The 72,089-nt window shown below is 44.4% G+C and overlaps 1 protein-coding gene across 1 annotated transcript; it reads right to left on the reverse strand.

The window, feature by feature from the left end:
* Window positions 1–38,613: 38,613 nt before the first annotated feature.
* On the reverse strand, window positions 38,614–45,381 carry LOC123043089 (protein transport protein Sec24-like At3g07100). Its single transcript, XM_044465442.1, has 13 exons — window positions 45,248–45,381; window positions 44,005–45,099; window positions 43,786–43,924; window positions 42,503–42,693; window positions 42,288–42,395; window positions 41,954–42,157; window positions 41,619–41,850; window positions 41,382–41,531; window positions 41,120–41,276; window positions 40,674–40,801; window positions 40,260–40,582; window positions 39,532–39,717; window positions 38,614–39,260 (listed from the first exon to the last, which is right to left on the reverse strand). The coding sequence occupies exons 2-13, from the start codon at window positions 45,085–45,087 to the stop codon at window positions 39,030–39,032; spliced, it is 3,132 nt and encodes a 1,043-aa protein (XP_044321377.1). The 5' UTR covers window positions 45,088–45,099; window positions 45,248–45,381; the 3' UTR covers window positions 38,614–39,029.
* Window positions 45,382–72,089: the final 26,708 nt, after the last annotated feature.

The following is a 72,089-nucleotide window of genomic DNA, read 5'->3' on the forward strand; positions in this document are numbered from 1 at the left end:
TCCTAGGTCATTAATGGAACGAGCTTTTTTTTTTGAACGAAGACGTACGAAGCGTCTGGCTTTAAATTAATGGAACGAGCTTGCTAGGGAGGAACAGAGGGTCATAGACTCGTTGATGTAAACACAGTATATGAACTAGATATCTAAAAGGTAGAGTGAGTTATGGACTTCACTATGTCGGTACTGGAGAGTTATAGTGATATGAACTTAGATATCTAAAGATGATGAGCTTAAGGCCAGGTTATGTGTTTACACTTGGTGGTGTCGTTGTTTTCTGAAAGTCTTAGGGCATCTCCAGACGTTTGCCCCCCCCCCCCCCAGGAGGCATTTTTTTCGCCTCCCGAGGGGCTGCCGGCGAGAATTTTGGCTTGGGGGTGAAAAGATCTCCAGCCGTTTCCACCCCCAAGCGAGGCCGTCGAACGTGTCGCCTTCCAGCAGCTCGCGCCTGCGCCTAGCCGTGGCCGCCCTCCGCTGCTCCGCCCGCGCGTGCACGCACGCACCGGCTCCCCCCTGCTCGCTCGCGGCCACGGGGACGGCCACTGCGAGGACGAAGAAGACGGAGGCCCTTCCCGCCCCGGCCATGTGCGCGCGAGCCCCTCCCCGGCTACGCGTGCTCCGATCCGGCCACGCGAGCCCCCCGCCACGGCCACGCGAGCGCGAGCCCCCGCCCCGGCCATGCGTCATGGAGTGCATGGGCGCGGGAACCGACGCGCACGTCGACGCGGTGAGGTGGACTGCAGCGGCGGCAGCGCGAGCTTGGAGGCGACCCGGAGCTGTGCGAGCTCGGTGGCAACTCACACGGCCGCCGCGCGCGCCTACAGCTCGGCCCGCGTGCCCCGCCCATGGAGCTCGTCCCGCCGCGCCGGCCTGCTCGGCACCACCGCCCGTCCGCCGGAACGGGGGCAGCAAGGCGCCCCTGAGGCACTGCGTGGTGAGCAGCGACTGGTCAGATGCGATGAGGCGGCGGACCCCGGAGCGTACCCCGGTGCCCCGGCCGAGCGCGACCACCTCCTCCTCGATCATCTCCAGGTCGCCGGCGAAGCCGCAGCCAGCTGAAGGCCCCAGTCCCACCAGCGCTTGAGCGGGCCGCCCGCGAACTCGGCGGCGAGCGATGGCGCCGACCGGGTCCGCCGGAACGCCCACTCGGCGGACGCGGAGGAGATGGGCTGGATCTTGCGAGGTTGGTGGCCATGGAGACCAAGCGAGGAGGAAGGAGATGGTCGAGTGAGCGCGAACCCCGCCCCGGCCATGCGCGCTGTGTGCGGTAGGTGATGGAAGGAAAGAAAGAAGAGAGAGGAGAAAGAAAAGAGAGAAAGGGGAGGAGAGAGGAGAGAGAGGGGAGAGAGAGGGGCTGACGAGTGGCCCTGCGCATGCAAAAGGCAACAGCCGGCGTCCCCAGCTGCCTCCCGGGGGGCTGGGTTTGGGGTGATAGTGTCGGCCGTAACTTTCGCGAAATCCGGCGAAAATCGGGTCTCTGGGGGCCTGTCTGGGGCGTTTTTTGCCCGCCGGCGCCCAAAAAGTGGCTTGGGGAGGCTTGTTGGGGGGGGGGGGCGGCTGGAGATGCCCTTACAAGCAGACCATTGCTTGCTCCCACGGGAGTTGTTAGGATTCCCCCAAATGTAAGGGTGCACTAGCCTAATAGAATGTATTTCCCTTAATTAAGAATCAAGATTTCCAATCCGGTATGAGATTCTCCCAGTTAATGAAGTAAGGAGTGCCTGCACAGAAAACACAAAATAACATGTTCACAACACCACAAGAGGGTTGTCAAGCCCTTTGTCTTGCTAGTCACAATGTTAAACACAAGAGATAGAGATCATTGGTAGCAAGTATAAAACAAGGCAGCAAGAGAAATATTTGTTTTAAGTAAAGGAGAATAGACCCAGGGGGCATAGGTTCACCAGTGATATCTCTCTCAAAACGAGCACATGGGACCAGGCATCAATTAAATTGCAATATTTATATTTATGACTATGATAATTCATTGTGTAATCTCACGTAGGCATTATCTCCATTATAAGTAGACTGTTAATCCAACTTCATATACTACTAATCCTCCACCCACAACTGCTATCCAACAAGGGCTTGGCGAGCAGCTGGGGTAGTACAGCAGCGGCGGCGACCAGGGAGGAAGCAAATGCAGAGCAAGGGGGAAGTGATGGAAATGTTGTTGCCGGGTGTGGTTTTGGGCGGATCGGGGTGTTGGAGTCCTACGTGACAAATTCGCACTCCCGCAACGACCCCCTAGTTTGCTTCTGACTTGCAGGAAAACAAACGACGTGTCCACGAACTATGCGGACGGCGCTGGACGACAAACTTTGTCCGGACATGTTGGTCTGGAAATTCGCCGAAGATTTTAGGGGGGGAAGCTCTAATGGAGAATTGGAGATGCTCTGAGTAAGTGGTGCACGCAGCCGAAGCTCAGCTGGTTAATCATACTAGCGATTGATGTACAAAAATTCCATTGGGCACACGGGAAAGGGAATGGAAATCGCGCAGGCTCGTCACTTCCCTTCGAATTTCAAATTGGCATACGTATATTTGACACCGTCACTAAAGTAAAAGCAGTCTGTGAAAGAGAAAAGACGGGTGGCGCGCGGCATGGGAGAGGCGGCCAGCCACATCCCCCCCCCCCCCCCCCTCCCGGTCATAAACCCCCGGTCTGCCCTGTTTATTGAGTCATATTTGAGGAACTCACCTCTCGTCGTGAGGCTCTTTCATCTAACCATGATAAGTTTAATTTTGAATTCCTCAAAAGGAAGCAAAATCTCGAGAAGCTACAAGTGTCTCATAATGATTTAAGGATGGAAAACAACTCTTTATTCACTTAGCAAATAAATGAGTCGCAAGAAGATTTTGTTCTTCCTTGCTTAAAGTGCATTGAATGTGATAATGTCAATTCATCATCTAAATCATCAAATGCTTCTGGTAATGCTATTTTTGCTAAGCAACAAAAATATGGTGTAACTAACTCCAGGAGTGGACCTTCAGTGAAGAAAATCTAGGTGACCAAGGAGGTTATTGCCTTGTGAGTGTTGTTTTGACCCTACAGGGTGATCAGCACCACCACAGGAGGAATACTTATCAGTCTCGTAGACAAAGGTCCTCGCAAGGCTGTGGGCCAAACAATAGTTATCCTGCATAGTCCTCTAAGAATAGCACTGATTCTTCCTCTCAAGAATATGTGCATTATTCTTTGAATATTTTTTGAGTATTTTTGCATAGTTGCGCCATTCATGCGGAGGTTGTCATTATCGCAACATCATCATAATCTAACATGGTGCATTTATGTGCCCATCTCTCCAATAACGTTTGTTTTGGTGAGGCTGTGAAATGATCGACAACGACCAATTTGTACCCAATTCAATTTTGCGCAGTTGTGCTTGTAGATACAATTTTGAGCTCAATTCCATGTAGTTTATTAGCTTCTGCAGTGGCACTACTTATGGTCTCATCATACTAGTATATATCTTTTATGTTAATTCCTTTGGTTTGATAGCTTCAGCAGTGACATTGCGGTCATTGTAGTATGTTGTTTATCAATTCTCGTTGGTTTTATAGTCTCCATAGTGACATTGTGGTCATGGTAGTATTTTTTGCGGGGAGTTTTTGGTTAATAGTAGCTTTTTGGTGCTAAACTATTTATTCTGATGATAACGAGAAAATGTGTTCAATGTGACAACATCTCTCTAGCTAAACTCAAACTATGCTGAGCAATTTAAGTATTCTCTCTGCATGTGCATGTACATCAAGATTTTGACCGAGGTTATACATTTTTTTTCTGCAAGTGTAGTGTTGTGGTGCCAGTCTGCAAAGAGAAGACCGTCGGTGATCGGTTAGCATACGATCACATCGATACATTGTTTGACACATTTCCATGTATATCTCCTCTGTATGTGTTGATACAATGTATGTCTAGGATGAAAATCGCAGATTTGTTTTCATTTATTCCATTTTCCTCCCATGAATTAGTGCATCAAATCATCAATACCGTGAGTATAGCTGATGCAGGTGCTATTTTTTGCATAGTTATTTGATGAGAAAGTTTATAACACCAATGCAGATCCAAGGTTATAAACAATGAGAAAAATTTACTTATATTTGTATGAAAATAAATCTAATTTATAATAAACTTTTATACTTATAGTACTTTTTTCTTATTGTAGTCTTGACAACTATAAGTTCATTTATTGACATAGTTAGCCAACGAATATTATTGCTGAAATTTTGTCATAATGTTCTTTGTTTCAGAAATGTAATGCATATTCTTTCAGAAGTACATTCGCACTACACTAAATTTAAATTGTATCTTGTAACAAAAATTCTCCTTGAATTATTGTCGTGTGTGTGTGTGTGTGTGTGTGTGTGTGTGTGTGGGCGCGCGCTTGATATTCTCAAATATCATGGTTGAGATCTTTAAAGCATACGATCAAACAAATATCATAACATCAATTTCTAGTGTATTGTATACATAAACTTCTAGAGTATAATTCGAGTCATTTCATTGACTCTTTATCTGCATTTCGTGGTCAAATATATATGTCATGTAAGTTACACTGAGTCTAATAATAAGGTTACAAGCATGTGCATACTTCGTATTTCATATAGAAATAGCATCACTTATAGTAACCATCGGAAAATAGAAGTATCATTTATTCTACCCACGAACCGGGACTAAAGGGCAGCCTTTGGTCCCGGTTCATGCCACCAACCGGGACCAATGGTGGTGGGCCAGGAGCGAGGCCCATTGGTCCCGGTTCGTCCCACCAACCGGGACCAAAAGGTCCAGACGAACCGGGACCAATGGCCCACGTGGCCCGGCCGGCCCCCGGGGCTCACGAACCGGATCAAATGCTTCCATTGGTCCCGGTTCTGGATTGAACCGGGACTAATAGGCTGACCTGGCCTGGACCATTGCCTCCTTTTCTACTAGTGTACTACTATAGATCGACCCTATGCCCACAGGCCATTAACCCCTTCCACCGGCAATTAAGTGGTTGAAGCATTTAAAAAATGTTAAATTTGTATTAAGAAAATGTTTCTAATGTATACAAAAACTATACAATGTGTATGAAAAAAGTTGTTCATATATTTGAATGTTTTTAAACAAGTATTTGAAAATATTAATCAAGCATTTTTAAAATATTAAGTGTGTATAGAAAAAAGTTTGTCGTGTGTCCCAAAAATATGTACAAAAAATAAAATGTTTATGAAAAATGTTGATCACTTATTTAATTGTTTTTAGATATGTATAAAAATATTCCTAGTGTATACAAAAAGGGTTTTCAATTTGCATGCCCCTGCTTCCTTAGTTCTACTCTGTTTTGTCAAGCCATCTAACATTCCTCCCTTTTTCCCACCTCTAGTCGCTCAGCCTCACAAAGGGCCAAAGTGAGGCTTCCCATCGGGTCAAACCCATTGACCGTTACTTGGGACTGTTACTGACATGTGAGACCCACCTATACGGTCGCATGAATAATTGAATTCTTTTTTTGTATACCATGAATAATTGAATTCGCATCGCCAAGTGTTTCCCACATGCTGACGATTGCGACCCACCAATATGGTCGCATGCATAACTAAATTCGCATCCACAGTTGTTTAGAGGGCGCATCCGGACTTCACTCCAAACAAACAATGATGGCCACTAATCTTCTCCTAGGACCACACTGGCCGGGTCCAACAGTTCGACGGCCCCTACACGTCGACGCATTGAAACATCGACGGGCGATGCACCATTTGGAATGGTCGCAGCTTCCAGGTCGTGATTGTCGTGTGCCACGCACAACTTGGCAAAGACTGGTAGATTCAGATTGGGATAGGGCTTAAATTTTGCTTGAATGTCTGTTCGAGGTGTTTGTGTGTAATTTGAATTAATTATGATTTGTACGACTTTTGTCTGAATGTTTGTATGAATCCTAAAATTGAAATGAATTTCAAGTCATTTGCATGTTATTTGAATGAATTATGAATTGTTGTGATAATATTGTCAACACATCCATATCATCTCGGGAGCACACCGCACAACCCATCCAGTCTGTCGCATCGAGATTCCCCTAGAGGACGCGTGTTCGATCCTAGTCACCCTCTTTTAGCTTTCTCTTTCAAAACTAACCAGTGGTGTAAAAAACAAGCAAGTGATCAATGGCTTTCAAGCAAGATGATCATGCTCATGGGCATAGTCCATGATAATATTAACCATTTTTGTCTCAAACAAGGGGGTTACCATTTTGAATGATATTTCCAAAAAAAAGTTTGAAGGTTTGCTTAAAAAAATCAATTTTCCAAGTGCCTAAAACAACTTTTTGTGTGTGAAGCAAGTAGAATAAATAAGGTTGTCAATTGTCTCCTTCTAGTTTTCCCCGCAAGTAGAACAAATGGGATTCCAACTACCGATTTTTGATGAATTTCAGGGTGGTTTTGCTATATTTCCTTGATTTAATGAATTTCTAAAAATTTACATCAATTTATTTAAATTTGAACTAAAAGTGTGTTCTAGGTTGGTTCTATAAATTGTGAAAAATATTTTCAAGCTTGGACATTATGATTGTACGTAGTAGCAACAAAAAAAGGTGAAAATCCCGACCACTTTTTACGATTAGTCATCCATGCTATTTTGACAATAATCTGGAAAAATTATATAAAACAAGAAAATGCCTCAAAAATTGAAATCCTTTTGCACGGGGCCCTCTTATGTGCAAAAGCTCGTGTGAAAAATAATAAACTGGCAATACCATAAACTAAAAAAAATCACAAAATGGGCTATCTTATATGAAAATCAATGGCTTTTCAAGCAAGATGACCATGGGCATAGTCCATGATAACATGACCTTTTTTGGCAGGAACAAGGGTGTTACAATAGTGAACGATACTTCCAAAAAAATGAAGGTTTTTTTAAAACAAATCTCATTTTCCTAGTCCCCAAAATAACTCTTTTTGTGAGGCAAGTAGAAGAAATAAGAATGTAAATTGTGACCTTTCAATCTTAGTAGACCAATGTTGGATTCCAACTTCCAAATTTGAACTTCAAGTGTGCTCTAGTTTGGTCCTATAAATTGTGGAAAGTGTGCTCTACTTCAGGGTGCTTTTTTGCAGGATTTGGTTGATTCAATGAATTTCTAGAGATTGACATCAAGTAATTCAAGTTTGAACTTCAAGTGTGCTCTAGTTTGGTCCTATAAATTGTGAAAAGTATTTTCGAGGTTGCACGTTAGGATTGTAGGTGGTAGCCACAAACAAGGTGAAATTCCCAACCGTTTTCTATGATTAGTCATCCATGCAATTTTGACAACAATTTGGAAAAAGTATAGAAAATTAAAAAGGCCGGAAAAACGAAATCTTTTTTTTTTGCATGAGGCCCTCTTATGTGCAATAACTTGTGTAAAAAATGATCAAATGAAAATACCACAACAACAAAACCCTTCACAAAATGACCTATCTCATATGAAGATTAATTCCTTTCAAGCAAGATGACCATGCCCATGGGCATAGTCCATGATAACATGGCCATTTCTTGCGCAAACAACGGTGTTATCATTGTGAATGATATTTCAATAGAAGTTTGAAAGTCGGGCACCATTCAACATGCAGTTTTGTCAGGCGAGATATCTCAGGTCAGCAACCAAACAGACCACACACATGTGCTCAGGCAGGCAAATTCTGTCAAGGTTGCAACCAAACATCCCCTAAGTCTTTGTCCAAGCAGAGATGTCCTTTCCATTCTTTGTGTGAGTGCTTTCACACTTCCGTAAAGTGTTGCCATGTTAAATAACATCTTTCTATTCAAAAAATATAAATCAAACCGTTCGAAGCCATCACTTGACACCTACAAACTCGACAATAGGAGATGCCATCAGAAAGCCCCACCATGTAGAACTGGGGTTATCACCAAGTAGTTCGCACGGCGTACCGGGAGCACACATCCCAACACACCCGAAGCACACATTACATGTACAAGCTTCAGAAGTCGCACCCGCCATCGAACAATGGACACATCTTTAGGGTAGAGACCCTCATTATCCTTGCTAGGCCAATGTCGATGCCGCCAAACAGCGCCGCCGCCCTGCGCTCATTCATCGAGACGCATCCCCCACCGAGACTCCGTTGCGCCATGCCCCGAGACCCACCATTGTCGACGTGGTATATACGACACCGCTCCACCTCCTAACCCCTCTAGTGGCTGCTCCATAACGATGCATCAGGATGGAGATGACGCAAAGCGTTGCCATCCTTCGATGCGGGGACCCTGATCTAGTGTTTGCCCCGGAGTAGCCCGATCAAGGAGACGAGACCTGCAATGATGATGTCTTATCGGGCTAGCAACGCATAGACGCCGCCACCATCCACCATGACGAAAGTTGGTTCTGTTTTCACCGGCAGTCATGTTTCCCCTTGGTAACCACCGGCAGTAGCCGACGTGCTAGATCTCAGACCGACCTGCTACCATGCTGCGATGCAGCAGCAACCAACACCTCCCCGCCATGAGCCACAGCAAGACCCCGCTCAGTAGGGCCGTCGACCTGAAGAACGAGGGTGCCGTGATCACAACACCGCCGCCGGGCCATCGCCGACTGCTTTCGCCGCTATCGGCATCCCGACCACCACCGTTCCGATGCCGCCGCCCCGGGGTCCATACTCCGCCTCGAGCACGACCAACATCCAGCGGCGCAGTTGCGCTCCAGGCCGGAGATCTCCCACGGGCACGAGGAGACGAGGCCGCCGACTGCAGTCCGCAGGGCAGGGCTTTGCCTGCCGGCCTCCTCTGACGGCGGTGGGAAATTGTAGGGGAGGAGGCCGCCCCCCACGCTGACGGGAGTCCTTTCTCGTATCTGCTTCAGGCGACTCGCCTTTGTAGTTTGTACGAGTACGTGTACGTACATGACATTACATTAGGTGGTTTCAGAGACCTACACGTACAAGGAATAGTGTTTTAAACAATACTCTACCTAATTAGAGCTACTTAAAGCTGTCATACAAGCTATTCCTTCTTACGCTATGTCAGTTTTTAAACTACCCAAACAGGTTTGCAATAGTATCATCACAGCTATGTCTAAATATTGGTGGGGAGATGATGATCTGCAAAAACACATGCACTGGTTTGCTTGGTGGAAAATGTGTGTCCCAAAGGAAAAGGGTGGAATGGGTTTTAGAGACTTGCATTGTTTTTAATTTGGCTCTTCTCGCAAAGCAGTGTTGGAGGTTGTTATGTGAACCAAATTCTTTATGTGCTAAAGTTTTGAGAGCAAAATATTTTCCTGATGGAGACCTTCTTAACTGCGGCCTTAAGAAGGGTAGTTCTTATACATGGCAGAGTCTATGGAGTGGAATTCAGTCTTTTAAGCGAGGGCATATTTGGAGAGTTTGAGATGGGGCACAAATTAACATCTGGAAAGATCCTTGGATACCAAGTAGTCCTACTCGAAAGTTAATGACGCCAAGAGGTAACATTGTGATCACAAAAGTTTATGAACTCATTGATACAGAAAATAGAGTGTGGGATGAGCAGTTGATATCGGAGTTGTTTTGGCCTATTGATGTGCAACGCATATTAAATATCCCACTGGCTTTGGGGATGATGGATGATTTTGTGTCATGGCACCATAATAGAAGTGAAATATTTTCGGTTAGATCGGCATACCATGAAGAGTGGGAGCATCAACACGGACGAAAGTTGAGGATGACTAACTCAATACAAGCCTCAAGTACTAGTCCAGTTTGGCGTACCATTTGGAAATTGAGTATGCCGGCAAAAATAAAAATTCATGTATGGAAAACTTTGCTTGGCGCCATCCCTTGTAATGGAGTCCTTGCTAACAGGCATATGATGACAAGCTCTCAATGTCCTCTCTGCACTTTGGATTGTGAGAGTATTAGACATGCCATGTTCTTGTGCCCTAGAGTTCAAGAAATCTGGAGGATATTGGGACTGCAAGATGTGGTTCAGGAGATGTGTGCGCTAGAAAGGGATGGCGGATCGGTGCTGGCTGATCTTCTTCTATCAACGAATAATAACATGGCTCATATGACTGATGTTCAACGCAATGACCTTGTGGCCACTACAGTGTGGTACGTTTGGTGGGAAAGACGCTGCTACACTCATGGTGAATATGTGTATGAACCAAGCAGGTCAGCGCAAGCAATTTTAGCTCTTGCTAAGAATTTTTCCAAGGCAAAGTCGAAGCAAGCGAAACTGAGAAGATATGGATGGAGTAAGCCACCGGAGGGAGTTATCAAACTTAATGTCGATGCCACTTTTGATCCTGATAGGGGAATAGGGGGTACGGGTGCAATATTACGAGACGAAGCTGGTTTCTTCGTCGCAGCTTCATGCAGTAATATCCCTTTTGTGGAAGACGCGGCTACGGCAGAAGCTAGAGGTATGCGAGATGGGCTCTTACTCGCAAATGAAGTTGGGTGCAATAAAATTTGCGTCGAGTCCGATTGCATGGAGGTCGTCGATGTCATGCAAGGGGGTGGTAATTCGCTAGGCCCGGCAGCCGCAATTTATGAAGAATGTTCTTTTCTTGCTAGAAATTTTATTTCTATTATGTTTTCCTAATGCCCTAGGGAGGCCAATGCGGCGGCAGATTTATTGGCTAGAAACTCGGAGTTCTCTCATACAATTGTTTGGAAATCGGAGCCTCCGGGATTTCTAGTAGATGTGTTGACAAACGATGTATCACTTTTTGCGCATGAAATATAAACCGCCATGACGGCTTTCCCTCAAAAAAAAACAATACTCTACCTAATTAGAGCCCCCCAAAACAGAAACGATCGCCACATATCCTCGCACAGATCAGATCGATCGACGATGGGTGATGATATCGAGGACCCGCTTGCCGCCGGGAGTGCGTACGCCGACCAGCGCAGCAAGGGGAACCAAGAAGCGATGTCTTGTGTCTTAGAACGACATCTATTACTCCGGAAAACAGATCCCTGCGTTCCTCTTCGACGCGGCCGCCGGCCACCCCCGACTCCCTCCCGGCGAGGGCCGCTGTCAGGTGAAGCCCGGCAATGCCTGTGGCGGTGGGGAGTGGGGACTCTCCTGGCCGCAGCCTCCTGCTCCCTGGCGACGACATGGAGCCCTACCGACGGAGCTCTTGGAGGCCTGGGGCGGCGGCTCGGCGTGTTAGCAGCAGTGGTAGGGTGTTCTTCGTCCAGTGGTGCTGCATGTGGTAGCGGCGGCCCAGGGCAGGCACGGTGATCCCAGGCCTCGGCGACTGCTAGGCACCTTGGTGTTGCTAGTTATTTCGGCGGTGGCTCGGTTGGGGGCTATCGTGGAGCCAATCTGTGCAACTTGGTTGTGATTCAACTGACTGCGAGTCGGGAGAAGTGGGAGCTCGTTCGGTCATGGCGGGTGATGACGATGTCTATGCATCATTACCTTGTTGAATGCAATGTCGTTGCAGTCATCGTGTTCTCGCTCGGGCTGCACTAGGAGAAAATCTTTGATCTAGGTATCCTAGATCAAGACGATGATGGCGTTGTCAGTGTCGTTATCCCTCATGAGGGCATCGTTTGGAACAGAGGTTGCTGGAGACGTCAGGAGGTGGAGTGGCGTGTCATCTACTGGATCGACGATAGCGGGTCTCGGCAGGATGGCGCAGCGAAGTCTCGACGATGGATGCCTTGAGGGACGAGCGCAGGGTGGTAGAGTTGTGTGATGCGGTTGGTGGAAATGACAATGCGGGTCTCTACCCCAAGATGAGTCGGCGGTTCTATGGTGGCGGTGGCTTCTAAAGATGTGCCAGATGTGACGGCCCACGACCTGGCCGATCTTCTAAAATATCAGCCAGCGAACACGTAGCACGCTCCTCCTTTTTCTTTTACCATAAATACAGATGATGCTAGTCTTTTTTTCATATGCTGGTGAGTGCTAGTCTAACTTTAAGCCGTACGTGGCAACTTCTGGCAGTACTTGAGTTTTAGGGCTCCAAAGCAAATCGAACATGGTGCAGCTGTTATACTGAAAAAGGGTTTCCCCGCTTTGTATATAAAGCAACCAACCGAGACATCCAACGATAGATGCTGGAGCGGAAGCAGCACAGTCACGCCCAAAAGAAAAGAAAGAAAAAATACAAGAGAAACAAACACCGACAACGGCGAATCGACAAAGAAATGAAGAAGCCTCGTGGCTGCTGCACCCACCTGAGATCGCCCACCAAGCTCCGAGCCTCCGAAGTACCAGTACCAATCAACACCTCCAAGAAGGGACGCGACGAAGACGACGCTGCTGCCACGGGTTTCCTCGGGTACACGGTGAGGAGAGAGGAAGGGTAGCCCCAACGCCCTCCAGGAAGGTCTGGCGGCACCCACAAGCGCCACCGCGTCGTTGTCGGCCAAGCCAACAGAGATTTCTCCCGATCCCAACCTCCAACTCAAGCACTCCAGAGCTCGCCACCAAACAGACCCTCACCCTGCGCCAATCCGGACACGATGCTTCCAACGCTCTCTCACCACGGCACCGTGAAGCATGGTCCGCACAATAAGAAGAGGAGCCGGGACTAGGGCAGCAGCACCGTCGGCACGCGGGAGGGCCCCACCTTCACCGCTGAAGACGGTAGCTGACCGGACGCAATGGCAGAAACACACCAGGCCCGTGGCCGCACAGGCCCGTAAAGTTCCCGCCTTCGCGCTGCAGCCGGCACGCCGTCGGCTCCGATGCCCCTGTCCAAGCCGCTTCCCTTCCTCCCCGCACAGAAAGCCACCAAGTGGAGGCACCACCACCACGCGCACCGCCGGCCACCACCACCAGGTCGCCAGACTGCCACCGGCCGAGCCGCACCACCGCCGCACGCCCGCGACGGAGAGGAACCACCGCAGCCGCCAGCAGTCCGAAGCCGGACCCCAGCCGCCGCCCACGCCGCCGGAGGGCCGCACGCCGCCACGCCACGGTGCCCCGCGCCCGCCCTCGATGGAGGAACCCGTGTCGCCCCCATCGCGCGGAGGAGGAAGAGCAGGCCCCGCCGCCGCCGGCGACGGTCGGGCTTAGCCCGGCCGCGCCCCCCGGCGGCGGCGAGGGAGGAGGGAGGAGGAGGGGAAACCGGCGACGGAGGGATCTAGGCGCCTGCCCCGACCGCCTCGCGGGTGGCGGCGTGGGGGGAAGGGTTTCGCGGGGGCAGCCAGCTGTTATTTATACTGCCGTGGGAATGATCAGCAGCCGGTCTTGTTGTAAACATATATACTCAGAAAAAACCGATCGCCACAAATCCTCGCACAGATCAGATCGATCGACGATGGGTGATATCGAGGACCCGCTTGCCGCCGGCGACTGCGTCGGGAGTGCGTATGCCGACCAGCGCAACCGGCGCAGAAACCTATGGTGGGGGAATCTCCTCTACGCCGTGATCCTCGTCGGCTCCTCCTTCTTCCTGGCCTACTTCCAAGTGTACACCCCCGCACCGGCTGTGTACCTCGCCTCGCGTGTCATCGGGTATACCGGCATGGCCGTCTCCGTGTGCTGGGGACTCTTCCTGGTTCATCACTGGAACGAGGTTGCTAAAGAGGAACAGAGGATCATAGACTCGTTGATGTAATGTTATATTCTAGTACGCTCATGTTGATTGATTCGGTCATGCAATGTGTGGTGTGTGGAAGGTGAAAAATATACTATTTTGCTTCTCAAAGTTCTTTATTCCGATGTTGTGTTAAATAGTACACTTCTGAAGAAAATAAACTTGAAAGAAAGGAACAGGGGAGCCCCCATGGACCCTAGCCGTCAGGTTTATTAGAAGGAAAAAAGACGAGCCCCGTGGCATTTTAAGGAGGGCGTGTGGACAAGTTTAGGGCATTTCTAATCAATCTCCTATCCGGTGTTAGAAGAGTAAAAAAATCGGTTTTACTCCTCTAACACGCACCTAACCGATCCCCAATCCGCCGTATTGAAGGAAAAACTATCCTATCGCCCCTCTCCTTTCCCTAAAATACTCAGTCGCTGCGGCTCCAAGTAAGGCCTTGTACAATGGAAGGTGTTTAAAGAGATGCTTAATAAAATAAGCCAGATTTTTCTGAAGCACCGGTGCCTATTTATACAGGACAGACGCTTAGTTAAGCGTCTATCCTGTACAAATAAGCATCGGTGCTTAAAAAAAGCTTGGTTTATTTCTCTAAGCACCTCCCCTAAGCACCTTCCATTGTACAAGGCCTAAAAGCCACGCCTCTCCCTTGCGTCGCCCCCCGCCACTGCATTTTCCCTGGTACGCCTCCCTGCGACCGCCCACCGACCCTGCCGCTACCTCATTGCCTTCCTCGGCTCCTGCCGCCCTTATGCCCGACGCCGAGCCGGTTCGGGCCCCGTCGCTGTCCCCGGAATCAAGGTGAAATGCCACCGCTGTCACCATAGCCGATTCATCGGATTGCTTCAAAACTTCTTCATTTTCTGTCGATCATCGCATCTCACCTTACTTGCACACCGCTGCAAGTCATTAGCACACGTTGCCGCCCGCCGGTTTTGTCTAGACGTGACCGGCCGGCTGGTGCACCACCACCGCACCACAAGTGTTCGACGAATTTCCTAGGTGAAGAGGTTGAGGGAGATTGTCTTCGAGGACTCGTCGTCGTCCGAAAAGTTAGAAGACGACGATGACTTTGACATCGTTTTAGGCATGATTTCAGTGATGATGTTCGGCGGCCTAGGAGAGGATCATAGTTTGGCCGCATAGACATCAACCGAGCGGTGGGCCATGCCAAGATCATGAGAGACTACTTTGATCCAAAGCCAACCTATCCGGGGAAGTACTTTCACCAGCGCTTTTGAATGCACACAAGACTTTTTGTTTCGAATGCACACAAGTCTTTTTCTGACCATTGCAAGAGCCGTTGAGAGGTATGATGAGTGGTTCAAGCTCCGGAGAAATGCATGTGGAGAGATAAGTGCAAGCCCACTAATGAAGTGCATTGTGGTTGTTCGAGTCTTGGCATATGGGTGTCCGGCTGATGCCGTTAACGACCATGTCCGCATTGGTGAAGACACAATCATGGAAGCCGTTCGAAGGTTTACTATAGCAATGATCGTTCTTTTTGGACGTGAGTACTTGAGAGCACCCAGTGAGGAAGACACCCAGAGGCGGATGACAGAGAGTGAAGCAAGAGGATGGCCAGGGATGTTTGGATCACTTGATTGTATGCACTAGACATGGAAGAATTGCTCTGCAAGGTGGAAGGGTCAGTACAAAGGCCACTGCAATGATCCAACAATCATTCTTAAGGCAGTTGCAACGAAGGATTTTTGGATATGGCATTCATTCTTTGGTTTTCATGATCTCCTTTGAGATCAATCCGATGTAATTCTTATGGTGTGTTTGTCGGGATCCGATGATTTGTGGATTTGTGATCAGATTAATATAATTGAATATTTTGAGTTTTCTTTGTTGTATGATTGAGTACCTATGTATGCTTTCTGAGTTATTTGTCTTCTCTGGCCAAGATAGATGGGTAATTCTTCAGAGGGAGTGATGCATAGTAGTGGTTACAAGCTCACAGTGACCTATATCCTAGTGCCAAAATGGAGAAGGCACATGATGTCTTGTTGCTAATAAGGATAAAACTACGGGGATTGATGTTATTTTTTAGGTTTCTTTCTGTCTACACCATGTCATCTTGCTTATTGTGTTACTCTATTTTTCACTAAACTTGATACATTGAGATGCATGCTGGATAGCGGTTTCAGGTTGGAATAATAGTTGTAGATGCAGTTGGATTATGGTCTACTTATCACGGACATGATGCCTATACAAGATTATGCCATGAATGATCATAGTTATGATTGTTGCTTATCTATCAATTATACAATAGTAATTTATTTACCATGCCATTACCTGATTTCGACAGAGTTTTCCACTAGTGAACCTATGGCTCCCGGGTTCATTCTCTATTAATACTTGTGCTCCTCAATTGCTCTTTTATTTACTATTACTATTTTGCCGCTTTAAGGCCCTTTATTTACTCCATGCTGGAGTCCATTTAAAAGGTACAAATGTTGGGTTGTATAGTACATGAACCAAAATTTAAAATGTTGGGCCCAGTCCACCACACACACACACACACACACACACACACACACACACACACACACACACACGGAAAAAACCACGCACACACACATCAGGTTGGGACTAAGTCATCACCCTTCTTGCGTCGACTCAGGACCGGTGCTAGACCTAGAAACATGAACTCACTAATTGTAACTCAGATGTACACATTGTTCTCCCTCAACGTAGGACTTCTCTCTCCTATCGCCGACTTCTAGCGGTGTTGAGATTTCTTTGTCCGATGGTATCAGGCTGCTCTACTTAGGCTCCGCTCTGGCTGATTCAGAGGTGGGCTCGTCCTGCTGTCTGTCCTTGGTGGTCCTCGTCAGGGCACTGGGTGATAGTTTGGTTAACAATTGATCCAGGGTTCGCTTGCCGTCAGCTTCTTGAATGTCGGGGGTCCGGGGACGCTCGCGTCTACTGCTTCCAGTTCCAGAGGATCGGTCCAGGAGGAACTACAGGAAATAATGCAAGAACTTTGTTTGAATGAAGATGATGTTGACAACGTGGTCTTCGAGGGAACCCAGAGGAGGCGATTCGCTAGATGATTGTTGCTAGGGTTCGTACTGACAACCCTTATAGGCAATAGTGGTTCTTTAGGAACATGCGCTCGGCTTGGGATCTTGCTCAGGACACTAGGTTCATATGATTGGAATACAATCTCTACTCAATACATTTCAAGTGCCTTGGGGATTAGGAACGAGTTATGGAGGGTGGCCCATAAATTTTAGGGGAAACCCAATCTTACTCGTACCATAAGATGGCTTCTCCAAACCCTCGATGGTCAATTTTAATCACATGGAGATGTTGATGATGATCCATAATCTACCCTACCCTTTGGTGAAGGCCTTGGCATCGAAGGTGCGTTAATACATTGTGACAGAGGCATGATTTTTCTTGGAACTTTTTCGTGTTAAGATCAAGCTTGATGTCTCGAAGCCACTCAAGAACCATATATCCATCTTTTTAGGCGAAAAGTGGGAGATTTTCATGATGAATTATGAGAGGCTGTCGGATCGGTGTGTCGTGTGTGGGATGCTTAGGAATGTGTATAAAGGGCATGGTAATGGGCCTCCACCGTTCTTCAGGCTCGTCTTCAACAATTTATGAGTGGACTAGAGTTTTAGGGTAGCTGGGAGACCTTCTGGTGGAGGAGGGCATAGAAGAGGCCTTGCTTGTGGTGGTGGTCGAACCGGTCGCTCTAGCCAGCCAAACCAAGATGGTGAGTTTGAAGATGAGGATTTGGATGCAGAGGAGGAGGATGCTAATGCGAATATGGATGACAGTGATGATAACAGTAAGAGGGTAGATAGGCCAAAGATGATCTTGCACCTCCGCCAAGGGCCCTTTCTATTCCATCAAGTCCACCTTGGAAGCAAGCTCCTAATAGATCTCTCGAAAGGTGGGCTCCTTCGAGAGGTGCCGCTACATGCAATGACTCTTCGATATTGAAAACTAGATGATACCCAGCGCGTTGATGGGGGAATCAATTGCAAGATATTTCAATTAAATTTGATTGTGTGGAATATAAATATTTATATTAATAACACATGAACCAAAATTTAAAATACATGTAACTTATTATATTTGATTATGTCTAGTTGTAAAATATTTATTGAATTTAAGTAGAATAATGGAATAAAAAAAACTCCCATGCATGGATGCATGTGGTGGTGGATCTTCCATGGTTGCATATTGAAGTAGGCCTTATCTCATCCATAATTGTATGGTAATTTGGCATACTTGTATGTTGAGATAAATATGTTAGTGGGAACGATTCTCTTAGGTATATATAGAGGATGATGCGGTGCGGACAACGTTACGACAGCTCGGGAGTTTAATGACCTTAATTAGTGTTGCACTATGCCCCATTTGTCCTCTATATTTCTAAATTTCATATAGGGAAGGCACGAGTTGAGAATCTTAAAGGTAGACTAGGCCTTTATAGAAGTTTTGTTGTTGCTAGTTCTTGTAGAAGTGGTGTAGTTGGTATTTTTCGGGACCATGAAATAAAGTTGGAAGTTAAGGGCTCATCTAAGTATTACACTGATCGTGTTGTTTCTGCTCTTGGTGATGATCCATGGAGAATGACTAGTGTGTATAGGGAGGTGCGGGTGCAAGACTGCTATAAATGGATCTTCCTTTTCTCTACCGATTTTCATCCCCAAAAGGATTCCAATCTCTCAACTTAGTCGCCTTCGGTCCAGTCCTAAGGTTAGATCTACTACCACAAGGCCTAGCTACAAGAACCATATGATAGGTGCTCATGTTGAGTCAGATCTTCAACACCTATTTTTTTTTGTTCTAGCTCTCCCCAGCGCTAGGGTGGGTCTTCCACCGTGAATCTACCTCCGAAGGGCCTGATGGGCAAAATAGAGAAAGTGGTGACTGGACCGCTCGGCCAAGAACTAACAACTTGCCCCCCCCCCCCCCCCCCCCTCTCAGAAATGCACGAAGTAGAAAATCAGTTTGCCCCTCCCCCAGCAATGAAATAACCCACACGCACGGGAGGTCCTATTTACCATGTAATGCATCCAAGGACGACCAAATGTGCACGCCCCAGAATGCTCGCTTAGCTTGGCCATCTAGTCGCCCTTTTGGACTCGGGCCATCCGAAGAAGTCAAGGAAAATAACAAAGAGAAAGGAACACAAAAAATAGAGAGACTATTTAAAATGTTTCCATCAAATAATATTTAACAACACGTTTGACTTGGGAAAGTCGTGACCCATGGCGTTCATGAATCCAATCAGGCCGAGACGTGTACGTTCATGGCATTACGCTTCGCGGTTTCAGAGACCAACACGTACAGGAAAAAGGGTTACTCAACTCAAATAAAGCCACCGTCGAGTTGCCAACACTATGTACTCACCAACCTAACAAAACCACAGATCGATCGATGATGGCAGCTGATATCGAGACGGGATCACAGGACGCCGCCGGCAACGACGTCAGGAGCGCGTACGCCGAGCTGCTGCGCAGGCGCAGATTCCTGTGGCGGCTGACTCTGCTCGAAGTCGTCTTGATCCTCGGCATCGGAGCGCTCATGGCGTGCATCGAGCCGTCCACCGCCGGGCCCAAGGTGTACCTCGCCTCCCGCGTCGTCGGATATGCCGGCCATGTCGTCGCCGTGTGCTGGGGACTCTTCATCGTTTACCAATGGACCCTGTCTGCTAAAGAACTCCAGAGGATCCTAGACTCTATCAAGTAAATGTGTATTCTAGTTCTAGTACGTAGTACTTTCATGTCGATCATGCATGTACGTGTGGTGTGGTGTTGATCACAGTGGCGGAGCTGCTTCGCTTGGGGCTGTGCTATGTTGAGTGATAAACTTCTATGATTTTCTACACTTTGTATAAAAAAATTACAAGGGAAGTTGTTTCTAGGCCTTGGGGCTATAGCCCTAGCTGCCCCAGGCCTGTCTCCGTCATGGTTGATCATGCATGTGCTATTCTGTTGTCTGAAGACGTTCTTTGGTCTGTAGTTTAAACGTACCTACTCCCTCCGGGTGGGTTTATAATCAAGCATGAGTTTTTAGGTCTTCCATTTGACCAATAAACATGTACAATCTGTCACAAAAATTATATGGTTAGAAACTATATATATACTTCCTCTGTCTTAAAATGTAAAATTGACACTATTGCTCTTACATTTTGAGATAGAGGGGGTACATTTAACAACAAATCTAATGTATATTTTTTAACAATATAATCCACGCTTTCCTAGTCAAAATGCAGACCTAAAATCCCATCTCCGATTTGTAGGTCTGTTTGGTTCCTGCCCACTCCCGCGTCACCGAATCAGGGGCAGCCAAAATATTGGCGCTGGTTTTGCCCGCCCATGATTTAGCGTCAGAATAGCTGAAGAGAGCCATGGTGGGCTTGGGTGTGCCAAAAAGTTGGATGCCATCCAAACATCCATCCTTTGGTCAACCCCAATTTTTTCGCATGGCAGGCGATGATTGCAATCCAAACAGCCCCATAAACCCATCCGGAGGGAGTAGTTAGAATAGAGTGATTGTTTTATTTTGCCACGTCCCCGAGAGAAAATAAACTACTGTACACTCGACCAAGTAGGTAGAAGATTCGATTGTCTTCTCATGTGTAGGTCAAATGATACAGCATAGGACAGGTTGTGAGATCCACTACAAACTTGGAGAATCACCCCCAGGGTGATTGATAACCCACAAGTATAGGAAATCGTAACGGTTTTCGAGGATAGAGTATTCAACCCAAATTTATAGATTCGACACAAGGGGAGCCAAAGAATATTTGCAAGTATTAGTAGTTGATTTTTTCAATTCAACCACACCTGGAGATTAAATATCTGCAGCACAGTGATCAGTAGCACAGTAATATGATAGTTTTGATAGCAGTGGTAACAATAACAGTAACAATAATGGTAACAATGATAGCAATGATTTTATAGCAAGTGTAACAGTAACAACAGCAGTAGTAACTTAGCAAGAACAATATGTGAAAGACTCGTAGGCATAGAATTCGTTGGATGATATTCATCATATAACAGTCATAACCTAGGGCGACACAGAACTAGCTCCAGTTCATAAATACTCCCTCTGTAAACTAATATAAGAGCGTTTAGATCACTATTTTAGTATTCTAAACGCTCTTATATTAGTTTACGGAGGGAGTATAATGTAGGCATGTATTCCGTAAATAGTCATACATGCTTATGAAAAAGAACTTGCATGGCATCTTTTGTCCTACCCTCCCGTGGTAGCGGGGTCCATAAGGAAACTAAAGGATATTAAGGCCTCCTTTTAATAGAGAACCGGAACAAAGCATTAACACACAGTGAATACATAAACTCCTCAAACTACGGTCATCATCGAAAAGTATCCCAATTACTGTCACCCTGGGGTTTACGGATCATAACACTTAGCAGGTGCATATGACTAGCAATATCGGATCTACAACATAGATATAATGGTGAAAACATAAACGGTTCAGATATGAAATCATGGCACTCAGGCCCTAGTGACAAGTATTAAGCATAGCAAAGTCATAGCAACATCAATCTCAGAACATAGTGGATATTACGGACCAAGCCCTAACAAAACTAACTCGATTACATGATGAATCTCATCCAACTCCTCACCGACCAGCGAGCCTACAAAGGAATTACTCACTCCCGGTGGGGAGCATCATGGAATTGGCGATGAAGGAGGGTTGGTGATGATGAAGACCGAAGATTACCCTCTCTGGAGCCCCAAACGGACGCTAGATCTGGCCTCCCTATGAAGAACGGGTGGTGGCAGCGGCTCCGTATCGTGAAACGCGATGAAACTTCCTCTGCTATTTTTTCTCCAAAAATAAGAATTTATAGTGCTGGAATTAGGGTTAGGGGAGCCACGAGGGCCCCACAACCCACCAGAGCGCGCCTGGATGGGATGGCGCACCCTGGTGTATCTTAGCCAGCCAGGGCACCCCCTCCGGTGGTTCTTGGTTCCTATATTTTTCTTTTATTCTGAAATAAATCTCTAAAAAGTTTCGTCCAATTCCGAGAACTTTTATTTCTGCACAAAAACAAAACCATGGTATTTCTGCTGAAAATAGCGCCAGTCCGGGTTAGTTTTATTCAAATCATGCAAATTAGAGTACAAAACAAGAGCAAAAGAGTTAGGAAAAGTAGATAGTACGGAGACGTATCCACTCCCCCAAGTTTAACTCATTTCTTGTCCTCAAGCAATTGAGTTGACAAACTGAAAGTGATAAAGAAAAACTTTTACGAACTTTTTTGTTCTTGTTTACATATATATGCTTAAGTAGCACCAAGGTTTTCAGCAAAGATCATGACTAACCATGTCAACAATAACTCTTAGAAAATATATTAACTCATATCAATGACATAATCAACTAGCGAGCCATAATAAGATATTTCAAATGCCAACACTTTGTCAAAACAATCATGATATTATATGACAACAGTAGTATCTCGCTAGCCATTTCTGAGACCGCAAAACATAAATGTAAAGCACCTCCAAAGTTGAAGCAGCGACTAAACATTGTAATTCATGGTAGAAAAGATCCAGTCATGATGCATTCAACATTATCTATACACAATGCATGAGGATGACAATGGTGCTCTCAGGTCTGGCGCTTGTTTGAGAAGGTGATGACTCAACATAAAAGTAAATAGATAGTCCCTTCGCAGAGGGAAGCAGTGAATTACAGAGGTGCCAGAGCTCAAAGCTTAAATCAGAGATCAATATAATTTTGGGAGGTGCACCCTTCCTTTCAACGTTACGACCACGAGTTATCAATATCTTCCATGCTAAACACATTAGCGGTGGTTCCCAGGCGATAAAAGTGAAGGTTTACTCCCCCTCCACCAACAAACACACTCCACTGCTAGCCGAATCCATGGGTACCGTCCATACCAACAACATCCTGGGGGAGTTTTGTTTAATTATTTGCAATTTTTGATTTGGAGACTGGGAATCCCTATTACCGCCCCTCTCGTGCAAGGACGAGCGAATAAACACTCATCCTGAGAATAACCAGCTTAGCATGGAAGATACCGACCACCCCCTGTCGCTCCATGAGCGGTCCAGGCACACAAAACATATGTTCATTTGAAAATTTAGAGGTGGCACATGCAAATTTAATTGGAACGGCAGGGTAATACCGCATATAGGTAGATATGGTAGACTCATTTGGAATAACTTTGATTTAAGGATTTTGATGCACAAGCAGTATTGTACATGCGAAGGCTAGCAAATAGGTTGAGGAGTGGCCTGCTAGAGAGCGAAAACGGTCATGAACATGCGTTATGCATAATCAACATTGAATACTAGCATGAGTAGGATATGAACACCATGAACATAAATATCGAGAGGCTATGTTGGTTATGATTCAACTACATGTGTGAACATGTGCCATGTCAAGCCACTTGAAACATTCAGATGAGGATATCATATCATCATACTACATCACAATCATTTTAATGCATGTTGACATCCAAGATAAATCATTATCCACTCCTAGTTACTTAAGCATGGCTTGAGAAACTACAATCTCTAATTGTCATTGCAAACATGTCTGATCATAATATATTGAATCATGGATACTAGCTTAAACATATTTACAAAAACAAAAACAACTTGAGTTCATACCCGCTTCTCTCTGCCACAGTCACTTCATCAAACATCGTCATTATTACGTTTCACTTGCACGATCAAATGATATGAAAATAATAATAGTGCAAGAATGTCGTGGACTAAGCTGGGATTTGCAATCATTTTATTCAAAAGGAGAAGACTAGGCAATTTGGGCTCTTCGTTAGATCAACAATAATGCATATGAGAGCCACTCAATATTTTCAACGTGGTCTTCTTCTTGCTACGACTCAACAAAAAGAAAAGAATTTCAGAGAAACACACTGAAATATTTTTGGAGTTTTTAGTTTTTCTGGAAGAAAGCAAATTGAAGAAGGAAAAACAAAAAATAAGAAAAACGGTTTACACGGGGAAGCTCCCAACAAGCAAAAGAAGAATCGAGAAATATTTTTGGGTTTTCTTTTAATACTACAACTAATGAAACTTGAGAGAAAAACTGAAAAGAAGTAAGAAATAATTTTGGATTTTCTCAAACACACAAGAAGAAAGCAAAAATATAAATCTAGCATGGATAATACAATGAAAAAGTATGGACACTAACAACTAGAATGAAATGTGTGAACATGAATATAATGTCAATGGAAATAAATGGAAATACGTGCTCCCCCAAACTCAAAAGCTTAGGCTTTTGGCCTAGCTTGGTAATCACCATCTGTAGCCTGGTTAATAGTCTGAGTGATAGCCCATGGAGGCTCTTCGTGCAGCCTCCTCAGCCCGTCGGGCAGCTTCGACCTCCGCATTGTATGCGCTGGCCTCGCTCTCAAGAACGTAGTATCTTCTCTTACTGTGATAATCAAAGAGAGCAGGTGCAGGCAAAACAACAGGTACAATGGGATCTTTATTGAACCTCAAGTTGTAAGTATAATTAGTGATTGTGCCCTTAAGGAACTTATAACGTTTAATGGCCTCAAAGTCTAAGTACTGAGTGTAGGGAACATAGTAATTTCAAAAAAATTCCTATGCACACGCAAGATCATGGTGATGCATAGCAACGAGAGGGGAAAGTGTGTCCACGTACCCTCGTAGACCGAAAGCGGAAGCATTAGCACAACGTGGTTGATGTAGTCGTACGTCTTCACGATCCAACCGATCAAGTACCGAACGCACGACACCTCCGAGTTCTGCACACGTTCAACTCGATGACGTCCCTCGAACTCCGATCCAGCCGAGCTTTGAGGGAGAGTTCCATCAGCACGACGACATGGTGACGATGATGATGTTCTACCGACGCAGGGCTTCGCCTAAGCACCACTATGATATTATCGAGGTGGATTATGGTGGACGGGGCACCTCACACGTCTAAGAGATCCAAGGGATCAATTGTTGTGTCTCCAAGGGGTGCCTCCCTCCCCGTACATAAAGGAGTGGAGGAGGGGGAGGGGGTCGGCCACCCTAGGCGCATCCCATGAGGAGTCCTACTCCCACCGGGAGTAGGACTCCCCCTTCCATGTCGGAGTAGGAGAGGAGAGGGAAGGAGAGAGAGGGGGAAGGAAAGGGGGGCGCCCCCCTCCTTGTCCAATTCAGACTAGGGGGAAGGGGGCGCGCGGCTGCCCTAGGCCACCCCTCCTCTTCTCCACTATGGCCCAATAGGCCCAATAGTCTCCCCGGGGGGTTCCGGTAACCCCCCGGTACTCCGGTATATGCCCGATACTCCCCGAAACCATTCCGGTGTCCGAACATAGTCGTCCAATATATTGATCTTTACGTCTCGACCATTTCGAGACTCCTCGTCATGCCCATGATCACATCCGGGACTCCGAACTACCTTCGGTACACCAAAACACATAAACTCATAATATAACCGTCATCGAACTTTAAGTGTGCGGACCCTACGGGTTCGAGAACTATGTAGACATGACCGAGACACATCTCCGGTCAATAACCAATAGCGGAACCTGGATGCTCATATTGGCTCCCACATATTCTACGAAGATATTTATCGGTCAAACCGCATAACAACATGCGTTATTCCCTTTGTCATCGGTATGTTACTTGCCCGAGATTTGATCGTCGGTGTCTCAATACCTAGTTCAATCTTGTTACCGGCAAGTCTCTTTACTCGTTACGTAATGCATCATCCCATAACTAACTCATTAGCTACATTGCTTGCAAGTATTGTAGTGATGTGCATTACCGAGAGGTCCCAGAGATACCTCTTCGACAATCGGAGTGAAAAATTCTAATCTCGAAATACGTCAACTCAACAAGTACCTTCGGAGACACCTGTAGAGCACCTTTCTAATCACCCAGTTGCGTTGTGACGTTTGGTAGCACACAAAGTGTTCCTCCGGTAAGCGAGAGTTACATAATCTCATAGTCATAGGAACATGTATAAGTCATGAAGAAAGCAATAATAACATATTAAACGATCAAGTGCTAAGCTAACAAAATGGGTCAAGTCAATCACATCATTCTTCTAATGATGTGATCCCACTGATCAAATGATAACTCATATCCATGGTTAGTAAACTCAACCATGTTTGATCAATGAGCTAGTCAAGTAGAGGCATACTAGTGACACTATGTTTGTCTATGTATTCACACATGTATTATGTTTCCGGTTAATACAATTCTAGCATGAATAATAAACATTTATCATGAGATGAGGAAATAAATAATAACTTTATTATTGCCTCTAAGGCATATTTCCTTCAGTCTCCCACTTGCACTAGAGTCAATAATCTAGATTACACAGTAATGATTCTAACACCCATGGAGCCTTGGTGCTGATCATGTTTTACTCGTGGAAGAGGCTTAGTCAACGATTCTGCAACATTCAGATCCGTAGGTATCTTGCAAATCTCTATGTCTCCCACCTGGACTTGGTCCCGGATGGAATTGAAGCGTCTCTTGATGTGCTTCGTTCTCTTGTGAAATCTGGATTCCTTTGCCAAGGCAATTGCACCAGTATTGTCACAAAAGATTTCCATTGGACCCGATGCACTAGGTATGACACCTAGGTCGGATATGAACTCCTTCATTTGCTGCTTCTGAAGCAGCTATGTACTCCGCTTCACATGTAGATCCCGCCACGACGCTTTGTTTAGAACTACACCAACTGACAGCTCCACCGTTCAATATAAAGACGTATCCGGTTTGCAATTTAGAATCGTCTGGATCAGTGTCAAAGCTTGCATCGACGTAACCATTTACAACTAGCTCTTTATCACCTCCATAAACGAGAAACATATCCTTAGTCTTTTTCAGGTATTTCAGAATGTTCTTGACCGCTGTCCAGTGATCCACTCCTGGATAACTTTGGTACCTCCCTGCTAAACTAATAGCAAGGCACACATCAGGTCTGCTACACAGCATTGCATACATGATAGAGCCTATGGCTGAAGCATAGGCAACATCTTTCATTTTCTCTCTATCTTCTGTAGTGGTCGGGCATTGAGTCTGACTCAATTTCACACCTTGTATTACAGGCAACAACCCTTTCTTTGCTTGATCCATTTTGAACTTTTTCAAAACTTTATCAAGGTATGTACTTTGTGAAAGTCCAATTAAGCGTCTTGATCTATCTCTATAGATCTTGATGCCCAATATATAAGCAGCTTCACCGAGGTCTTTCATTGAAAAACTTTTATTCAAGTATCCTTTTATGCTATCCAGAAATTCTATATCATTTCCAATCAACAATATGTCGTCCACATAAAATATTAGAAATGCTACAGAGCTCCCACTCACTTTCTTGTAAATACAGGCTTCTCCAAAAGTCTGTATAAAACCATATGCTTTGATCACACTATCAAAGCGTTTATTCCAACTCCGAGAGGCTTGCACCAGTCCATAAATGGATCGCTGGAGCTTGCACACTTTGTTAGCATCTTTTGGATCGACAAAACCTTCTGGTTACATCATATACAACTCTTCTTCCAGAAATCCATTCAGGAATGCAGTTTTTACATCCATTTGCCAAATTTCAGAATCATAAAATGCAGCAATTGCTAACATGATTCGGATAGACTTAAGCATCGCTACGGGTGAGAAAGTCTCATCGTAGTCAACCCCTTGAACTTGTCGAAAACCTTTCGCAGCAAGTCGAGCTTTGTAGACAGTAACATTACAATCAACGTCAGTCTTCTTCTTGAAGATCCATTTATTCTCGATGGCTTGCCGATCATCGGGCAAGTCAACCAAAGTCCATACTTTGTTCTCATATATGGATCCCATCTCAGATTTCATGGCCTCAAGCCATTTTGCGGAATCTGGGCTCATCATCGCTTCCTCATAGTTCGTAGGTTCGCCATGGTCAAGTAACATGACCTCCAGAATAGGATTGTCGTACCACTCTGGTGCAGATCTTACTCTGGTTGACCTAAGAGGTTCGGTAGTAACTTGATCTGAAGTTTCATGATCAATATCATTAGCTTCCTCAGTAATTGGTGTAGTCGTCATAGGAACCGGTTTCTGTGATGAACTAATTTCCAATAAGGAGCAGGTACAGTTCCCTCATCAAGTTCTACTTTCCTCCCACTCACTTCTTTCGAGAGAAACTCCTTTTCTAGAAAGGATCCATTCTTGGCAACGAATGTCTTGCTCGGATCTGTAATAGAAGGTGTACCCAATAGTTTCCTTTGGGTATCCTATGAAGACACATTTCTCCGATTTGGGTTCGAGCTTATCAGGTTGAAGCTTTTTCACATAAGCATCGCAGCCCAAAACTTTAAGAAACGAGAACTTTGGTTTCTTGCCAAACCACAGTTCATAAGGCGTCGTCTCAACGGATTTTGATGGTGCCCTATTTAACATGAATGCAGCTGTCTCTAAAGCATAACCCCGAAATGATAGCGGTAAATCAGTAAGAGACATCATAGACCGCACCATATCTAGTAAAGTACGATTACGACGTTCGGACACACCATTACGTTGTGGTGTTGCGGGTGGCGTGAGTTGTGAAACTATTCCGCATTGTTTCAAATGTAGACCAAACTCGTAACTCAAATATTCTCCTCCATGATCAGATCGTAGAAATTTTATTTTCTTGTTACGATGATTTTCAACTTCACTCTGAAATTCTTTGAACTTTTCAAATGTTTCAGACTTATGTTTCATTAAGTAGATATACCCATATCTGCTTAAATCATCTATGAAGGTGAGAAAATAACGATACCCGCCGCGAGCCTCAACATTCATTGGACCGCATACATTAGGATGTATGATCTCCAACAAATCAGTTGCTCGCTCCATAGTTCCGGAGAACGGCGTTTTAGTCATCTTGCCCATGAGGCATGGTTCGCAAGTACCAAGTGATTCATAATCAAGTGATTCCAAAAGTACATCAGTATGGAGTTTCTTCATGCGCTTTACACCAATATAACCCAAACGGCAGTGCCACAAATATGTTGCACTATCATTATCAACTCTGCATCTTTTGGCTTCAACATTATGAACATGTGTATCACTACTATCGAGATTCAAAAAATAGACCACTCATCAAGGGTGCATGACCATAAAAGTTATTACTCATATAAATAGAACAACCATTATTCTCAGATTTAAATGAATAACCGTCTCGCATCAAACAAGATCCAGATATAGTGTTCTTTAAACTCGTTACTGAAGAAATTATTATGCTCAAATTGCATAGACATAAAGCTTCTAATGTTGTTTTCAATTTCTTCCAACCTTCTAAGGTGAGGATCAACGCTTTTTTGCAAAGCCATCCAAGCAAACAGGCACACTAACGCCTAAAAGCACAAGAAGAAAACGAAAAGAGGCGAAGGGGAAAGAGGCGAAGAAAAGGCAAAGGTTTTTGAAATTCGTTTTAGAGGTGGGGGAGAGGAAAATGAGAGGCGAATGGCAAATAATGTAATACGAGGGAGAAGAGATTGTGATGGGTACTTGGTATGTCTTGACTTGAGCGTAGATCTTCCCGGCAACGGCACCAGAAATCCTTCTTGCTACCTCTTGAGCATGCGTTGGTTTTCCCTTGAAGAGGAAAGGGTGATGCAGCAAAGTAGCGTAAGTATTTCCCTTGGTTTTTGAGAACCAAGGTATCAATCCAGTAGGAGACTACACGCAAATCGCCTAGTACCTGCACAAACAATCAAGAACCTTGCAACCAACGTGATAAAGGGGTTGTCAATCCCTTCACGGCCACTCGCAAAAGTGAGATCTAATAAAGATAGTAAAGTAAATATTTTTGGTATTTTTGTTGTATAGATTGGAAAATAAAGATTGCAAAATAAAATAGGAAACTAGAATTGTAGATCGGAAACTTATATGATGGAAAACAGAAGACTATATGATGGAAAATAGACCTGGGGGCCATAGGTTTCACTAGTGGCTTCTCTCAAGATAGCATATATTACGGTGGGTGAACAAATTACTGCCGAGCAATTGATAAAAAAGCGCATAGTTATGATAATATCTAGGCAATGATCATGAACATAGGCATCACGTCCGTGTCAAGTAGACCGAAACGATTCTGCATCTACTAATATTACTCCACACATCGACGCTATCCAGCATGCATCTAGATTATTAAGTTCATAAGAACAGAGAAACACATTAAGCAAGATGACATGATGTAGAGGGATAAATTCAAGCAATATGATATAAACCCCATCTTTTTATCCTCGATGGAAACAATACAATATGTTCCTTGCTGCCCCTGCTGTCATTGGGAAAGGACACCGCAAGATTGAACCCAAAGCTAAGCACTTCCCCCATTGCAAGAAAGATCAATCTAGTAGGCCAAACTAAACCGATAATTCGAGGAGACTTGCAAAGATATCAAATCATGCATATAAGAATTCAGAGAAGAACCAAATATTATTCATAGATAAACTTGATCAGAAATCCACAATTCATCGGATCTCGGCAAACACACTGCAAAAAGATATTACATCGATAGATCTCCAAGAACATCAAGGAGAACTTTGTATTTATAATCAAAGAGAGAGAAGAAGCCATCTAGCTAATAACTACGGATCCAAAGGTCTGTGGTAAACTACTCACACATCATCGGAGAGGCTAAGGTGTTGATGTAGAAGCCCTCCGTGATCGATTCCCCCTCTGACGGAGCACCGAAAAAGGCCCCAAGATGGGATCTCACAGGTACAGAAGGTTGCCGTGGAGGAAAATTGGTTTCGTGGCTCCCCCTGATGTTTTTAGGGTATAAGAGTATATATAGGCGGAAGAAAAAGGTCGGTGGAGCTCCATGGGGACCACGAGGGTGGGGCCACGCCTACCCCCCTGGGTGCGCCCTCCTACCTCGTGGCCGCCTCGCGGTGTTACAGACTTCAACTCCAAGTCTTCTCGATTGCGTTTGTTCCAAGAAAGATCCTCGCGAAGGTTTCGTTCCATTTGGTATTCCTTTTCTGCAAAACACTAAAATAGGCACACAAAAAACAGAAACTGGCACTGGGCCTTCGGTTAATAGGTTAGTCCCAAAATAATATAAAAGAGCATATTGAAGCCCATTAAACATCCAAAACAGATAATATAATAGCATGGAACAATCAAAAATTATAGATATGTTGGAGACGTATTAGTCTCCCACAGATTGATAAACCTGAGGTCATCCACTTGAGGGAAAATTGCTACTGCCCTACAAAACTCTGCGCTCGGAGGACAAACACGAGTCTACAAGAATAAAGTTGCGTAGTAGACATCAAGCTCTTTAGATCTTGCAACTGAATCTTTTAGTTTCTTGTTTTATCACTAGTTTAGTTTATAAAAATAAAACTACAAAAAAATGAAATTGAGGTGGTCTCATATTGTTCATCTTTATAATGTCTTTCTTGAAATGATGGAAAGGAAAATTTGCTCAATTGATAGAAGAAGAATTCAATAAATGTTTGGCATAAAAACTTCGAATGATGAGCGTGATTGCAATGTTACTAGTATGAATTCTTTGAATGTCCATGATGCTAATGATATGCAAATCCATGATATTGGGGATGCTATGTTTGATCAACATGATATTTTAGTCCCCCAAGTTTTGATGAGAAAATTTGTTATGATGAAAGCATGCCTCTTATTTATGATTATTATATTGATGAAAGTGGGTTTGGAAGAGTGTCAACTTTAGATAATATTTATCCCACTATTTTGGAGGGTGTTAAATCCTATTATAATGATAAAAGTGGATTTGGAGAGGTCATGACTTTATTTAGTAATGATTCCACTATTTCGGAAGAGGTTTCAATTGACTATGATGAGAACAAAGTTGCTACGTATGATGATTATTGTGATGATACTTATGTTATAAAAATTAGTGATAATTATTGTCATAATTTTTAATATCCTTTTACTAAACATTGATATTTTAATGTGGAACCAATTTATAGCATTCGAGTTTCATATGATATTCCCACTATTGTGAATGAGAATAAAATTTCTTATATAGAGAGTAACAAATTTTCTATGCTTTTGGATCATGAAAAGAATGCTTTATGTGATGGTAATATTGATAAATCTATTCATGATGCTACTGAAAATTATTATTCATGATACCCCTCGGCGCTCGATCTCCTCCGGCTCCTGCTTCACGGGGAGAAGCCCCGCGCCGGAAGAGGAAGAGCTCGCGGTGTGGGAAGATCTCGCGGCGGAGGACGAGCCCATGGCCGAGGAGGGCGTACGCCCGTGCCGATGGTCGTACTCCTCCGTCTCGCGAAGGAGAAGGCTCGGCGGCGGCTCTTGGCCCTTGTACGTCCACTTACTCGCCGCACGCTTCCTCGCACCGTCCGAGCGGACACGCCGCTCGTGCTCGGGGTCGCCACCCCCGCCGGAGCTGCCACTGGAGCTGCGACCAGAGCTCCACATGCAGCCCCACATGGTGGCTGGAGGCGGAAGGGGTCTCACCGGTGGCGAGAAATGTGAGGGGAGTGGGGAATTGCGGTGAGACGCGGCGGCAGGGGGATAGGGTTTCGACCCTATCTGCCCCGCGAACACATAGATATACTGCATCGGGGGGGCAGTTTGCAGGCTGCGGTAAAAAACTTTACGAGCCGGGTGAGTATACGGGCTCTGTTCTGGCCAGAAAATTGGGTCGAGCCCATATACTCGCCGGAATTTTGCGGGTTTGCGACTTATACGGGGTCTGCTAGAGTTGCTCTTACAATTGTGCGTAGGTACAATAGGTCCTCAGATATTGTCGGAAGGTTGTATCATGGTATCACCTGAAAATTTCCGTTAATTTCAGATCCAACTAAAAACAAATCCGGGTATTGAAGGCATTTTATTCCAAAGTTTGGGGATTACAGCAAGCTCGCAAAATCTTAACAACACAAGGTGTAGCCAATATGTCGTGCTAAAAAAGTGCAAGAAAACTAAAAAGAGTCTACGGACTCTTCTATTCTAGCGAGATGCTAGACGAATAAAGAGCACTTGCTGCTCCATCCGCAACGCTTCCTGCCTCTCCTCCCAACCCTCTATGCGCTCTCTGGTAGTGCGAATGTGCGCTTCTTTCTTTGCAGGGTCCATTGTTCTAACACTTATCAACTGGTTGTTTAGCACTCTACAGTGCCCTTCAATCTCTTTCCAGTTGCTCCACTTCGGTAGCAAGGCTGTTGCGTAGTTGATTGTGATTGGTAGGTTTGTACAAACAAGCCCTTCGGGCAGAATTCGTTTATGCAATTGAACCAAATATTCTTACAGTGCAATTTCAATGTTTGGGTGGCTGGAAAAGGGCAATGGAAGAGGGTCCTTGGGGGATGGCAATAGGTACCCATTACCCGCGTACCCTGCGGTTAAAAACCCTACTACGGTAAGGTTGTGTGACAAAAATTTACCCATGTCTACTTAAATGGGAAATAACATACCCATCCGGTAGAGAGGGAATGGGTATGGGATCGTATAACCCATGCTCACGTACCCATGTACCCATCTAAAATATTGACAAGTGGGTTTCCTTTAATATCCTAACGCATTAACTTTCCCCCGTAACCGTGCTAGGTAAAAACTTTAATGTGCAGTCAAATTATCTCTGTAATTTATCGTGATTTTGTGAACTTAAAATGTATGACTATGTGTTGTTATTTATGATTATGTGTTGTTGTTTAACATGTTTATGGGTTGCCTTATAGGCAAAAAAAATTGTTTATGAGAATGTGTTGTTACGATTTGCTGTTGTACATTGTTGTTTAAAATGTGTTGCTATAAATAATTTATGATTATATGTTGCTTTTTACAACTATTTTCTACTCAATTTGATGTGTTGTAAACGCGGGTATTTTTACCCGCGGGTACCCATATACCCTGTCGAGTGATGGGTATGGGAAAAAGTTATACCCTTGACGGGTATGGGTATGGGTGATAGGTAAGTTCCTGGAGGACGGGTATGGGGTGCCTCCATCCGTACCCATACCCTGCGGGTGCCATCCCTATCCTTCGGTTTTCGGGGATTATGTTGTTCTTCTAAAGGAGTATGACGGATTCTCTTAAATTGATACCTCTGGTATAGATAGCATCAATATGTTCGTCAAAGTTAAGGATTTGTTCAATGAGCAAAAACCCTACGCGTCCTATAGCATGGAAGTGACCATGATTGTGATGCAAAATCACTACTCCATGATGGTACGCCATTCAAAAGGCCATCAACAAAGTGTTACAGTGCTTATGAACAAGTGCAAAAAAGGTGACCGAGGGGTGCATCACTCGAAGAGCTCGTAAGTTTTTGCATCTTTAGTGCTCTTGTGTCCCATTTCAATATATTTTTTCTCAATGTTGCAACTTGTTGATTACGCCATTGTCTAGCGCGCACATCATTGTGTATTGTCCAAACGACGAAGGGCAAACCCTTCACATTGATGCATTGTTGAATGAAGCTCAATTGGCATAGCAACTAGATCAACATGTGCCTATGAAGAAGTTTCGGCTCAAGGAGAGGAAGCTTGAGATGGAGGCCACTTTTTAGGAGTGGAGAATATGAGGTCTTTGGCACAAACATCTGGTTCTTTTGCTTTTGGGATCGATGTATTTAAAAAGTTTGTGTAACATGCCGTGCTGTAGAATTTAAATGTATGGTTGAATTTTTATTCATCTAGATACATTTGTCAAGTGAACCTAGAGAGAGGCAGGCATTTGGTTTTGTTTTATTTTATCTTTTTAGTGAAAGGGGTGTGCATTTGGTGCTTGCGGTTACATGGCCCCCACCCCTATCATTGCTGACACGTCTGGATGTGTTCCCCGACTTGAAGCCATATGATTTGGTGATTTGCATTTGAGTTGCCCTTATATGTTTCTAAGTGGATAGTGTCGACACTTTATGCCTCCAATATTATCCCTCAATTGTCCCATGGACATGAGTGGACACCTCCAACGGTAATGCTACACTCACAGGGAGGATTTATACAAACTTCACGGGGTAGCAGACGTGGAGGATTAGGATTGGGTTTAAGGGGTGGGAAGGGGCCCACACCTCCTGAATTTTTTTTGGGGGGGGGGGGGGGGGGGGGAGGGGCTAGTTTGATTAGATGGAACAACCCCATATTAGCCCCGTAAAGGCCCATGAGTCTAGCATTTTCACACCTCTAATCCCCTAGCCTGGAATCAAACCTGGTGGAGGGGACGACAAAAGGAGTCCGGACGGTCCACCCAACCCACTGTCAGTTGGGTGACATCTTCTCACACTAGATCTTATTTGGCGCTTAGAGTACAAAATGGTATGTGGCACACATTGCACGGTTTCATAAGTGGGTCGGTCCACTTAGTCTCCTTTTTGCTCTTTTTTTCTTAAAAAAGAAAACCAAGTTCATTTCACATTATTATTTTTTCTCCAGCACTGGTTTTGCTCGTTTTCTTTTTCTTCTTCTTTGTTTTGTTTTCTACTTTTATTTCATTTTTCAAATTCATGAAATTGTTTAAAATTTGAAACCTTTTCACAAATTCATGATTTTTAAAAAAAATATGAAAAAAATCAAAATTTTCTGAACCTTTTCTAAAATTCGGGATTTTTTCCATTTTGCGAACTTTTTGAAGTCTTCTTTTTTATTCGTGAACTTTTCTCAAATTCGTCAATTTATCCCAAATTTCATAAAAGTTTTAAAAATTAATGATCTTTTTTCTAAAGTTGAAATTTTAAAATTCGTGAAACTTTCCGTTTTTGGGAAAAGTTAACGATCAATATCCTACCTTGTAAAGCAGGCCTGAGAATAAAGCCATATCACAAACCGAACCAATGAACTGCAATCTCCCATGCTTAGCTGTTGTTTAACACGCACACATCTATGCGGCCATGCCTGGAGGTATCCGCTTCAACCATATAACCATACTATGTACTCTAAGCATTTTTTATAAACTATTTTTTCCTAAATGATAGATGTCACACATGTGGCACGAAGCAATCCGGTCCTGACTTTTTTATAACTAAAGTTGCCATCCGGAAGAAAAATCCCAAAAAATTGAAACTTGCAATCCGAGAAAAAGGTTGTCATGTTTCACAATTAAAGTTGCCATCCTCACGTCACTAAACTTGTCATAAAAAATGTTCAGAGTTGTCATATGTTCATGCCACATGTGCGGCACTTATCAGGGTCCTTTTTTTTGCAGACCAACCTGTGGTTGGATGGTTAGGACAGTGGTATTCCAGTGCATCAAAATTTAAATCCTGGTGCTCGTATTTTTCCGGATTTATTTCATAATTTCTGGTGATGCACGTTCAATGGGAGAAGACGTTCCGTTCACTATGAGACCCCCATCGTGACTTCGTAAACCTCAAGATTATATGCCAGCTCAGTCTCTCGGAGATGCTCATAGGGATAGTGTGCACGTGTGTGTTCATAAGGGTGAATGTATGCGCATATATATTCAATCATGGCAGTATAATGAACACCAAAAATAATAAAAAATACATACAGATCCTTGGACCACCTAGCGACGACTACAAACACTGACGCGAGCCGAAAGCGCGCCGTCGTCATCGCCCCTCCCTTGTTGGTGCCGGGGCAAAAGTTGTTGTAGTTAACAACTGGTTGGGTTAAAACCAAATATAACTTAATTAAAGACAAAAAAATAATAGGAATGCTAAAACATGACGTCGGATATTAAGGCATGGCAAATCGAAATTTTTTATGAGAATTTATAGTGGTGTGGGGATGAAAACTTTAGGGAGCAAGCATGACAATTTTCTGGGAATAATTGAACCGAGGCGGATTTGCCATGCTCGCCAATTAAATTGTTACACTCGACAAATATAATTTGTCATAGAAAAATTTGCCATGGCTAAAAGGTGACGTTAATATTCAGATCCAAAAATAATAATATCAGCCAACGCTGTGATGTCCATGTATACCGACATCCTCCGCGTAATTGACCTAACTACGTACGATCCACAAAAAAGAAGATAGACCTAACTACGTACGACCCCACAAAAAAGAATATAAACCCCTCCAAAAAAAAACGTATGTTCCCACAGACCAATCGATGGGTGATATTGAGAACTCGCTGGCGGCTGCGGCGACGGCGGAGCCGAGCCGTCACGGCTTCTGGGCGTGGAAGGAGAGGTTCGTTCTCAACCACCTCACCCTCTACAATCCTGACGACGACGACGACGCGGCCAACGGCGTTGCGAGTGCCGACGCCGACCAGGGCAGCAGGCGCAGATTCCTATGGTGGTCGACTCTGCTCGCAATCTTCGTCGTCCTCAGCACCGCATTCCTCATGGCGTGCACCGAGCCGTCCACCGCCGGACCGGCGGTGTACCTCGCCTCGCGCGTCGTCGGGTATGCCGGACAAATCATCGGCGTGTGCTGGGGGCTCCTCCTCCTCCATCTATGGCAGGCGGTTCGTCTGGACGATAGAAGGGACCAGAGGATCATAGACTCGTTGATGTAAATTTACTCTACTTTCCTACGTGCTCGCTTGATTTCATGATCATGCATATGCATGTGCGGTGTCGATGGTACAAAGCTACTGTAGTACACAACGATTTAATTAATTATACAATATGTTGTAGCTATATGAGTCTGTGTATATGTGTGTACCAAAGAGGCTTTAATCAATAACGATGGTTTGCCTCAAATTCGGTCGAAAGAAAGGAACAAGAGACCCCGCATGAACCCTAGCTAGCTGTCGGTTCTGCCTTTCAACTGATTATTCAATCGTAAACGCTTGGCATCACCCGGCTGATAATGCAACGCGCGTCCGCTGCCTCCGTGGCTGTCGGATCTGATTTTGATCGCACGGCTTGGGAGCAACCTTATCCAAAGTCTGGTTTTGCAACTAGGCCGTTTTTGCAATTGGCGAAAGTAGGCCAGTCCCACCATGGCTTCAGGAGCAAAGAGGCGGCGCCATGACCTAGCCGGAGGACAGCGTTGGCTTAAGAGGCAGGCCTGGTGGAGGAAAGGGAAGGACATTGAGTGGCAGGGCAGTGAAGCAGGCACACCGGCATCAGCGAACCACGGTCAGAGCCGGGCGAGACGGAGGTTCAGGACGGGCAAAGCTAGCGAGGTGGCTTCTCCGGTAACTTCTGACTGGATGACAGGAAGGAGCGCATCAAGGTGACCTCGGGAGTGTGCCGCGCGCCATCAATTGTCGTCCGTACTCACCGGAATCGGACGGCGTAGCTGGTGTGATGTGAGCAAATATGATTTTTTTTTTCTTTTTTCAACAAGGGTCATGTTGCAATTGCAACAAGACTCCTGTTGTGCGAGATGCAGATGTTATTTTGTAATATACGGCTCTTGTTACTGAATATTCTCACAACAATGCTCTTGTCGCAATCACAAGATCGCACACCCATATGGTGTTTCACAACAAAGCTCTTGTTGCAGGACTTTCCCGCAACAAGGCTCTCGTTGCAGTCATGAGATCACATGATTAGACAGTTCGCGACCCGGTGGATCTTTTCAAACGATCATCCGCCCAATGCGTACATGCCCCTCAATCGATCACCTAGGTACCGCAAGCTGTAGGCTTTCTTGGTGCCTCTTGCCATGCCAAGCTCTGTCATGCTCATGGTCACCACTCACCACATCGGGGGCGCGCGCGTATGCATGTATCTGGCCTGGCCTGGCTTTCTTTCATGTGGTAGTCCCCCTCCGTCCGCAAATACTCATCGGAGGAATGGATGTATCTAGATGTATTTTAGTTCTAGATACATTCATTTTTTTATTCATTTCTTCGACAAGTATTTCCAGACGGAGGGAGCACAAGCTAGTCTCCCAGTTCGTCGCATTACTATTTGTTTCACCGAATACTATGATTAGTCTCAAGCTATTTCTAGATTACTATGATTCTTGAGATTTAACTTCATCGGTAAATATTGGTGGTCAAAGTTACATCTTGAAGATCGATGCATAAGCAACGTGTTTTTGTGGTCAAAATCGAGTACAACTGGTCTCGGCACAAAAACAGTTTAGATTAATAAAATCCTGACTTCATGTTAACCTAGATTTCATGACAACTGGCCTCTGCTTGCATGTATCATGTATGCATTTTGTACTTATTTCCAACAAAAAGAAATATGACATCTTGAATCCAGATCAGTACCAAAACATGAGTAAAAAGGTGCTTCCTATTGCAGCCAGATCAATACCAACAGTGAAACAAGAGTTTACACAATCTTTGCAACTAAAAATTGTCGACGATACAAATGCGTACAAACCCCTACCAAAGACTCCAAACGCTTGTACAATTTACCAAAGGTGCTGCCTACTTATTCTGGTACAACAGCTGTGTATCCTTTTCTCGTCACGAAAAATAATCACAAGAACGAAATATTAACAATAAAGTTTGTATTGCTCGCCGACAGCGAGAGTGCTGCTGCTGCTAACAGGATGGCATTTGTAGAACACGGCTGGCTCGCCATTTTTTGTTCCAATGGTTATGAGGGCGACCGGGGACTGGCACAGCAGCCGAATCTGCAGCAGTTTACACAAAAACAAAAATTTCTGGAACATCCGCCGTACATCATCACGAGCTCTGTGTTTGGCGGTGAATTTGGAGTATCCAGTCCATGTAACTGCTTGTTCCTGCCATCTGATCCTCGACGAGGTTGGACAGAAGTAGGAAGCCTTCTCTTGGCTGCTCGCCTTGCCGTACCACACGGGGCAGCTGGTAACATGAAGAATCCCTCTCCCTTAGGGCTCTTAGTACTGCCATGAAGTTTCTCGAGTGATTGTTGTCACATTCTCTCAACTGAATCTGCAAGATTACCCCATGTCAGCAACAAGCACAAATCCAAAGTGAAGTTGTATTACATGCTAACAGTAAGCCTTTTATAGATTCTGATCCCAGAGCATATCAGAGGTATTTTTAAGAACTTCCTAAAAAAAGGAGAAATGGCATATGATACACTGTTAATTTATTTGAATTTTGTTTAAGAAAGTCAAAAAAATTGAAGGACGGAAAGAGTAATGAAGTATAAGTCCCAAGGTCAGGACTATATTATTTACCAAAGAGTAAAGAAGGGTACCTTTGATAGATCAGGGAAGTTTGAGAGGCTGACTCCAAGAATGTCGTTCATGAGCTCAGGTTGGAGCATCCTACCCAACCATACTAGGAAGGTGAAGCCATCATCAAGAAGATATAAACCAGCAGTGTCTAGGCACTGCAAGGTTAACGGCAACCGCTTCAGGGCCCCGTCAATCATATCTGGTTCCTGAAAATCATGACATTTATTCCAGTTAGAAAAGACAGTGTGTAGACTAGATTAAACGAAATGTTAAACTTCGAATACCAATAAAATCAGCTCAGTTTCAATTAATGCTTACTATGACTTTCGGCTCTACAAACTATAATAGAAACTTAATTTTGAAGCAGGAATCAGTAAATGGATTGAGGTGACACCGAACTAACTAAGCAGACTAATGAGTTTAACTTCTTATACTGCTTCTGCCCATTTTAACTACAAATGTGGCTAAATTGAAGGAAAAAAAACCTTGTATCAAACATACTGAATAAAAACAGCTAGATGTTATGTACTTATTTCGCTTAATGACAAGCCTGATCTGGCTGCAAGTTGCAAGATATGAACTATTAAAGGCCAAGTAATTGATCAGACTGACTAGTTCATTCCATCACAGAAACAAGAAAACTGAAGTTATTTTTACTCTAACTTGCATAGTTTGGAAGTAACAAGTCTACAAGCAGCACTGGATAAAAGGTACTATATCAGTTCAGTAGCAAGGAAATACGGCATACCACTGTCAATACTTCATCAAGCCTGTACAGAGATGGATAAATAAAATTGAGCAGCCTTCTTGCAGGCAGTATCATCATACTGAAACCAGCAGCGCAACGTTCATCAAGAGAGACGTCAGCATAACCACCACGCACAGCAAGGGATTTGCATAGGGCCAGGATGTATAATGGCAAGTATCTTAATGATTCTGGATATATCAGTCTCCCTCCTATCCGATGTTGTACAACATATAGATTCCGGTATTCCTTTAAACTTTTCACAAGCTTTAACTGTAATTGTTGTCGAACACTGTCCAGCTTATCAGACAGTGAGTTTTCAACAGCTGCAGGATAGCGATAATTAGTAAGCTATAAAGTGATCACAGTCATGTATACTGACATTTTTGAAGGGGAAAGCATCGATCTAGTACTAACCGGTTCTAGCCAACACTGACACAATGGCACCAGTATCTGCTTGACGATACATTTCACCAAGATCTGTGACCACAGGTGCAGCTGCCGTATGCACCCTGATACGTCGTTCACCAGAAGATGATGTATATCTGATGGTGGTTAAGGACACAAGAATCATACCTGTAAATAATATTGTACAAATAAATGCCCAATGGCAGAAGGCAACATCCAACATCATATGCAGGAGGTGCTTTGACAAGAAAAAATAAACAACTTGGATCTCTCCCAGTTCTACTCTACTGACAAACCCTATTCATGGATCTAGCTATCACCAAACTACAAGCAAAGGAAACCTTGAGAGAGGTGCTCCATTGACATTTTGTCGAGTTATCTTTTGTAACATCAACTTTCTCACTAAAATCAAGAGATAGAGAGCAGGGCACAAGCAACTTGACAGAAAAGGATACAGCAACGCCACTTGGAAGTAAACAGTCTGCGTGGTCATTAGGGTCTCCTCTAGCGACAGTTGCATCGCAAAGGCTTTATCAGAGTCAACAGCTGGAAGAGCTAACAAATCTGTGGACCTTAGCATGAAATGACCATGATATGTTGTGAAACGCACCCCTGAAAAACATTATGTCATGAGAGTTAGGTTGAATATAAAAACTAACAAGGCAAGGAAATATATAGGAAGATGATAAACATGCAGTTGTGCATAAAATCTAAAACCTTTTCCACATCTGATACGCATTACAGATTCCCAAGCAGTCTCCCGAGTAAGGTCTCTGCTAAGCTCATGTTTAAGTTTCTCCCCGTGAGTAGTTGCCTGGAAGGATGGATAATGGTACACCTGACCACCAGTATATTTCGCCAGAGAACCTACACATTAATACATATCACGGTAAGGAAGAGCAAATATGAAATACTATAGGAACTTCTCAACGGGGGTTGTCAACGAATTGTCACCTAAGGAAGCTATATCACAATACTTGTCACTCAAAGAAAATATGTCCACGGCGATCTGATTTTTCGTGAACTCAGCAGCCATCTGTTTATAGAAGGGATCTTCCGGTATCCTCAGAATATGCTCCTTGTCTGTTCCATATGCACGGACATCATCTCCACGAAGTCTCAAACGGCCAATACCAAGAGATGGCAATGTACTCTGGAAGACAAGCAACTTTCCCCCAATTTGACCCTACCACAGGGATTACATAATTGTCCAGAGATTAAATTGTGTAACAGAGGGCACAGAAGAACAACCAACGTGTACTTCAATAATAAACCATTAAGGATCTTACCATAACCATGAATGCTGCTTTAAGTGCAGGACCAAGAGCAGATTCTACATTTACGTTGTCCTGAAACATATTGGGCAAGTTATCGAGAAAGGACTCGACAACAGGTCTAGAATCGACCAAATTAACCAAGAGATCATCAGGCAATGGCAGGAAAACATCGTCCAAATCGGCAACCACCATCATTTGAGGCTGACTCAAAGAAGACTGATACAATCAAAGAACACAAGTTACTTGAGTACCTCATGAAATCAAGTTTGGTATGTTAAAGCAATGATGTTGCAGAGCAAAATGCAATCTTGGAAGAAAATAATAACTAAGGAGCTGCAGGAAATACCTTGAAATTGTGGAAGTGCAATGTGCTGTCGAAGGTTAAGAATCCAATTTGTGTTCGTGGAAAGCCTAGAAGATCATCAAGGCATGATTTGATGGTCTTCGCAACTACCTGGAAGAAAACACATGAGAATTATTTGAATCTTAGGAACCAAAATACTCAAAAAATGATAACCCTCAGAAAGAACAAAAATTCAAAAAAAGAAATGTAGAACGTACCTCGAGCAGCCCACTCCGAACTGCAGATACTGAGACATCAATAAGAAAGAAATACGAGGGCGGCATTGGTGGCCGAACCATATATTCAGTAGGAGCAACAAACTCCACTGTTCCCTTAGAAAGTTCTGGTCTTTGATCTGCATCAAATCTTCTGCCACTAGCATCAAGAGCACAAAAGTACTCGCCAGGAACTGCAGAAAAGGGAACATATAAATTTTAGCAAGGAAAAGGGTGCTAACTGCTAAGAGATCAGTCAGCACTAGCACTGGTACATGCAGATCTCATAAATGACAGCCTAAACAGAATGTAAGATTATACAACAGATGATAGTTCTTTCTACCTCAGGCACTATCTCTATACATAACTGCAATGCAATTAGTCAAAAACTCAAACAGCTCTGCTTAACCCTGCTAAGCAGAAGATCTACCTACATTTCCTCTTGTTTGGAAATTTTATGAGGGTGGCATAAGGAAAATTGCGTCTCTCACTGAAGTATGCTCTCTCGATTACAGTGTGTTGAGCCTAGATCATTGGCCATGTAGTTTACAATTCAAATACTCCAGCCGACCCAAAGTATATAGCTTATGAAAATATATTCCACCGAATAAGTAACATAGCTTCTAAACTATTTCATCTTATAATCCTATATGGATTTCCTGTAACAACTTCAGCTTCACTTTGAAGAACAAGTCAACCTTAATATTTAACCAAACTTAATTGTATAGCAACATGTATTTAACCAAACTTAATTTCCCAATCTTAGATATTATCTGATTCTTTTATTCAAAATTCTTGCATTAAAAGATGGTAGGGATAACCTTATGGAAAACAGCAATATAATGGTGGCACTAAGCATATTCTATAGATCTATAGATATCATAAAATAGCTAAACTGCTAAAGAAAACTATGTTTTTCCTCTACCATTTTCAAAGCTAATCAGGAATCAAGACAAAACATCTCTGCCTCTCTGGTATGTCCAGTGATGCGCCAATGATTAATGGATATCTTACTCAGGTTACAGTTCACTCATAGTTTCATCCCTCTATGAAAACACCGAACCCACCACAATAGTATATCATGCTAGAAGAGTTCTCACACTGCTTTGCAAACATTATAATAAGGCCGCATCTTGAGGATGAACCATTAAACAGTATTGGTAGTAAGAAACCTTAGTAAAGAATTTTGACTCTAAACAAGTGATGATGTGATGGCTGGCAGAAACATCGGTAATCGGTCCATTCAATACGCACTGAATCTGTACAAGTTTCAAGTTAAAAGTTACCATCATTGAGCAGTGTGCAAAGATTGCAGCGCCACTTCCTTCCAGCATCTGCAAATGTTGCATAAGGATTTATATATGTCCTGCATCTTCGACAGCGGATTACACCAGCCGACCCAAAGTTGACAACTGGCACTTCCTCCTAAGCATCGAGAAACAAACATGTCAAAACCATCCAGTGCTTTGGACACATACAGAAAATGATAAAGCAGAGTTCATTACCCCATCAGGTGCTTCTGCGAGAGGATGTACCACGGCCCCAAGGGGCAAATGCCACCTGGAGACCAATGACTGGGACGCCGGGATAGTGTGGGTTGTCAGCCGGAAGTACCTCGGGTGGCAATTCAGTGGGAATGCCTCCAAAACCTTAGCTGGCTCCTCATCGCCATACAGCGGACGTGGTAGCCCATTTACATCCACACCTGGGTCAAGCGACCCAGGCGCAGAACTCACTGACAGAGACTGGAAGTCCTCCACTAAGCTCTGGAGCGTGCCCATCGGAGGCCCTGTAGTAGGATATGCTGGCTGGTTACTGTAGGAGGAATGTGGCCCCATCGGAGGCGGTGCCATGTTCTGCATTGGCTGTTGAAACGATGGCCGGACCGGCGGAAACTGTGGGTTAGGGCCCCCAGGGTAATACCCTTGCACAGGCTGGGGCTGCGATTGTACCGGCGGCGGCCTCACATATGTCGGTGGAGGCATAGTGTTTCCTGTGGGAGACTGTGGCTGCGGGAGAGCTGACGGCGGAGGGCGAAAAGGTGGAGGTGCTGCGCCAAAAGGGCCTTGAGACGGCGGCGCGGCGCCAAAGGGTCCCTGGGGTGGATGTGCGGCGCCGCCAAAGGGTCCCTGGGTTGGAGGTGCTGCGCCAAAGGGTCCCTGGGGTGGAGGGGCTGCGCCCATGGGTCCCTGGGAAGGAGGAGGTGCGGCGCCGAAGGGGCCCTGAGCCGGTGGTGCCATGCCGAAGGGACCTTGAGGCGGCGGTGCTGTGCTGAACGGCCCTGGAGGCGGCGGCCCGGCGCCGAAGGAACCCTGTGACGGCGGTGGACCCCTGTACCCACCCATTGCCGCGGGCGGCGCTGCCCCGAACGACCCCCGAGGAGAAGCAGCCGCCTGCGGGACCGGCGGGCCCTGCTGCTGCGTCGGCGGGACGAAGGGGCCGGCCGGACCACCGGGGCGCGCGAGCGGAGCAGCGGCCCCGAACGGCGAGGCCCCCGCCGCCGGCGGAGGGGCCCCGGCGGCGAAACCGGGCACGAAGCCGGACACGGGGCGCCCCGGCGGCCTCTCGTTCCCCGCGGACGGGCGCATAGCGTCGGGCACCTGCGGAATTCACAACAAGCAGGCCAAGATCAGGTTTTTCTGCTCGATCCGGGCGGCGGCGGGGGGTTTCTCGGTCGGATCCCGCGCCGCGGCGGCCGGATCCGGCGAGACGGGCCGGATTCAGTAGGGAGATTCCACGGGCACGTACCGAGATCGGGGCGGCGGCGGCGCTCCGAGGCGGCGCGATTGGAATTTGTGAGACGGGGAGGTGGAGATTGGAGAAGAAGGTTCCGAATAGAAGACAGGTGGGTGCGGAGGCCGGCCGTGCTGACGCTGCTATAGCTGCGCGTGTCTCGCTTCGGTGGGCCCCACCTGTCTGCCTCTCTGTCTTCTCTCCCGTGTCAAATTCAGTTTCGAATGTCAACCGAATTCGTCCATCCAGAAACAAGAAGTTTTCAGTTTTGTGATGAATTGTCTAGCAGGATCATGGTCCATCAGACCCAATGTTAGGGGGATCTGCGATGTTCAAAGGAGTCGTTTGTTTGTACGTTTCGTATGCGTCGTGGGGAAGGTAAAGTAGTCGCTCTTAGGCTTAGGGTTACGTTGGTCGACGACAGATGCCATGGGAAAGAGGGAAGTCGATGATCATCGAGGAGGCCGTAAACTAGACTCACCTGATCAACACATGGTAATAAGGCTTCATGCTTCATGAAAAAAGGTTAGATGGAACACTAAGGGAGTGCTTGGTTGGTATATATACTTCCTCCGTCCCAAAATAAGTGTCGCTGATTTAGTACAACTTTGCATATATACAGTCTTCTCTAAAGGACTATTTGGTTGGTTTATATAGCTTATTAACTAGTATAAGCAGGCTTTTTGGAGAATTAAAGCCCCTTCTCATTAGCAACGATAAAAGTGCATCCCTATAGAAATCAATGTTGAAAGTACATCCCTAAGAAAAAATAGATTTGAAAGTGCATAGAGGGATTAAACTACCCCCCGAGATATAAAGATGAAAGAGCTCACCACATATAGAGCAAACTCATCACGTGCCCTAACTTTCCACACGGCGTCGTAAGTCTGCAACAACTCTCTGTCTATTTCTATGTCTTCTGCATACAGTTATTTGTCATGTCAAGTTCGGTTTGTGAATGTCGATCGAAATCGTCTGAAAGCAGAAAAGTTTCAACTCTTTGTTTCAAAGAAACTTTTGATCTATTCATCATGCCACGTCGGTACACAGAACAGAAAATAAAAAGTGTATTTATGTCCATGGATCACCTAGCGATGACTACAAGCACTGAAATTTCAAGAAGCCATGGTGGTAAGGCCATACATAACCAGCGCACCAGAATGGCAACCGTTGTCGATAAAGAAAAGTGGATCAAAAGGATTCAAACTCTAGACATACAAACAGGAACAAAAAAGATTGGATCTAAGCACATCCATCAAAGACCAGCACCGACCGAATCCTCTAAGACACACCACCACACGCCCTCCAACAATGCTGGACGCATCGCCGAAACGGGGGATAGAAAAGTTTCAACTAATGAATTGTTTAGCAGGGGCATGGTCTGTTTGATCCATTACTAGGAGCACCCGCGATGTTCAAAGGTGTCGTTTGTAGGGTTTACACGGCAATGTTTATGGATGATCCTATACGTCATGAGGAAAATGAAGTTGGCGTTCGTCTTAGGGTTACATTGCTCGATGACAATGCCATGGGAAAGAGGGAAGTCGGCGATCATCGAGGAGACGATAAACCAAACTATCTAGGGATCAGATGGACATGTGGTATTAATGCTTCATCACTACTAGGAAATACCTTATAGGTAGAACCATAACAGTAGTGCGGGATGAAGGGCACGCGCTACTGCTACTTAGCATTAGCGCTGGCGGTAAACAAGCGCTACAAGTAAGTGAGTAGCAGTAGCGCGGGTGTTCCACCCAGCGTTGCTGCTAAATGGCCCCCACCTTACCGACCGGGGCTACCCGTAGTAGTAGCGCGGCCTACCAAACCCATGCTACTGCTAAGACACTATAGCAGTAGCGCGCGCCTACGGCCCACAGCTACCACTACGGGTGCACTGTGCCAGCAGGTGGGACACACTTAGTGAAGGAAATATGCCCTAGAGGCAATAATAAAGTATTTTATATTTCCTTATTCATGATAAAGGTTTATTATTCATGCTAGAATTGTATTGATCGGAAACTTAAATACATGTGTGAATACATAAACAAATACCGTGTCCCTTGTGAGCCTCTACTAGACTAGCTCGTTGATCAAAGATGGTTAAGGTTTCCTAACCATGAACATGTGTTGTCATTTGATAACGGGATCACATCATTAGGAGAATGATGTGATGGACAAGACCCATCTGTTAGCTTAGCATATTGATCGTTCAGTTTATTGCTATTGCTTTCTTCATGTCAAATACATATTCCTTCGACTATGAGATTATGCAACTCCCGGATACCGAAGGAATGCCTTGTGTGCTGTCAAATGTCACAATGTAACCGGGTGATCATAAAGATGCTCTACAAGTATCTCCGAAGGTGTTTGTTGAGTCGGCATAGATCGAGATTAGGATTTGTCACTCCAAGTATCGGAGAGGTATCTCTGGGCCCTCTCGTTAATACACATCATAAGCTTGCAAGCAAACGACTAAGGAGTTAGTCACGAGGTGATGTATTACGGAACGAGTAAGAGACTTGCCGATAACGAGATTGAACTAGGTATGAAGATACCGACAATCGAATCTCGGGCAAGTAACATACCGATGGACAAAGGGAATTACGTATGTTGTCATAACGGTTCGACCAATAAAGATCTTCGTAGAGTATGTAGGAGCCAATATGGGCATCCAGGTTCCGCTATTGGTTATTGACCGGAGAGGTGTCTCGGTCATGTCTACATATTTCTCGAACCCGTAGGGTCCGCATGTTGGAAATATGCCCTAGAGGCAATGATAAATTGGTTATTATTATTATATTTCCTTGTTCATGATAATCGTTTATTATCCATGCTATAATTGTATTGATAGGAAACTCAGATACATGTGTGGGTACATAGACAACACCATGCCCCTAGTAATCCTCTAATTGACTAGCTCGTTGATCAACAGATGGTCACGGTTTCCTGACCATGGACATTGGATGTCGTTGATAACGGGATCACGTCATTAGGAGAATGATGTGATGGACAAGACCCAATCCTAAGCCTAGCACAAAGATCGTAGTTCGTATGCTAAAGCTTTTCTAATGTCAAGTATCATTTCCTTAGACCATGAGATTGTGCAACTCCCGGATACCGTAAGAATGCTTTGGGTGTACCAAACGTCACAACGTAACTGGGTGGCTATAAAGGTGCACTACAGGTATCTCCGAAAGTGTTTGTTGGGTTGGCACGAATCGAGACTGGGATTTGTCACTCCGGTTAACGGAGAGGTATCTCTGGGCCCACTCGGTAGGACATCATCATAATGTGCACAATGTGACAAAGGAGTTGATCACGGGGTGATGTGTTACGGGAACGAGTAAAGAGACTTGCCGGTAACGAGATTGAACAAGGTATCGGCAGACCGACGATCGAATCTCGGGCAAGTACAATACCGCTAGACAAAGGGAATTGTATACGGGATCGATTGAGTCCTTGACATCGTGGTTCATCCGATGAGATCATCGTGGAACATGTGGGAGCCAACATGGGTATCCAGATCCCGCTGTTGGTTATTGACCGGAGAACGTCTCGGTCATGTTTGCATGGTTCCCGAACCCGTAGGGTCTGCACACTTAAGGTTCGATGACGCTAGGGTTATAAAGGAAGTTTGTATGTGGTTACCGAATGTTGTTCGGAGTCTCGGATGAGATCCCGGACGTCACGAGGAGTTCCGGAATGGTCCGGAGGTAAAGATTTATATATGGGAAGTCCTGTTTTGGTCACCGGAAAAGTTTCGGGTTTTATCGGTAACGTACCGGGACCACCGGGAGGGTCCCGGGGGGTCCACCAAGTGGGGCCACCATCCCCGGAGGGCTGCATGGGCCAAGTGTGGGAGGGGACCAGCCCCAGGTGGGCTGGTGCGCCCCCCCCCCCACACAAGGCCCAAGGCGCAGCTAGGAGGGGAGAGGGGAAACCCTAGGCTCAGATGGGCCTAAAGGCCCACCCTAGGGCGCGCCCCCTCTCTCCCCCTCTTGGTCGCCCCCTCCAAGTCACATCTAGGGCTGCCGCACCCCTAGGGTGGGAACCCTAGATGGGGGCGCAGCCACCTCCCCTCCTCCTATAAATAGTGGGGGTTTTGGGGCTGCCAGAGACACGAGAACCTCTCCCTCAAGGCGCAGCCCTACCTCTCTCCCTCCTCGTCTCCCGCGGTGCTTGGCGAAGCCCTGCAGGATTGCCACGCTCCTCCACCACCACCACGCCGTTGTGCTGCTGCTGGATGGAGTCTTCCTCAACCTCTTCCTCTCTCCTTGCTGGATCAAGGCATGGGAGACGTCACCGGGCTGTACGTGTGTTGAACGCGGAGGTGCCGTCCGTTCGGCACTAGGATCTCCGGTGATTTGGATCACGACAAGTACGACTCCTTCAACCCCGTTCTCTTGAACGCTTCCGCTTAGCGATCTACAAGGGTATGTAGATGCACTCTCCTTCCCCTCGTTGCTAGTTTCTCCATAGATAGATCTTGGTGACACGTAGGAAAATTTTGAATTTCTGCTACGTTCCCCAACAGTGGCATCATGAGCTAGGTCTATTGCGTAGATTCTTTGCACGAGTAGAACACAAAGTAGTTGTGGGCGTTGATTTTGTTCAATATGCTTACCGTTACTAGTACAATCTTGTTTCGACGGTATTGTGGAATGAAGCAGCCCGGACCGTCCTTACACGTACTCTTACGTGAGACAGGTTCCACCGACTGACATGCACTTGGTGCATAAGGTGGCTAGCGGGTGCCAATCTCTCCCACTTTAGTCGGAACGGATTCGATGAAAAGGATCCTTATGAAGGGTAAATAGCAATTGGCATATCACGTTGTGGTTTTGCGTAGGTAAGAAACGTTCTTGCTAGAAACCCATAGCAGCCACGTAAAACATGCAAACAACAATTAGAGGACGTCTAACTTGTTTTTGCAGGGTATGCTATGTGATGTGATATGGCCAAGAAGAATGTGATGAATATATGCGATGTATGAGATTGATCATGTTCTTGTAATAGGAATCACGACTTACATGTCGATGAGTATGACAACCGGCAGGAGCCATAGGAGTTGTCTTAATTTATTGTATGACCTGCGTGTCATTGAACAACGCCATGTAATTACTTTACTTTATTGCTAACCGGTAGCCATAATAGTAGAAGTAATAGTTGGCGAGACAACTTCATGAAGACACGATGATGGAGATCATGATGATGAAGATCATGGTGTCATGCCGGTGACGATGATTATCATGGAGCCCCGAAGATGGAGATCAAAAGGAGCAAAATGATATTGGCCATATCATGTCACTATTTGATTGCATGTGATGTTTATCATGTTTATGTATCTTATTTGCTTAGAACGACGGTAGTAAATAAGATGATCCCTCATTAAAATTTCAAGAAAGTGTTCCCCCTAACTGTGCACCGTTGCGAAAGTTCGTCGTTTCGAAGCACCACGTGATGATCGGGTGTGATAGACTCTTACGTTCACATACAACGGGTGTAAGCCAGATTTACACACGCGAAACACTTAGGTTAACTTGACGAGCCTAGCATGTACATACATGGCCTCGGAACACAAGAGACCGAAAGGTCGAGCATTAGTCGTATAGTAGATACGATCAACATGAAGATGTTCACCGATGATGACTAGTCCGTCTCACGTGATGATCGGATACGACATAGTTGACTCGGATCATGTAATCACTTAGATGACTAGAGGGATGTCTATCTGAGTGGGAGTTCATCAGATGAACTTAATTATCCTGAACATAGTCAAAAGATCTTTGCAAATTATGTCGTAAACTCGCGCTTTAGTTCCACTATTTAGATATGTTCCTAGAGAAAATATAGTTGAAAGTTGACAGTAGCGATTATGCGGACAGTAGAAAGCTTATGTCCTTAATGCACCGCTTAGTGTGCTGAACCCCAATCGACGTTTGTGGATGTTGCGAACATCGCACATACACGTTTTGATAACTACGTGATAGTTCAGTTAAACGGTTTAGAGTTGAGGCACCAAAGACGTTTTTTTGAAACGTCGCGAAACATATGAGATGTTTCGAGGGCTGAAATTGGGATTTCAGGCTCGTGCCACGTCAAGAGGTATAAGACCTCTGACGATTTTGTTAGCCTGCAAACTAAGGGAGAAAAGCACAATCGTTGAGCTTGTGCTCAGATTGTCTGAATGCAACAATCACTTGAATCGAGTGGGAGTTGATCTTCCAGATGAGATAGTGATGTTTCTCCAAAGTCAGTGCCACCAAGCTGCTAGAGCTTCGTAATGAACTATAACATATCAAGGATGGATATGATGATCCTTGAGGTATTCACGATGTTTGACACCGCGAAAGTAGAAATCAAGAAGAAGCATCAATTGTTGATGGTTGGTGAAACCACTAGTTTCAAGAAGGGCAAGAAGGGATACTTCATGAAACGGCAAATCAGCTGCTGCTCCAGTGAAGAAACCCAAGGTTGAACCTTAACCCGAGACTGAGTGTTTCTGTAAAAAGGGGAACAACCACTGGTGCAGAATTACCCTAGATACTTGGTAGATAAGAAGGCTGGAAAGGTCGATAGAAGTATATTGGATATACATTATGTTAATGTGTACTTTACTAGTACTCCTAGTAGCATCAGGGTATTAGATACCGGTTCGGTTGCTAAGTGTTAGTAACTCGAAATAAAAGGCTACGGAATAAACGGAGACTAGCTAAAGGTGAGCTGACGATATGTGTTGGAAGTGTTTCCAAGTTTGATGTGATCAAACATCACACGCTCCCTCTACCATCAAGATTAGTATTAAACCTGAATAATTGTCATTTGGTGTTTGCGTTGAGCATAGACATGATTGGATTATGTCTATCGCAATACGGTTATTCATTTAAGGAGAACAATGGTTACTCTATTTATTTGAATAATACCTTCAATGGTCTTGCACCTAAAGGAATGGTTTATTGAATCTCGATCGTAGTGATACACATTTTCATGCCAAAAGATATAAGATAGTAATGATAGTACCACTTACTTGTGGCACTGCCATGTAAGCCATATTGGTATAAAACGCATGAAGAAGCTCCATGTTGATGGATCTTTGGACTCACTCGGTTTTGAAAAGTTTGAGACATGCGAACCATGTCTATTGGTGTATACGCATGAAGAAACTCCATGCAGATGGATCGTTTGGACTCACTTGATTTTGAATCACTTGAGATATGCAAATCATACCACATAGGCAAGATGACTGAATAGCCTCGGTTTCAGTAAGATGGAACAAGATAGCAACTTGTTGGAAGTAACACACTTTGATGTGTGCAGTCCAATGAGTGCTGAGGCATGCAGTGAATATCGTTATGTTTTACTTCACAGATGATTTAAGTAGATACTGTATATTTACTTGATGAAACACAAGTCTGAATTATTGAAGGGTTCAAGTAATTTCAGAGTGAAGTTGAAGGTCATTATGACAAGAGGATAAAATGTCTATGATATGATCATAGAGATGAGTATCTGAATTACGAGCTTTGGCACACAATTAAGACATTGTGGAAATTGTTTCACAATTAATACCGCCTGGAACACCATAGTGTGATGGTGTGTCCGAACATCATAGTTGCACCCTATTGGATATGGTGCGTACCATGATATCTCTTATCGAATTACCACTATCGTTCATGGGTTAGGCATTAGAGACAACCACACTCACTTTAATAGGGCACCACATAATTCCGTTGAGACGACACCGTTTGAACTATGGTTTGGAGAAACCTAAGTTGTCGTTTCTTAAAAGTTTGGGGCTGCGACGCTTATATGAAAAGGTTTCAGGTTGATAAGCTCGAACCCAAAGCGGATAAAATGCATCTTCATAGGACACCCAAAACAGTTGGGTATACCTCCTAATTCAGATCCGAAAGCAATAGGGATTGTTTCTTGAATCGGGTCCTTTTCTCGAGGAAAGGTTTGTCTCGAGAATTGAGTGGGAGGATGGTGGAGACTTGATGAGGTTATTGAACCGTCACTTCAACAAGTGTGTAGCAGGGCACAGGAAGTTGTTCCTGTGGCGCCTACAACAATTGAGGTAGAAGCTTATGATAGTGATCATGAAGTTTTGGATCAAGTCACTACCGTACCTCGTAGGGTGACAAGGATGCGTACTACTTCGGAGTGGTACAGTAATCCTGTCTTGAAGGTCATGTTGCTAGACAACAATGAACCTACGAGCTATGGAGAAGCGATGGTGGGCCCAAATTCCGACAAATGGTTAGAAGCCATGAAATCCGAGATAGGATCCATGTATCAGAACAAAGCATGGACTTTGGTGGACTTGCCCGATGATCGGCAAGCCATTGAGATAAATGGATCTTTAAGAAGAAGACGGACGTGGACGGTAATGTCACCGTCTATGAAGCTCGACTTGTGGCGAAGAGTTTTTCACAAGTTCAAGGAGTTGACTACGATGAAATTTTCTCATCCATAGTGATGCTTAAGTCCGTCGGAATCATGTTAGCATTAGCTGCATTTATGAAATCAGGCAGATGGATGTCAAAACGAGTTTCCTTACCAGTCTTCGTAAGGAAAGGTTGTATGTGATACAACGAGAAGGTTTTGTCAATCCTGAAAGACGCTAATAAGTATGTAAAGCTCCAGCAATCCTTCTTAGGACTGGAGTAAGCATCTCGGAGTTGGAATGTACGCTTTGATGAGATGATCAAAGATTTTGGGTTTATACAAAGTTTGTGAGAAACTTGTATTTCCGAAGAAGTGAGTGGGAGCACTATAGAATTTCTGATGAGTATATGTTGTTGACATATTGTTGATCAGAAATGATGTAGAATTTTCTGTAAAGCATATAGGTTTATTTGAAAAGTGTTTTTCAATGGAAAACCTGCATTAGGCTACTTGAACAATAAGCATCAAGATCTATAAGATAGATCAAAATGCTTAGTAATACTTTCAAATGAGCACATACCTTGACATGATCTTGAAGGTGTTCAAGATGGATCAGTCAAAGAAGGAGTTCTTGCCTGAGTAGTAAGGTATGAAGTTAAGAGTTAAAGCTCGACCACGGCAGAAGAGAGAGAAAGGACGAAGGTCGTCCCTATGCTTCAGACATAGGCTCTGTAGTATGCTATGTTGTGTACCGCACCGGAAGTGTGCCTTGCCATGAGTCAGTCAAGGGGTACAAGAATGATCCAGGAACGGATCATTGGACAGCGGTCAAAATTGTCCTTGGAGTAAATAAGGTCAGGTTTCTCGATTATGGAGGTGATAAAGAGTTCGACGTAAAGGGTTACGTCGATGCAAGCTTTAACACCTATCTAAATGACTCTGAGTAGCAAACCGGATATGTATAGTGGAGCAACCATTTGGAATAGCTCCAAGTGGAGCGCGGAAGCAGCATTTACAATATGACATAGAGAATTGCGAAGTACATACGGATCTGAATGTTGCAGACCCGTTGACTAAAACCTCTCTCACAAGCAAAACATGATCAAACCCCAGAACACATTGAGACTTAATCACATGGTGATTTGAACTAGTTTAGACACTAGTAAACTCTTTGGATGTTGGTCACATGGCGATGTGACCTGTAAGTGTTAATCACATGGCGATGTGAACTAGATTATTGACTCTAGTGCAAGTGGGAGACTGTTGGAAATATGCCCTAGAGGCAATGATAAATTGGTTATTATTATTATATTTCCTTGTTCATGATAATCGTTTATTATCCATGCTATAATTGTATTGATAGGAAACTCAGATACATGTGTGGGTACATAGACAACACCATGCCCCTAGTAAGCCTCTAATTGACTAGCTCGTTGATCAACAGATGGTCACGGTTTCCTGACCATGGACATTGGATGTCGTTGATAATGAGAATGATGTGATGGACAAGACCCAATCCTAAGCCTAGCACAAAGATCGTAGTTCGTATGCTAAAGCTTTTCTAATGTCAAGTATCATTTCCTTAGACCATGAGATTGTGCAACTCCCGGATACCGTAAGAATGCTTTGGGTGTACCAAACGTCACAACGTAACTGGGTGGCTATAAAGGTGCACTACAGGTATCTCCGAAAGTGTCTGTTGGGTTGGCACGAATCAAGACTGGGATTTGTCACTCCGGTTAACGGAGAGGTATCTCTGGGCCCACTCGGTAGGACATCATCATAATGTGCACAATGTGACAAAGGAGTTGATCACGGGGTGATGTGTTATGGGAACGAGTAAAGAGACTTGCCGGTAACGAGATTGAACAAGGTATCGGCATACCGACGATCGAATCTCGGGCAAGTACAATACAGCTAGACAAAGGGAATTGTATACGGGATCGATTGAGTCCTTGACATCGTGGTTCATCCGATGAGATCATCATGGAACATGTGGGAGCCAACATGGGTATCCAGATCCTGCTGTTGGTTATTGACCGGAGAACGTCTCGGTCATGTTTGCATGGTTCCCGAACCCATAGGGTCTGCACACTTAAGGTTCGATGACGCTAGGGTTATAAAGGAAGTTTGTATGTGGTTACCGAATGTTGTTCGAAGTCTCGGATGAGATCCCGGACGTCACGAGGAGTTCCGAAATAGTCCGGAGGTAAAGATTTATATATGAGAAGTCCTGTTTTGGTCACCGGGAAAGTTTCGGGTTTTATCGGTAACGTACCGGGACCACCGGGAGGGTCCCGGGGGGTCCACCAAGTGGGGCCACCATCCCCGGAGGGCTGCATGGGCCAAGTGTGGGAGGGGACCAGCCCCAAGTGGGCTGGTGCGCCCCCCCACAAGGCCCAAGGCGCAGCTAGGAGGGGAAAGGGGAAACCCTAGGCTCAGATGGGCCTAAAGGCCCACCCTAGGGCGCGCCCCCTCTCTCCCCCCTCTTGGCCGCCCCCTCCAAGTCCCATCTAGGGCTGCCGCACCCCTAGGGTGGGAACCCTAGATGGGGGCGCAGCCACCTACCCTCCTCCTATAAATAGTGGGGGTTTTGGGGCTGCCAGAGACACGAGAACCTCTCCCTCAAGGCGCAGCCCTACCTCTCTCCCTCCTCGTCTCCCGCGGTGCTTGGCGAAGCCCTGCAGGATTGCCACGCTCCTCCACCACCACCACGCCGTTGTGCTGCTACTGGATGGAGTCTTCCTCAACCTCTCCCTCTCTCCTTGCTGGATCAAGGCATGGGAGGCGTCACCGGGCTGTACGTGTGTTGAACGCGGAGGTGCCGTCCGTTCGGCACTAGGATCTCCGGTGATTTGGATCACGACGAGTACGACTCCTTCAACCCCATTCTCTTGAACGCTTCTGCTTAGCTATCTACAAGGGTATGTAGATGCACTTTCCTTCCCCTCGTTGCTAGTTTCTCCATAGATAGATCTTGGTGACACGTAGGAAAATTTTGAATTTCTGCTACGTTCCCCAACACCGCACGCTTAACATTTGATGACGATATAGTATTATATGAGTTATGTGATTTGGTGACCGAATGTTGTTCGGAGTCCCGGATGAGATCATGGACATGACGAGGAGTCTCGAAATGGTCGAAGGTAAAGATTGATATATAGAATGATGGTATTCGGACACCGGAAGTGTTCCGGAGGGTACCGGTACATATCGGGTCACTGGAAGGGGTTCTGGGCACCCCGGCAAAAGATATGGGCCTTATGGGCCAAGAGGGGAAACGCAACAGCCACAAGGGGCTGGTGCACCCCCCATATGGACCGGCCTAAGGAGAGGAAGGAAAGGGGAGAAGGGAAAGGAAAGTGTGGATTAGGATTCCCACTTCTTTCCCTCCCCCCCCTCTTTCCTTCTCCCTCGGTTAAATATGGCAGGGGCGCCTCCTGGCAGCCTTCCCTCTCCCTCCCACCTATATATATGTGTGGGGGGCGCCCTAGCACACCCCAGACAATTGCCTAGCCATGTGCGGTGCCCCCCTCCACCGTTAACACCCCCGATCATATTTTCGTAGTGCTTAGGCGAAGCCTTGCAGAGATCACTTCACCATCACCGTAACCACGCTGTCGTGCTGACGGAACTCATCTACTACCTCGACGTCTTGCTGGATCAAGAAGGCGAGTGACGTCATCGATCTGAACGTGTGCAGAACGCGGAGGTGTCGTGCGTTCGGTACTTGATCGGTTGAAGCGCGAAGAAGTTCGACTACATCAACCGCGTTGTGAAACACTTCCGCTTACGGTCTATGAGGGTACATAGATACACTCTCCCCTCGTTGCTATGCATCTCCTTGGTAGATCTTGCGTGTGCATAGAATTTTTTTTGTTTTTTATGGAATGTTTCCAACACTTAGCAGTAGCTATGGGTGGCTTACACGCGCTACTACTATTGGGATTAGCAATAGTGCCTGCCGGTGGACCAGCACTACTGCTAATCCACCTTATCCAACTCCCCGACCCACGCCCGACATTCTCCCTCCCCTCACTCCTTTGCCTCACTCTGCCTCTGCCGCCCACCGCATTGCCGCCACCATCGCATTGCCATCGCCACTGCATTATTGTCGCCACCGTCCTTCCTCCTCCTTCCTCGGTATGCCGCGACCTTCTCCTCCCTCCTCCTCCCACCGCCCTCCTTCCTCCTCCCCCACGCCCGACCTTCTCCCCCCTCACTCTGCCTCCGCCACTGCATTGTCGTCGCCACCTCCAGCCACTTCCTCCTTCGGCAGCCCTCCTCCCACCGCCCTCCTCCCTCTCCTCCAGCCGCCCTAATCCTTCCTCCTCCTCCATCCTCGTCCTCCTCCTCTCCCCCCTCCTCCTCCTCACTCCTCACTCCTCCCTCCTCCCACCTATACTCTATGCTATAGAAATGTCAGACAAATTTTTAGGTATTACATTTTTATAGAAAATTTTAGTAGTTTCATTATAGAAAATACTATGAATGTTGAGGTAATAGTGTTGTTATAGAAAATGTTAGTAGTTTCGTTATAAAAAAATAGTAGTAATGTAGGTATAGAAAATTTCAAAAGTTTACTAATTTTGTTCATAGGTTTAGATGTAGTTGATGCCTAGTGAATTTTGAGAGAGAGAGAGAGAAAGAGAGAGAAAGAGAGACCTAGTCAAATGAAATGGTTTCGCAAAAAAAAGTTATGCTTGCTGTCAAAATTAAACCACTGAAATGCAATGAGCATACCAAGTTTGAAATTTTCTATATAAATGCTCACGTGTGTCGCAGAGTATATCACCGACGAGTCGGTCAACGACGCCCAGAAGATCAGCAACGACACCCGTATCCACTACAAGAAATATGTCAACTAATGACCTTCTGTCAGTGACCCTGGAAGAATTGGTCATAGATCTATGACCATTTCAGACCAATTGGTCAAAAGCTGTTCGGGGGGGGGGGGCTCCAAACCCTAAACTATAATGACCATTTTGGTCAGAAAGGTCGTAATTACCTTACACGAAATGGTCATAAAGCAGATAGCACTGGCCCGCTGTCTTATTTCTAGCTGATCATGACCAATATAGATGGTCATAACCTTGTAAATTGTGGTGGGTTGCTATGACTAGGCGCCACCTCATCAGTTTTGCCTATGTGTCATGTCCATGTGGTAGTTTTTGCCCTAGGTTGTGAAGCAACCTATATTTCTGTCATTCCCAAAATTCCCAAATAAATATCGTAAGTTCTTTGGGTCATATCTTCTTCAAATATGTAAAAAAACCTTCCTTGCCTAGTTCAAAAATAATTCAAAAATATTCATTTTCCTATTTTGTTCAGAAAAACACTTTGTGAAGGAAGTACCACTTTGGCATGTCCAAATGGTATCCATTTTCTACAGTGCTTTCCTATGCCCAAATAACCATCCTCCACAAAATGCCAGCTCAATCCATTCATTATTTTGAGCCTAGCTTCAACATTCGTATTTATGTCCAGTGTGGTACTTTGCAAAGCAAGTACCACCTAGGCTCCTCCTTTTAAGATGAAAATTTGTGAAGACGGTCTTCTTAGTAACTAATCATCCTCAGCCAAAACTCACGCCCATTAGCCATGTGCATTTCCCGTACCGCTAATCAAACACTTGGCTGCTTATTCATGTTTGAGCATCGATCGGTCTCCTTGTGAGAATCGTATGTTGTTATTTTCTTCCTAGCACCTACCTGGGGAGTGCCCAACCCACTAGACATGCCTAGGCCGCTCAGAACACATGGCAACGCCACGGTCACGCGGCGGGCATGCGAGTTTACGCGCTCTAGAGTTGGGGCCCTCGGCCACCGTCCAAACCTCGACGTATCGCCACCAAACCATGTATTTATGATTAAATAGGTACTTATGTAACTAGAAATGATTTTTGAAAAAATAAATAGCAAACTATGAGGCAGCTGCAGTTCAAATTTGACCCGCTTCCTACTGAATCGGCGGGAATTTGTCTTTTTCACCAGAGCTGGATCAAAACTTTTGACACCCAACCATTTTGTCAATTGTGCATTAAATATGGCCTAGTGTTTTAGAAAATTGATTTGGTCGAATTTTGCAACAAATATATGGTAGGTCCTTCACAAAAAAAACTCATTTCAGGCACTCGGAAAATGAAAAATGAATTTTCCGTGCAAAGAAAATGCAAATTCCCTTAGGCAACATTGATTGGAATTCCAAGATGCACCCTTGTGCATAATATGAGATCATTTGAATAAACTATGCCATGAATGTGGTCCATAAGATTGATCATTTGGCTTGAAAGCCATGAATTTTCACGCATGATAGCTCATTTTTTAGAACACTTTTTTAAAATAATTTTCGTATTAAAAGTTTATTATTTTTCCTAGAAACTTGGTCACATATAATGACACAATGCAAAGGTTTTCCAATTTTTTGATTTTTTTTGAATTTTTTATGCCCGTTTCAAAATGTGGTCAAAACGGCGGGCTTGACCGTTCCTAGCTAGTGGTTGAATCTTGGAAAACTTTTGATGTTTCTCTGATTAAATAGATACTTATGTACCTATAAATGATTTTTGGAAAAAATAAAGAGCAAACTATGAGGCAGCTACAGTTCAAATTTGACCCACTTCCTACTAAATTGGTGGGAATTTGTCTGTTTCACCAGAGGTGGGTCAAAACTTTTTACACCCAACTACTTTGTCAATTGTGCATTAAATATGTCCTAGTATTTTAGAAAATTGATTTGGTCCAATTTTGCAACAAATATATGGTAGGTCCTCACACAAAAAAACTCATTTCAGGCACTCACAAAATGGAAAATGAATTTTCCATGCAAAGAAAATAAAAACTCCCTTAGGAAACATTGCTTGGAATTCCAAGATGCACTCTTGTGCACAATATGAGATCATTTGAACAAACGATGCCATGAATGTGGCCATAAGATTGATCATTTGGCTTGAAAGCCCTGAATCTTCACGCATGATAGCTCATTTCTGAGAACACTTTTTTAAAATAATTATCGTATTACAAGCTTATTATTTTTCCTGGAAACTTGGTCACATATAATGACACAATGCGAAGGTTTTTTGATTTTTTGATTTTTTTGATTTTTTTATGCCCGTTTCAAAATGCGGTCAAAACAGCGGGCATGACCATTCCTAGCTAGTGGTTGAATCTTGGAATTTTTTTAATTTTTCTCTGATTAAATAGGTACTTATGTAACTAGAAATGATTTTTGGAAAAAATAAATAGCAAACTATGAGGCAGTTGCAGTTCAAATTTGACCCGCTTCGAGCTGAATCGGTGGAAATTTGTCTTTTTCACCAGAGGTGGATCAAAACTTTTTACGCCCAACCATTTTGTCAATTGTGCATTAAACATGTCCTAGTATTTTAGGAAATTGATTTAGTCCAATTTTGCAACAAATATATGGTAGGTCCTTCACCAAAAAAATCATTTTGGGCACTCAGAAAATGGAAAATGAATTTTTCGTCCAAAGAAAATAAAAACTTCCGTAGGAAACATTGTTTGTCATTCCAAGATGCACCCTTATGCACAATATAAGATCATTTGGACAAACTATGTCATGAACGTGGCCATGAGATTGAGCATTTGGGTTGAAAGCCATGCATCTTCACACTTGATAGCTCGTTTCTGAGAACACTTTTTAAAAATAATCACCGTATTACAAGTTTATAATTTTTGCTGGTAACTCGGCCACATATAATGACACAATACGAAGGTTTTCCAATTTTTTGATTTTTTTGAATTTTTATGCCCGTTTCAAAATGTGGTCAAAACGGCGGGAATAACCGTTCCTAGCTAGTGGTTGAATCTTGGAATTGTTTTGGTGTTTCTCTGATTAAATAGATATTTATCTACCTAGAAATGATTTTTTGAAAAAAATAAAGAGCAAACTACGAGGTAGCTACAGTTCAAATTTGACCCGCTTCCACCTGAATCGGCAGAAATTTGTCTTTTTCACCAGAGGTGGATCAAAACTTTTGACACCCAACCATTTGGTCAATTGTGCATTAAATATGGCCTATTATTTTAGGAAAATGATTTGGTTTAATTTTGCAACAATTATTTGGTAGGTCCTTCACAAAAAAAACTCATTTTGGGCACTCAGAAAATGGAAATGATTTTTTTTGTGCAATGAAGAAGAAAACCTCCAAATCAACATTGTTTGTCATCCCCAAGATACACACATGTGCACATTATTGGTTAATTTTAACAAACTACAAGAAGGTAATATGTTGAATGTTACCCGAAATAAGAGGGTAAAAAATATAAGAGAAACAAAAGAAAAAAAAACAAATTATGTAGGCTTAATCCTGATTGGTGGAGTCAGTTGCGGCATGGATCGCTGACATGGCGAACATCCGTCCATCCATACATCCATCCATCTGTCCATCCTTCTGTCCATCCATCCCACCACCACGAACCCACCCAACCCCTCTCTCCTGCGCGAACCCCACCCCTCTCCCCTCAAGCTCGAACCCCACCCAACCCCTCTCTCTTGCGCGAAGCCTCCTCCCTTGCCGCCGGCACCTCCAGCCCCTGATCCCTGTGACCAGCACACCAACGTCCGGCGAGATCCTGGCGACGCAACAGCCGCCCTCCCTGCCGCGGCTCGGGGGCAGGCAGCAGCAGCCCCTCCTGCTGCCCAGGCTGGTAGCAGCCCCTCCCGTCGCCCTCCCCGATCCAGATCCCTTGCCGCCACCCACCCACCCCTCCACCACATCTCCCCTTCCCACCTTGATGCAGAACTCCCCCGTCCCCCTCATCGCCGCCACGCACCCCTCAGATCCTCGCCCCCGATGCAGAACCCCCTCGCCCCCCTCAGATCCTCGCCCCCGATGCAGAATCCCCTCGCCCCCCTCGTCGCCACCACCCACCCCTCAGATCCTTGCCGCCACCCACCTCCACCTCCGCCCTCACTCTCCCCTCGCCCCTTTGTCCTCGACCAACCTCGCAGCCCGCCCGTCCTACACCCTGGAGGCGGCCTACACCCCGCGACCCGGAGGGGTACGAGACGAGCGATGTCCAAGGAGTCCGTCATCTGCTGCGCCATGCCATGGAGCTCACCACCACTGGTGGTGATCTACTTCTTCCTGTCCATGGAGGTGTGCATCTTCCATTCAAGGTGCCCATCTTCCCCTATCCTCTTGGATTGATTTCATTTGATCCAACCACCATCTTCCGTTCCACCATGATGCTGATGCGTGCTTGACTCCCTTCCCCGCGCAGCTGCAGCTCACCGATGAAGGTCACTTCCTCCTGAGCGCCACACAGAGGAGCTGCAACAACTCTAGATCCGTCCGTTGGTCCTATTGATTTCTGCCGAAGGTCGTCGGGCTTTTCAGGTACGTGAACGTCCTACTCTGGTTGCTGTTGTTCTGGTTATGTTGGACTGTGCATGATTTTACCCATAGCTGACACTTTAAATCAAATCCATGATTCTGATATGTACTGTTTGTTCACATTTAAGTATAAGTTAAGCAGCCATGTTAAGGGTAACCTGTGAACACTTGCTTATAAGAACGAACTTGACTTACTATATATACCCAAGTGAAGATGTACTGTTACTAATTTACTATGGCAATGAATTTTATCTATGTGAGATTAGAATTTGAGTGCCATCATTCATCTCATGGTATTTTGTTCTCTATGATAATTGTTCACTGATGAGGGCAATACATATACTCTAGTTTTCATGCAGTGCATGTTGTTCCATATTTTGAGGAGAACACCACCTGGAGACCGGTGTTCTGAGGAGACCACGATGCTTAATTTGCATTTATTTGATTACAGAGAGGCGCTGGAAGAGCACTCCCCATTCTTGTCTTGAGGAGAACACCAGCTGGGACTTGGTGGCTGACATTGAGAAGGTCAGGCAACACCTCGACATTCCAGAGTGGCAGCAACTGCAAATACATCGTCTTTTGTCAACTGCAATATATACCCATCTGTAAAGAAACCACTTTAAGAAAATATTTAAGAGAGCCGGGCAGGTCGTGTAGATTTTCTTGCATTTGTGCATAGGTACTTTTTTTTGAAACCATTTGTGCATAGCTATTGATCATGAATGTTGCAATGCAAGTTATTAAAAGAATGATGATACCTCTTAATGCCTTGTCTTTTCACAAACTAGCTAGCTAGTCAAGCATTTCTTTTTTAAGTTTGATACTAGTCTTATTGTTGGAGATATATAGTGGAAAACAACATCCACAGTGGTATAGATTGTTCTAGTCCATGATATGCTTATTATCGAATTAGCTGGTCCTAAAGAATGTTCCGCCTAAGCTTTGCTTAGTGGCTGATTCCATATCCTGAAAATTGCAATGCAGGTGAAAAGATTAAATACCTCGTCATGCTTGCAATGGTTTACGTTGAATTATTTTTTTGTAATCTATCTCGCTATACTGGTTCCAAGTGCTTGAGTAGCACCTCTGAGACAACTCACTTGTGGTTAATTAGTGGCTTTGTCGTTTGTGTTTGTGCATTCTTTTTTCTTGGGCATCATTCATGGCCGTCTAGTAGTCGACATACTTCTGGTTCCATTTAGTATATGCAGGTAGCAGCAGCTTAAGTGTAATGGAGTTGTTGTTACTCTATGCCTGCTTCGTTACAGTTTGCATCATCTCCTTGTTTTTGTAGCATAAATGCCTTCGCCATTCTTGTTCTGAACCTCTGATCCTGATACTGATTGTATTTGTCTTGATCGAATTACAGGCAACATGGTGGATCCAGGGAAGCCGGCCTTCACCCCCAAGAAGGGCAAGCCCATCATCGTCATGTTCGTCGGATTGCAGGGCCAGTCTGACTCACCAACCAACCTCGCCTGCTTGTTCTGTTTATTGTTCTACACCTATTACTGAATTCCAGTCGCTATATATGATTGCTTATCTGTATATATGTACCACTCTGTGTGTAGCATTTTTCTAACTGTACAATAGCACTCACTCCTCTACTATCAAATTGCCTGTGAGTAGTTCATTACCATGCTATCCAAGGGATATTCATTTATGTGCCTGTGAATTCGTTCTTGGTGTGTATGTATGTATATGTGCTAGCAACATGAGTAGGAATTAGCATCATGCTCGGCCTGGATGAATTGCATGCATACATTGATCCAGGGAGAAGTGTATGGCTGATACAATCCTCTTTTTCACAAAGCTATTATACACTTTGGGAAATACAGTAATTTGTTCTTTACTAAATGCACTGCAAGTATGGATGGTGATGCATGCATGCATCTAGGGTGAGTCGTACCTAGTTGTTCTTTATGCATCTCCAGTCGTACCTAGTATTGTTTTAATGGAATCAGTACAATTGGAATGATGATAAAATACGTTTTTAAACAGTGGGTTGAGGCTTAGTGCAATTGATGTACTAGTCCACAGCTTGGCGTAAAATTATAGCAGTACACATAGATATGCAATGAAATGCTTCTAGTATCTTACACATGTATATTTGACATGAATGTGTACTGGCTTGGCTTAAAGTTGCAGCAATCATGTTTTCTGAATAACTATACTTGCTTTCAAAAGCTGCAATTTATTGGCGATGTTACCTTATTATTTGCTCTCTTTAATTGTTTTTGCAGGTCCATGACATCTCGCTGAACCACTACTGGATGTGGCGTTGACGAAGCACTACACCTAGCTTGCTCGCCGGCGCGCGCGTGTGTACTTTGATGCGCGGCGCTTCGTCGAGCTGGCCGGACCGCGGCAATCGCCGGAGCCGGAGCCGGAGGAGGCGATGAGATGCTGCTGCTGTAGCTGCGTCCTCGGAGGCAGCAGCTGCCCCTTGCCGACCTCACCAACCTCCGGCGTTGATAACCCACAAGTATAGGGGATCGCAACAGCTTTCGAGGATAGAGTAAATTTATTGATTCGACATAAGGGGAGCCAAAGAATATTCTTGAGTATTAGCAGTTGAGTTGTCAATTCAATCACACCTGGATAACTTAGTATCTGCAGCAAAGTGTTTAGTAGCAAAAGTGGTATGATAATAAAGGTAACGGTAACAAAAGTAAAGATAAATATTTTTGGGTTTTTGTAGTAGTTGTAACAGCAGCAACGGAAAAGTAAATAAGCGAAGAACAATATATGAAAAGCTCGTAGGCAATGGATCAGCGATGGATAATTATGCCGGATGCGATTCCTCATGCAATAGTTATAACATAGGGTGATATAGAACTAGCTCCAATTCATCAATGTAATGTAGGCATGTATTCCATAAATAGTCATACGTGCTTATGGAAAAGAACTTGTATGGCATCTTTTGTCCTATCCGCCCGTGGCAGCAGGGTCCTAGCGGAAAGTAAGGGATATTAAGGCCTCCTTTTAATAGAGAACCGGAACAAAGCATTAGCATATAGTGAATACATGAACTCCTCAAACTACGGCCATCACCGAGAAGTATCCCGATTATTGTCACTTCGGGGTTGTCGGATCATAACACATAATAAATGACTATAGACTTGCAAGATAGGATCAAGAACACACATATATTCATGAAAACATAATAGGTTCAGATCTGAAATCATGACACTCGGGCCCTAGTGACAAGCATTAAGCATAGCAAAGTCATAGCAACATCAATCTCAGAACATAGTGGATACTAGGGATCAAACCCTAACAAAACTAACTTGATTACATGGTAAATCTCATCCAACCCATCACCGTCCAGCAAGCCTATGATGGAATTACTCACGCACGGCGGTGAGCATCATGAAATTGGTGATGTAGGATGGTTGATGATGACGACGGCGACAAATCCCCCTCTCCGAAGCCCAAATCGGACTCCAGATCAGCCCTCCCGAGAGAGATTAGGGCTTGGCGGCGGCTCCGTGTCGTGAAACGCAATGAAACTTTCTCTCTGATTTTTCTCCCCGAGACGGAATATATGGAGTTGGAGTTGAGGTCGCAGGAGGTCCAGGGGGCCCACGAGATAGGGGGGCGCCCCCCTATCTCGTGGACAGGCCCTGGCCCCCCTGGTGTATTTCTTTCGCCCAATAATTCTTATAAATTCCAAAAAGTGCCTCCATGGATTTCCAGGACATTCCGAGAACTTTTCTTTTCTACACATAAAACAACATCATGGTAGTTCTGCTGAAAACAGCGCCAATCCGGGTTAGTTTCATTCAAATCATGCAAGTTAGAGTCTAAAACAAGGGAAAAAGTGTTTGGAAAAGTATATACGTTGGAGACGTATCAGGCGTCCGCCATGAGCTCCGCTCAGGACCCCTTCTACATCGTCCAGGAGGAGATCCAGGGCTGGGTAATCCCCCCATCCCCGTCCGCCCTCCCTCCCTCCCCTGTGCCCATTTCTCTTCCTCTAGTTGCGAATTTTGGTATGCTGCTGCTGTTTATTTGGCTGCGCCATGGTGTACTGGCAGCTGAAAACTGCTTCTTTATTTTCTACTCCAGTACTGTATGGAGTAGTATATAAGGATGTCTTACTGTAGTATGGCTAAGGCAGTGACCAGCTTGGTAGTTAATCAGTACTAGCTGAGAAAATTCATGATGCTGGCTGGGAGCAAAAAAATTATAGGCTTAGTTGTTGTATTGGTTCTGTAGTTGTATGGGGATATATGCATAGATATGTAACGTGTGGGTTCCAAGCATGCTTCTGAGATTCTTTTTTTTTTAATTTTGTTGGCTCTTGCAACACTTGGATTATTTATTAATATAACCCTGCAGCGATGCTTCCATTTTAAAACATGTACTAGTGTGCTAAAACTACTACTGTACTTGCTTCTTCTTAGCCTGAGTAGTACATCAGGCTTGTATTAACTTGTGTTAATTGTATTAACTTGTAGCCTAGTCACTGCAATCATCTTGTGCTTTTATCTTCTCTGTGATGTCATTTGCCATTGAGTCTACTTATTGAAGACCTTATGCTCATATATCTTTTTAGTCCCTCTATTTCCATAAATGTGACACTGTTTTGTTTCTAAATACTTGACACATACAAGTTTGAGGGCATTATCCTAAACCCTTGCTATGATTGATCCATCTCCTCTACTTTATTACTTGTGCTTAATTGAGATGTTACTCAAGGGTAGTGTTTGGGCCAGCATATATAAATGATACGGTCGCTTACTTTAATATGTGTGTTGACTCAAAACTGTCAAAATATCTAGAAAGAGAGTGAACTCACTTCACAGATTCTTTCAATCTTCAATGGTTATGGTTTTTACATTACAGATTCTTAATCTTGGCTGATTCCAGATTCTTCCAAGTGCTAGCTAGCTCCAAAAGCAAATCGTCTTCATTTGGAAGATGCAACATTCTATCAGAATCCATTCTCCTGGTCTTTTTCTTGTACTGTATGTCATCCATTGTTCAACCATGTTGGTAAGTTCTTGTAGTGTGTCGCTCTGTTCAGAAGTGCATTTTTATTTTAGGATTTGCTTCCTGTGTGGTACTGGATGGCTGAGTATTAAAACAATTTGGTTACTATCGGAAGCACTTTAATTCTCTGGAATTAAACTTTGACAAGCATGCATATATGTGTACAATTTTTCTGGATTACGTGATGGCATTCTACGATTCTGTTTAACAACTTAAGTATATGTATGAATGTGCTCGAGTCCATGATTTATTGTTCTGTTTAACAATGTGCTACATTTAAATCGACCTATCACAGAAATCTGCTTAATTTAAACTGGAAGTAGATAGTACTAACAGTCAGATTGTCTTCCAGTCCATGTCTTTGATGTACACCTGCTCTGTTGTTATTATTTGTTAATATACAGATACAACTGTATGTATAGTCACTAACACTTGGACTTGCCAAAACATTCATGCAGGCTGCTGGTGGACGTGGTGGTGATCCTCCTGTTATGAGGTAGAGGATGTGAGCTGAGCTGTTGTTTGGTCGAGGAAGAAAGTCGCTGTCTTTACTGGCAAAATAAATTGCTGCGGCAGCAATGCTTGTGAGCTTATGATGTGCCTCTACTTTAGTTTGTCGGTTTCTGTGAATCGTTCTCTATGATGTACTCCCTCCGTTCCTCAATATAAGGTGTATTATTTTTCCAAAAAGTCAAACTTTTCTAAGTTTGACCAAGTTTATAGACAAAAGTATCAATATCTAGAATACCAAATCATTATCACTAGATCCATCATGAACTATATTTTTACATTTTATATATTTAGTATTATAAATCTTTATATATTTTGCTGTAAACTTGGTCAAACATAGACAACAGTTGACTTTTTGAAAAACTAATACACCTTATATTTTGGAACGGAGGGAGTATGATGTATTGCTGCTGTTAGCTGTAAATGTGATGTATGATGAGTTGACTTGATGGTTCGTTTGAGGTTGTCATTGGAATGAATTATCTCTTGTGAAGCTTACTGCTAGTTAACATGAGTTAAAATAATACATACACTTGCTGTTGTTCGTTTGAGGCTGTCTTGTGAAGGTTACTGCTAGTTAAGATGAGTTAAACTATTACAGGCACTGGGACCCATCTGACTAGTGGACCCCTTAAAAAAGGAAAACTGAGTATTAGGAAATAAGGCCACGACCCAAAAATAAAAGGCTGCAATGTTGGGCTTGGCCCATGAAGTTGACCAAAAATTCATAGAAAAAACAATAAATGGGCTGAATTGTTGGGCTCGGCCCATATAGACACCGAATTGGACCGGGCTGAATCTTATCAATGACCTTTTCAATTGGTCGTAATTTTGTCACGTTAGATTGCCACGTCGGATCCGACGTGGCCTGGGTAGACAGCCAGTGACCAAAACAAAAGGTCATGGGTTCAACGACCTTTAGTTTTGGTCATAAACGTCTACGACCTTATCCCGAAGAAGGTCGTTAATTTCAGTTTACGACCGCCAGCTTTTGACCTTTTGTTTTTGGTCACAAAAAGGTTGCAAATGAAAATGACCTTTCAGTGACCAATAGTCAAGGTCACAAGTTGACATATGTCTTGTAGTGATCCTCGACAGCCATCGTCTATAGTGAGTAAACATGTATATCTAGTGTTGTGTACTAGTGTTGCTCAAATATGATGGAGATTTAGACATGTGATATGTGGTGTTGTGTACTACTAGTGCTGTCACACATGACTATTTGGAAAATGAAGGATATGTGCTTGCCCAAGTGGCCTATGCTTGCAGGGAACACCTCCAAGTGGCTTATGTTTTGCTGGAGTGTTGATTCATTTCCGTTCCGGCAAATTTTAGGTGCTCGATATGTCCTATTTTAGCAAAAGGTCATGCCGGATTTGCCAGGAAGATAATTAAACGACATTTCGGGTTGACTTTAAGTTTGTCAGGGAAGAGAATCTCCACCATACATGAGAGAAGAAGAATGCCGACTGCTGTCGTGGGGGTCGTTTCTCCTTCTTCTCCTTGTGCTAGATCTTTGTTATGCACTAGGGGAAGGAGGAGTAACGACCATCACCGACGATCGAAAAATCAGTGAGGGAGTGTGTCCACCATATATGAGAGGACGAAGAATCCCGACTGTTATCGTGGGGGTAGCTTCTCCTTCGTTCCCGTGTGCTAGACATTTTTGTGTAATGCACTCGGGGACGAAGGGAGGAGCTACCATCACCGACGGTCGAAATAACTGTGAGGGAGTGTCCACCATATCATCACATGAGATGAGTGTTTTCAAGAAAAGACTCGACAGACCAACAGTCAACCCATGATGAATAATAATGATCTAATTTAGTTTTTGTAGTACAAACATTGAATTTCAGAAGTTTAATTTTTGAATTATGAACATAGGAAATGTCTGACGACGATAGGATCCCTGAGTGCGAGTACTGCGGCGACGACCGGGGTCTGTGCGACAGGCCTCACCTGGAAGACGGTTGGCGCTTCAGTATTAAGCTCGATGAGATATTCGATTTTATACGGTACGCAACAACGACAAGTCTTTTTTCATAATTAAGCATGACTTTTGCTTCCTTAACGTGTAATTTCCGCTTTCTACAATTTGACTAGTGCATCCCCTGCCATGCAGGACATTATGTTTTGGAGAAGCTGGATTTTGAAGATCATGAGAATATGGAGATAAAGAGAGTTAACCTCAGGATCCATCATGATTACGCTTTTCACGTAAAGCTATATGCGGTGACCTACTCCCATTTTGGTTGCTCGAATTGGGCAGCACTATGCAAGGCGTATGTTTCAGGGGGGTATGCATGTCACCTTCGATCTGGGTGATCCTGAAGATGACATCGACGAAGATAATGTCGATGAAGATAATATCGACATTTGGGTCGATGTTGATATGCTTCCACTTCTACGTCTATGTGAGTTTCTCAAACATATTTAAAAATAGTTGACAACATATATATTTTCATTGACAGCTTATTTCCATTCTTCAAAAAATGTTCGAAAAGTAGTATACAAAACCTACTACACTGATGGCTCTGAACTAACTTACGAGGAAAAAGATCATCTTGTCTCCTTTATTATTGATGTTTAGACTTTCAATAAGAATTATGAAACTCCTCCACATTATGGTCAATACATGCCACTAGGCCACATGTTGAACTACGACAACATCCATCGAAATGGCATGGTAAGATTTTTTATTATATGATACTAGTGCATCTTTTGCATACATTCTTCTAAAGCTAAACTACATTGCTAACTACGTTACTATTATGCTCTTGAACAGAAAATCCTGAAGGATTGTGTGCCTCATCTGATGCATACGAAAGGTCACATTGTTGTTATTAGCTTACGGCCAAGTCTGCCTATGGGTCACCGCTGTTCATACAAGATTTCTCGAACAGATGTAGGCCTAACAATCAAAGAATGGAAAAAAGTTATGAATAATCGTAGGGAGCTACTTGGAAGCAACATTATGCGAAGCCCAAGAATTGGAGACAGGATAATCTCCATTCTCCATAATGGAGAGTCAGGGGCTATGTTGTTTTATGTTATTTTACCTTAGAGAGGGTAGCAGGTCCTAGTTAATACTCATGATCATGTGCTAAGAACAATTAACTAGGATTGGTTAGATGACTATGATGATGATGAGTATGACTTGTTATCATGATAACGAGTAAAAGTTGTTAGATGACTATGATGATGATGAGTATGACTTGTTATTATGAAAAACATGATGAGTTATATCAGTGGGTGAAATAAACATGGATTAGGTTAAAATGGAGGCAACATGGTGTAGATCGAAAGTACTACTAATCCAAACTAAAGTGGTCAAGTTTGAATTAGTAGTACTTTGGATCTGCACCATGTTGGCTCCACTTGGAATTAATCCACGTCTCTTTCACCCACTGATATATATATATATATATATATATATATATATATATATATATATATATATATATAACTCATCATGCTCATAAAATCATATGATGAGACTATTGTATAAAACCTGTACAAATACTACGCAGGAGGGAAAAAAGGAAACTTTAGTAGTAGCGCGGGGTAACAACCAGCGCTATTGATAAGTAGTTGTAGCAA

Source organism: Triticum aestivum, chromosome 2B, assembly GCF_018294505.1.
Source record: "Triticum aestivum cultivar Chinese Spring chromosome 2B, IWGSC CS RefSeq v2.1, whole genome shotgun sequence".
Classification (NCBI taxonomy): domain Eukaryota; kingdom Viridiplantae; phylum Streptophyta; class Magnoliopsida; order Poales; family Poaceae; genus Triticum; species Triticum aestivum.

Coding starts and splice junctions, on each gene's coding strand:
- LOC123043089 (XM_044465442.1), bottom strand. CDS start 45,087: ATGCGCCCGTCCGCGGGGAACGAGAGGCCGCCGGGGCGCCCCGTGTCC. Junction 41,532..41,618: donor TTGTGATATAGCTTCCTTAG/GTGACAATTCGT, acceptor ATTAATGTGTAG/GTTCTCTGGCGAAATATACT. Junction 39,718..40,259: donor TTGATGAAGTATTGACAGTG/GTATGCCGTATT, acceptor CATGATTTTCAG/GAACCAGATATGATTGACGG.